The sequence below is a fragment of the Dermacentor silvarum genome, chromosome 6 (genome assembly GCF_013339745.2).
Source record: "Dermacentor silvarum isolate Dsil-2018 chromosome 6, BIME_Dsil_1.4, whole genome shotgun sequence".
NCBI lineage: Eukaryota > Metazoa > Arthropoda > Arachnida > Ixodida > Ixodidae > Dermacentor > Dermacentor silvarum.
Window position 1 is genome coordinate 114,391,431 of NC_051159.1, and position 65,460 is coordinate 114,456,890.

Sequence of the window (65,460 nt, forward strand, 5' to 3'; positions counted from 1 at the left end):
GTTTCGACGCGGCAACCACTACGCTGGTTGTTTGCGATACGCGAATCACCGTGCATGAAGACTCACGACGCCACCTACAAGAAGAACGATGTGGCGTAGTAGCCGTGAGCGCGAGCCAGCGTCTTCATGTTTTGTTTCCCATGCGACGTCATCCTTTTACACAAGGCGCGCATCCGCTCCCGTTTCTCTAACCACGCGACGCCATCCAAGGCCCGCGCGCTGGCGTTGGCCGCTGACGTCACGCTCCCCCACTTCGCAGCCGCTGCTCGAGGCTTCGCCCCGCTCCGCGAGAACGCCCACTCAGATAAATGGATCCGGCGGCTTCGAGCTTCCTATGCTTAATGTACGATAATAAAACTGCGAAGTTACAATCAAAAACTTGTAGCGTACGAACGGTACTGTGCTCGTACTGTATATTGTTAACGTGTAACTGTGATCACAATGAGTGCTACAGTTAAAAAAAAGTTGCCTATGCGTAGTTCTTAGTTTAGCTGTTAGTTGTTATTAGTTATATATGAACACTTCAGCGAGAGATCTCTTTCATTAAGCAGGTTGGTCGCGGAACCGATGACAGCAAATGAGGCAATCGATGACACCCCAATGCGGAACTAAGTTGATCAGGCGCGAAGGCGCTCGCGCGGACATCAGCGTGCTTGGCAAAAGGGACTTCCCCTCGTTCATTCGACGCCACCGACGGGGCGAGTAAGGCACGGCCGGCGCTAGGAGGTCCAAGGTGTTCATGAGAAAAATTAACTACGGCAACTTCCCGACACCACACCCCTACAGAGTACAACTAAGCTTCTAAGCGAGCTACCTTTACTTCTACATGGCTGATACCACTGGTACTCACGAAAAATAATTGTGAAGAATGCTGGTGGCCATATTTTTTTTTACAGGGCCATCCCCCTATCAGCGAGGGGGCGATACAGAAATCTGAGGGGGGGGTCAGGACATCCGGACATCCCCCCTGGATCCGCGCCTGAGTGCCTTTATCTTTTTTTTTTCAAATATCGACAAACACATAAGACGAGATATTTCGGCATACAAAAAAACTTGTTTTATTGGAATGCATTGACCAGCATGAGAAATGTCAAATAAAACCCACACTGCGCAGCAAATAACACCTATGCATTATGCAGCGGAACCGGAATATAAATTATTACACTCTTCAAAGCATACCCCTGGTACTCTGATGACACACGCCACAGTTAATACTCGCAAATACAAATCAGAAATGAATTGTGCATCACACAGTATAAATGCGCAAATAACCACATAACAGAAATAAAGCATTTAAACAGAACTCTAAGGAGTCCCTCAGTCACAAAACACAACTACGTCAAGGTATGACTTGTTTTCTCCCAACTGGCTGAATAATATATATATATATATATATATATATATATATATATATATATATACATACATACACTCAGCGAAACTATACAAGAGAAACTGGAGAAATAGGCACCATTCCTAAGGATACTTATAAATAGAGAACCAAAAAATCATCACTACACTTGATAAAACGATGAATATAAAAGGGTCACATAACGCTGTTCACATTTGTAGTAAAAAAACATCTTGAGCCTGTAAGACACAAAGTTATAAATCAATAATTGGTTCACTTCTCGGCCTGCACTTGCAACATAATTGCCAAATTACAAAAGCATCCCTCCATTTCTGCCCATCTTGAAGTCACAGTGCATGCTAAAAGCATTGTGAATTTCAGAGCATCCAATATCAAATTCCAATGGCAGACTGAGAGCAACTGACCAACTCTAAAACTGATAAACGTTTTTCCAGCATTGACCAATGCCTCCAAATCTTCTGCAACTGGAACAAAGAGTCCACCACCAAAACAAAAAGGCAAGAGAGTTCACAGAATACTAAACCAGTTCCTAAATTACTTAGGATCAAGAAGTTTCAGCACTCTGTTGTTTCTCACTTAAAGTCGCATTTAATTTTATGCTGTGAGTACATTTGGGATCACCCTTTAACTAGCCCAAATGTTTAGCTCGCGAAGTTTCAGTTCACTCTGCCAATTTTGGTGGAACATTCTCGGTTGCTCTGCTTAGCGGTCTCAGCTCAATGACCTACTCTTGACATGCTATTAAAACACCCGGCAGTGCTCTCGGTCTGCCACTGAAACAGTTTTGTGCTAAAATGAGCAAGCATGCTGCACCAGAAGCACTTTTAAACTTCCGTTAGAGTTTTCAATAAATCAAAGCTGCATAGCCAAAAGACTGGGTTCTCCAAAATCAACATATCAAGTGAAAGAAACAAACACAAAACAGTGCCGGGAAAAAGCACTTCCCATGGAACTGCGAAAACCTGATTTTCAGTTCATGAGCACAAACGGAAAAGAAACAAAATTAACTGGACACTGCTACTGTTCACCAAGCAACACTGACGAGAACCAATTTTGTCTAGACCACTTCCATATTCACAGCACACAAACCGAACCTCGTATAGAAGGAATACGCTTCAGCAACGGGATGCTAAGCGCGACCTAGAATGCAGTGACGTAAAAAGCAATAGCATTCATGCAAGACCCGCAAAGGCATATGCACCGCAAGTATCTTAGAGAATTCGTCAAGTATGCTGAACCCACAGTGCATAGCTGAGAATACAATGTGATCAACAAGAGATCATCCACAAAGAAAAAATACTAAGCCCTTAAATATGAAAAATATACTGCAAGAACACCGATCTAAGCTTTAAGAAAAGAATCACATCTGAGCTTAAAATCTTTGGGAAATCCCCACTTCAATGTATGCTATCAAAGCAGTATGACTCAATTCAACAGTGCACCACACAATAATATGAAACAAGTTATAACCTCAACTAGAGTTTTTCCAATAGAAACATGTGAAAGGACCACAACTCATGCCCTACATCAAGGACTCTGAAGCCCACATACAGTTTGATCCATTTGATTTCGACTATGTTAATCTACGAACTTGTTCAACTCACTGTCTCAATCTAGATACGGCACAGTAAAGTTAGCACTGACGATGTTGGTTAGGAGCTTCAACAGAAACCCCCCCCCAGAATGAACGTGTGGTTCAAAAATAGTCAACACTGATAAGTATGCACCTCGACACCACACAGCAAATGTTTTTCACTTGAAAAGCCTCACCTCAATACCCAAACTCACACTTAGAACCAAACGAGAAACGTAAAATAAGAAATCCTGCACAGCTTTATCAAGGCACACTGTCACTTGACAGACTTATGGATGATGCCTGCACATTACTGTTTCGCTGCATTGCTGCTGATTACCCAAATCATTGGTAATGATTGTTCGATTAATGGCCCACTGCAACAAAAGTTCACTTGGGCCTAATTGGTTTTAATGAGCAGTATATACCTGTGAAGCAGTCTTGGCGAATCTACAGAGCTGGTTATTTCTTAATTTTCTTATTGGCAGCCTCTAAACGGCACCTGAGCAGGCAACGCGTGCACCTGGTGGTTAGTGGCTACGATGCAAGTCCGAACACGTCGCCTCCAAAATTTTTCAGCGTGCCACGGGCAGCTGCAGGCCTTGCCAGAAAGGAGTTGCGTGTTCTAGGTCAAGCGTCACTTCTCGCAAGCAGTAACGGCGGCTTTCTTTTTGTCAGTTTTAGTCTCATGAATGGCTATTTTTGCGAGCCTTTTGTGACGCTTCCACTCGTATTTCCGGCACAAAACCGTGCATAAAGGCACCTCTAACTACACTATTTTAAACAGCCTTCGTACGCAGTTCAATATTTCGATTGCAGTTGGGTATAGCAACCCAAGTAACAAAGATTATGGAGGTCATACAATGACGGGCTGCAGATTCACTTTGGCCATTTCAAGTTTTGCAAAGTGCACTGAAACTATGGTAGATGCTCACTCTTGCGCAATGCCCTATAGAAACATGGCTGCAACAGCCAGAAGTAAAACCCGGTGCTCTGCAGCAGATGCTCATAGCCACTTAGCATCGGTGCTTAGCATAGGTGCCACTTTGCATAGGTGCTTGCCAAAATAGAGCATTTGTTAGCAGTCACAGATTACTTCTGAAAAAAAAAAAATGAAAGCTCACTATTTATTGAAACCAGAAACTCGTGCCAGCATCCCTTGTTTTAAAAGAAGATATAAACAGTCAAACTCGTTCCAACAAACCTCAATTTAACGAAATTTGGGACGTAACGAAGTATTTTTATTTCCCAACCTTAGTTCAATTGAATTAACGAAACCTCGATACAACAAAATTCTTCATATAACAATGTTTTTCGCTGCAAGTACAACTTTGATATATTGAGGTTTGACTGTATATGAAAACAGTTTCTAAGCCTTCCTGGAATTTAATCATTTTCACCTGAGTAAACACTAGGTTACCCATGTGCTGACCCTACTTGACCAAAACTGATAATGCCCAAATATTGCACACAGTGGACTTTAACTGAGTACTATCATTAAATGCTTTATTATGCAGTCTTCCATGAACTGCTAGATTTGCTAGTGCAGAATCAAATTTTGATGTAGTGGCACAACTCAACTGTATCAACTTGTGATGCAAAAAAAATGGCTACAATTAACTGTGTCATAGATATTCCAGGCTTTCACAAATATTGTACTCTGGCTAAAAGCAATGGAACATGTTCACATGCACACTTGCGAAATTGTGAATAGGTCAGTGTAGGCATGAACGGAGCTTGGGTATGCAGGGGTGGACGTAGAAACAAGAGAGACAAGTGTCAACACCACTGCGAAATTTTTTGCTACCGATCGATCGTGGCGTCAGAGATTTTCTCAGCATATGATGGAAACTGTGTAAATGTTTATTAATAAGTAATATTACACTGAATTCCATAAAAAAGAAAGCTGCAAATTACCCTATGACCACAAATATGCCTAAGAATGTAAAAATAAAAGCTACGACGCAAGCCAAGTGTAGATCTTCTTGGTACTTAATATCGATAAAAATGCCATGTACAGGTTTTAAACTATAAACTTTCATATACTATAGCTCATTAAATGAAGGTTTTACAGTTTGTTTCAGTTCAACTTGGTACATAAGGGCCTACCTTTTTAAGGTTGTCATAAAAAGGTCTCCGTGTTTAAAATTACAACAAATTGCCTTTGAGGCACTGAGATTCCAAATGACCATGCTTAAATGCCCACCCATCATCATCATTATTGATACAGTGTTCCACCACTGTTGCCACCTCGGTGATAATAACTACAAAACGATCCTTACTTTCATACATATCTGATTGGAGCAACCTAGAAGATAGTGGAATCAAGTAATATTTTTACTGTAGCCATTTATGGTCACTACGGCATGTGCCACTGTTGATAGCATGGCCACATGGGCCCAAAAACTCTTGAAGCCAATGAAGTCCATGAGCTAACAACTATCTTTGTAACTGGCTTGGGTAGTTACATTTGGCTCACCTGTAGCATGAACACATGTACTTAAGGTCTTTTTCAGAGTGTGAAAATAAAAACTGTCGTAAGTGTGCTTCATTTATGTAACATTAGAACTTCACGTGCCAATCCCATCCATGTATGACACTCCAGCTCTATATCATCATCAGCCTATATTTATGTCCACTGCAGGACGAAGGCCTCTCCCTGCAGTTAGGTTTTTTTGGGCTGTTTCATTCAGCTCTATACAAAAGTAACTTAATGACCAGCCTATAATATCTAGTGTCATGTATTCCACAACATGGTATGATAAATTTGTTCATCTCTTCAATATATTCAGTGACAGCAGCATTTTCCACATTCAATAATACAAAATTCAAATCATAAGTTTCATAAATGAGTTCTACCCCTCACATGCAATAAAGAAAAGAAAATAATTTGAGACATAACATATAAAAAAATGAGGCCAAATGCCACACACAGTTTCAATGTACAGTACTCCTAGGGAATCTAAAGGCAAAAATGAAGTTAAGCTCGACTCGTAAATAAGCATTCTAAGATAACAAATGCCAGAATATTGGTGAGTATCTGCGAGTTAGAAAATGATGTAAAGAGACAGAGGAGTGGTGCGCGCCATCAGTAAAAAATGTGGAACAATTTCCCACTGATTGACTGCCAACTAAAAAAATTTTCATGGAGATTGCTAGGATAACTCTTCATCCTGATGAACCTCGATTGGCTGACAAAAGTGAGTCCATCACACTAGCTGAAATTACTGCTTGTGTTCCTTTAAGAGGAACATGAACAAAGTGTTAAAATTTGTTCTGTTTTATCAGAAGTTGTTCTAAACAGAAGAATGTTCAATTTATGGGGTAAAAAAAATAGAGAGAGAAAGCGACACCCCGACTGTCCAGCTGGCCAGAGAACTAGCAGAACTTGTCTTAAACAGAGTCTACTGCACCGTCGTTTGCGGTGTTTCATTCAAAGATGTTACCTTACCAACTAGCTTAGATTCAGACCTTAGTGCACTTTTAGGTGATCGCAAGAAAAACAATGATTTTGCCTTTCTGGCACCTCATTTTCACAGCACTCACAACAACAGTAATCAAAGACTTGTAAACGCCAGCTTAAACCAAAGCACAAGGACAAAAACGAGTAATACCAGGGCATCCAACAGGACCAACCACATCACAGCACATGCAGTGGCATTTGACCACCACTGAACACAATAGACATTAAAAAAAAGACGTCGCTGTAACTTTGCCGGGAATCTCCTACAAATATGTATCCATAAAGTCTCCTGAGGTTTCGATTAGGCTTTCTTCCTTGAAGTACTTTGCATGTCAACACTCATTAGTATCACAATGCAGAACTTCATTACATTACACGGACTCGCTTCCAAGATTAGTCAACAGCACTGTGGCATCAGTGAGTGAACATGAAAACATTATGCATATATGGCCCATTATGGATGCATGCAGTAAGTTGCAAGCATCATGAAAGCTGCGTGCACAAAATGCACAAACCATGGTTCGGAGAACAATTTGTCACTGTCACATTGATGCCGTAGAACCTACTTCAATACTGTGCTGTGCCTAAAGAACATCAATTGAAAAGTCTCATTTTGAGTACCTTGGCAAAAATAAACAATCTTTTTTTTTTCTTGCTTAATACTACTCAACACTTATCTATCAATTTCCTTCACCCTATTCTGCAGATAATATAGGTGAAGCATGCTTTGACTGACAAAGCATGAAATGAGTGGAGTCAAAATAGAATTGCTGCATTACTTCAGCCTTGGTGAACGCTGAACATGCAGCGTGCAGAACAAGCAGTGCAATGTGGTTAGCAGTCTGTCAGCAGTGCCATTTCTACAATTCTATAAGCCCAGAAAACGCCCTACTTCTTCGTGCCTCATATATAGATATCATATGTTCCATAGCAAATGAGCAAGGTTGGTGATCGCTGCGAAACGCAGAGATATTTGCCATCAGAAGCTGGAGAAAACGTTTGTATGCGAGGCACTCATTTTCACCTTGTGCGCATGAAATGGCGACAACGTTCCTGTTACTGCTTTAGTAAAATTATTGAATTCAACATCAGTAGCAAGTACAGCAAATAAAAGCAGCAGTTCTGGCTTTAAAAAAAAAGGAGGTTGTTGGCAATGACAATTATAATTGAAGCAGACTTTCCCTATAAATAAAAAACCATGAATTCAAACTCAGAATATAAAACACCACAAGGCCAATCTGTATGGCTGGGAGAATGACGCATAATCAGATGCTACATCTGTACCAGTGTAGGTTAAATGAGATGCTTTATCTTAGAGCTGCTTTTTGCTTTGAAAAGCGGTTGCAAAATTTTTCTAGCTCAATCCACAAAGCCCAATTAGGATCACCAGCAGTTGTAAAAAAAAAAAAAAAGCAGCAAGCAAAGCATGTGTACGCCGGAACTCCTCACATATCACAAACTCCTCCCAAACATGGCATAAGGAAAGTTTTGACTTGCAAACTAGAAATCAATACTGAGTGCCTCATGAAGATGAGCCACCGCTCCAACCAAGCATGTCTCTAAAAATATGCGATCATGCCACATCCCTGAACCAAATTGCAGAACCGAGCTCAGTTTTGACATCAGAGTTGGTCAATTTGAACTGACAAAGCGGCCGACAGACAAGGACACAGACTGGCGCTGTTTCATGACAGCGCCAGTCGATAACTCTCTTTGGTGGGTGGGCACGCGACACAAGGGTGGGGAGCCTTTGATAGAGTGTGTGTGGTGAGCCGGCCTCCCGAAAGGCTGGCTACTGGACAAACACGGTCCGATTATAGCTGATGAGCAGTTCAACGACGGCACTCTCTGTGTGCCAGGCACTCATCTGGTCTAGACCCATGCCCATGATGTCGGGCGTCCGCATCACTGTCGGTGAAAATACTGTACTCAAGTTCTTTGGCGACATCAAGTTTTTCTTCTGGTGCTCCGAGACCCTGCGTCAAAAATGAAACATTGATGGTTGCACTCTTCCTATTCACAAATGTCACTAATATGATTTCAACCCTGCACGAGGTGTACATATATTTAAAGGGACACTAAGAAAAAATACTAAATAAGTTTAGTCTGGTAATGCACAGTAAAGCCGCATTTACAATGCACTCACATCTGACACCAAAATACCTTTGTTATAGACAATATTTGTTACAGCGGACTCTCGTTAAACTGAAACTCAAGGGACCAGGAAATTAAGTTCGGTTTATCAGGAGTTACATTTACCGAGAGTGAGCTCAAGGTGGCATAAGATGGTCTTTTGAAGGGGGAGATACTTTTTTTGCCAACTGCCAATAATAGGCGCAGCAGATATTTTTACACAGATTCTCATAAATTTTCTACTTGCATCCAGTCGCTAACTAGAGCTAGCAGCACAACATATAAATACACTGAAAGAAGACAACGATGAGAAGCGCTTGCTCGCCCGCTTCGCCATAGCACCAACTGACTTGTTTCAGCCTACTGCTGCAAAGCTACACAAAGTGCTGCTAGGCAAACACCCCCATTGTATATCACTGGCGTCTTGAAGCCAAATAGGAAGAAGCAACGCCCTCACACGCCTGAGCTACCTACACCATGAAGAGATGCTGGCAAAATAATGCATGTGCGGTCTTTCAATGTAGCAGTGTAGCTATAGCAAACACTGACTCCCACCATCACGCGTTTGTCATGCGGGTAAGGCAAATATCAGGGGATGCGAGACCCGTGCAGGAAAGACAGATGTTAGGACACGGGAGAGTGTCAAGTGTCCCCACAAGGGACATGACTTCTATCACTGTCCAGCTTCGATTTGGCAGTTGTAACGTGTCGTGAAGTAATTACGTAAAGTAAAAGCTTAATTTTGTGAAAATTCGTAACCACCAAAGTCAACATTACAATTTAAATGTGCTGAGATAGGTGATCTTTCAAAAATCTGTTCAAGTAAACAAAAAAAAAAATGTACATACACACCCAACATATACATATGAGACAAAAATGAAATGAAGTATGAAACTGAAACAAAAATTTGGGTTGAACTGTAGAACTGAAAGAGGTCTGAGTTTTACCACAAGGGTCCACAATAATGTACATATATGGGAATAAAGATGCACGATGCAAGAAAATGAAGAAACATGCAGTACCTTTGCAAATGACTCATGAGATACTTCAATGACTGGTAGTGAGCAGGCGGCAGTGACTTTACTGCTTCCTTCATCGCTTCAAGCTTCTCCTCTACTTTGTTGCTCTCTAGGAAAAACATCAAAAAAGATAATCCACATGGAAGAACTGCTTGTTTAACAAGTTCACACTCACTACAGCATGGGCAGAGCAACCTGAATTCCTGATGGAACAAAGAGCATACAATAAGCTACGAATTATCCGCAGATTACCAAATTTCATGCAACTAAAACTGAAAATGCTGAAATGTTCTGAGCTTCCTGGTGCACTTAGTAAAACCATGCAGTGCCACTGGCCTGTAAATGTGAGAAACCCAGAGTTTCTAATGTGTGATACTAATTGACACATTTGCACCTGTTAACACTGCACAATCAGTAATAACCTAGTACTGTCAAACTTTGATGTAACAAACCTGAATATAACAAATCATTGTATATAATGAAGTAAATGCAATATTTCGCTGACCATGCTTTATATTCAATGAGTCATCGTCATCTTCTGCCTATTTTATGTCCATTACAAGACCAATGCCTCTCCCAATGCTTTCTAATTACCTTTGCCTTGTGCCAGCTGACTCGATCCTATGCCTCCAATCTTCCCGATTTCATCAAACCACCTATTTCTCTGCCATCCTTGACTGCGTTTTCCTACCCTTGGCACTGATTCCGTAACTAATAGGGCTCTGGTTATATTATCTATACATTATACGGCCTGCCCAATCCATTTCTTCCTTTTATGTTCAACTAGAATATCAGCTGCACCTGTTTGATCTTTAATCCTCACGACTGTCTTCCTGTCATTACGTCTATCTCATTATGTTCCATCACTCATTGCACGGCTCTTAGTTTCTTCAAGCTTCTTTATTAATGCAAACAGTTTTCTTTGCCTACTTCAGCCATTTTGAGCCTATCCTATTTCATAAACTGTACTATCATCGCACGCTTCATAATGACTTCTTTTCCTCACCTCACGTTGTCTTCCCGCGCCGTGACCATGATAACAAAGTAGCACGCATAACTTGCCGCTCATCTCTTTACGCTAAATCATTTATACCACGCACAATCATTGAATGGAATAACCTAGCGTCATACATAGAGACTGAATCTAATTTATCATCTTTTCAGGCTTTCTTACGAGAAAAGTTTACTTAGACTGATAGCAATACCTGTTTTCGTTATGTACGCAGCAATACATTTAGCATCAGTGTGAATATAATGCTGCATCAACCACTGTTATTATGTTTACATGTTTTCTAATCACAAAATGTCAACGCTTTCAAATTTGTGTTATACATAATGTTCCTGCTATAATGATGTATTAATACCAGCTTTTATATATGTTCCACAGTTGTATTTCTTTTTTTTTTCCGCTTCTTTTTCGAATGTACCCGCCCCCCTATGTAATACCCTCGTAAGAGGGCCCTTAGGGGTTTTTTTGAATAAATAAATAAATCTATCTATTTATCTAGCTTTTTACGCTAATGCAGAGGCCCAAGTTATCTACCAGCTAGGGCCACTAGGTATGTGCTTGTGGTCATGACATCATAGTGGTTGCTTTATCGTCGTCATTCCAGCTTCGTGACCTGACTCTTGTCATGCCGTCATTGTCACGCCTTCTACGCCGACCCAGTGGCACAGGTTGCCTCATAGCTTGGGCCACTAAGTATGTGCTCATGGTCGTGATTCCGTCATAGTAGTTGCATCGTCATCATTCCAGATTTATCATGCGACTGTCGTCATGCCATCGTGGTGATATACAGTAGTCGTCATGAATTCGTTGTCACACTGCCATCGTAATGCCACTGTGGTCGTTCCATCGTCGTCCCTCCAGCTTTGTCATTCGACTCTTGTCATCATCAAACATGATTCTTGATACCGTCATCGTCGCGCCATTGCCACCATACACTCAAGAGCGCTATCGGCCGCATACTTCGACGCGTCCATTGCCGATTCTCGCGAAAGTGTAACTATCTCCAAAAGATCACACGGGAATACTGCCCTAGTACGTAAAGAAAGCACAAAACCACGTGCAAAGATCAAACCGATTAGCCACCGGAAGGCATGCAGATCATATCGAATATGCATGTTCATACACGGAATTTGGAGCGTTGTTTAACGCGAGCACACAAGACTTCTCACCAGTAGCATACCCAGGATCTCTGCCAAGGGGGGGATTCTCTGCCAAGTCGCATAATCAGGATTCCCCGGTATGTGCAGTAATCTCTATATCTTGTTTCATCATACTTTTGCTTCTTCAACTAGATTATGATATAGTGGCTGATGCATAATTAAGACACAGAAAGGCAGGCCCAGATGTCTCAAATAATGGATTAACCAGAAAAATGCATATTTTTCCCACAAGTGGACAGGAAAAGCTCTTAAATGCGTAGCTGCATTCACATACCCCTGCATGCGACCTGTGCAGTCTGCATTCCAACCCCTGTCATGCTGTCAGTACAGACAGACCAAAGTACGGTCCGTGCATGCACAAAAATCTTAATCCCCTGGCCACTAGAACAGAGGCCAACCATACTGCAATAGCTAATGATGGCAGGTTGCTTTGCAACAATCATTGGCTAGCGCTTCTATCTCTATCAAAATGTAAAAACAGCGCCAGGAAACGGGACAGGAAAATTTGTCCCCTTTCCTAGCGCTGTTTTTAAATATTGAAATACGTACCAACTAGCCCAACAGCAAACTATCCTAAACTTTTTTCGCGTCATCACCACGCTCATCAGAGCAAAGATCGAGGGCAGAGTCGGTGCAATCTGAAGCTTCTCGATAATTCCGAACAACAACAAAAAAAAAAATCATAACAGCATTGAAAGAGGTCACCGCAGGCAGTGTCATTACTTAACACATAAAGAAAACAAAGGCTGAACACATGGGATGCGCAGACGACAAACACACAAATGTGACCTTGAACTGCTTGACTTGGTATGTCCTGTAATTCGGGTGTGGTCGGTGATCAGCTAGGCGCTGTTACTTTCCATTCCAATGAGGTGCAGGCAACATAAAAACAATAACATTACTTTTTCTGCATGTCTCTGTGGGCTGTACTAGCACGCAAATGTGCAGGTGGAGTCTGAATTATCAAATGACGCACTGCAAGATGTCCAAATTTTTTTCGGCCTTATACATTACGTCTATGGGGCCTCTGGTGGCGTCACAAAGCTGTCGGAACAATTGAAAATGTAGAAATTACCTTGTAAAAATCAGTCAATGACTGTAATGGTTGTGCTTTACACAAGCAGGTTCAGCATTACGTACAGTTAAAGCTCATTCGTACGTTTTGGAAGAAAACACGAGAAAAAACTTAGTAACCAGGACAACGTATGATCCGAAGTAACTAAAAATTTTGACAGACTCCAACTCTAGTTGACATATACGTAAGCTGGTGGGGCTCTGGCAGCCCGAGATGCGTTTTGTTCTTTTTCTATTATGTAGTGTTTTAAGACGGCGACAGGAAACCGAAACGAAATCGAACTGGTGGGCGACGCCGAATGCCACCGGAACAAAACATGACTCTCACATCACGCCGCCTGCAGCAGATAATGGCCGCGCGTTTAGGTTACCACCTACTAAAAGCATGCAATACGCTTCCAACGGCACTGCGCCCCACGCACTGTGAAACAGATAGGTGAATATGCTTATAGCAATATTGGCAGCAACAGCTGTGAATGCGGCGTGCGAGGACCCGGCAGGAGGTTTGCTGGGACTGGAATAAGAAAGTGAGTGCGCGCCGGCGTTTTCACGTGAGACGAGCGGGCGAGTATTGCGGGGAAGCTGATGCAGCGGGCGGCTACTGTTCTCGATCGTGCACGCCTCGTGCATTCTTTGTTTACGTGGGATCTAGAGGCCGGAAAACGTATCATACGATAGCAGTTTGGCGATGTACTGAACATTGGTGCCAAAAGCTCGTGTTTTCCGGGAAGTATGAACGGTAAAAAATAAGCGTAGCTCTATTGGGTCATTTTTTGGGTTCTCGATCGCGAACGTTGGCGCTGGGAAATCATACGTAACAGGATCCTATCAACGAAGTTCTACTGTATATGGTTTTAGAAATGGTACTTTCACATGAAAAACAAAGTTGAAAAGTAAGTTACATGTACTTACTGACTGCATCAAAAAACTTTGTATAGCTGTCGAACGTGATCAGGGGTATTGGCAGCAACCTCAGAAACAGTTTTAGGGCACCTGCCACTACATGGACGTCTTCATATGTCGATGCACTCAATGGTGCACTTTCTCCATCTGCAGCAAGCCAGGAAAATGTTGATAACAGAGTTTGCATAATAAAGGTATGTTTACTCATGTAACTACAACAAATAGTGAACAACATAGAAATGCAATTAAATATCTAATAGTAAAATCAATTGTTACCTTTTTCAAATGACATCCTCAAAGCTTCTATTTCATCACTAAATCCAGATACACGATAAATGCCTTCCGTATCTAAACCTGCAAGAAATAGAAAAAAACATTCTCTTTAAACAAGCTTACACAAATGAAAAGTAAGCTCACAGAGTACAGGCGATTTCTTCTTTTGCCAAGCTTTAAACCACATTGTGCTTTACATGCAGCTTATTTACGCAAGGCAAAAAATATAAGGGTACATACAACACCCTTTAAAGAATGTCTTCGCTTGCCAAGGAAGCTCTAGTGCTCAGTGGGGTGCCTGCTGCACATATTGCTTCAGGTTAATTTGACATTTCAGTTATTCAATTTTAACTGAAAGTCTCGGCTGGCACCCATACCACCCTATGAACCCAAACTTTCGTTATCTCAGTACTGAAATTAGCCTTGGCCAGATAATTCGAACTTCACTGGTCAAGATACACACACCTGACCCCAATGATGATCCTAACAGTGGCAGGGTTTGTCTTGATGGAGCTTAGGGGATGGTGAATGCATTAAACACTTACTTTCAGCTTGTCCTAGCAAGACTTTCAAGCACAAATGGCAGCTTGCAATGAATGATCACAGTATTTATGCGATCCTAACAGATGCATTTTTTCCCAGAAAAATTGGTTCAGAAATTGCTGGCACGTTGCAGTCGGATACGGGACCAAAACCATCTTCGCTGTGTGTACAAGAAAACATCTTACCATCAGCGCCAGCCAAGCCAGAGCCATGGCCACTGCCATCACAGTTTGGCGATAAAACAAGTTTTCATGTAGCAAGGTCAAAACGACACACCACTTTCAGTACTTGATTACGAAAGCTCATTCAGAAGATAAATAATTTATTTTACATGCTAAGCAAGCAGGAACAATTCTCGCCACATGCTTTTGGCATTCTAGGGAATTGCAAGCATCACCGGACAAACTAGCAGAGTGGTCAGCCTAGGCGAGAGCTACCATCCTGTTTACGACTGTCGTGGAGTTGCTTAATAAAGGCGGAATATCAAATGCACACTGGACCATACAAAGGACAACACATAGTGGTCCATAGGCAGCGATAAAGCGCTGTATGGGAGTGAGGGTGATAAAGTGTATATAAATTTCCATTCGGTGAAGATTGAGTTTGCTGGTTTCATTCTTTTGTGATTGCAAGAACCAGAGGCATACTCAGTTTTTCTTGTTAGAATAATGGGTGCACATTAGGCTTCTACTTTGTTAGGAGCTCTAATGTCATTTCTTTGTTAGTTCTTTTATTTTGAACCCATTAAAACTGGGTGCATGTTAGGTTAAAGGGGGTGTTAGAATCAGGCAAGTACAGTAAAAGCTTGTTAATTCGTGTTTCACGAAATTAGTAAAATGTCTGAAATAACCTAATGTCGAGTTATTAAATGTACCGTATTTATTCAATTATAAGTCGGTCATGATTATAACGTGAGGGTGCCAGTTGGAGGACCCAAGAAAAAAAAAACTTAAGTATGCACACTAATATAAGGCGATATAGAGTAGCCAACCGATTATTTCGACTAGGCAGGGATTGCCTGAAATACTCAATTACTAATACAGCCAAATGCAAAAACGCCACCACGAAATATGGGGGAAGGGAGCTCCAACATGTGGATTGCGCGTTACATGTGAATTTTTGCCTTTAGGTGTTGCTTCACAGCAGTGCGAATATCGCCTTACAGTGTGGCTTCACGGCATCGCAGCACGCGCTGCTGTAAAGCCACACTATACAGCGAAATTCGCACTGCCGTGAAGCCACACCTATTGGCAAAATTCGCATATAAGACGGGGGGGGTGACTTCGAAGTTAAAGATTCAGGGGAAAATCCTCGCCTTATATTCGAATAAATACGGTACTATCAATAAAACAAAAGACAAATGCTTACTACACCAATTTGCCTTCACTTACTGAATAAATCTGCAACCCCGCTATTAGCACAAAATCAACGCGGAAGCTGCAAAGTTCATCATCTTGTGACTGACAATCACTCCCAACGACAACAGCCTCGAAACTACCTTCACAATGTGACCGCGGCGCGAGCCCCACGTTTTCATCTGAGTAGATGTGCTTTTCACTAGTCATTATTCTTTCACCAGTGAGCTGATTGGCAACAGGTCATCCATCCATCGCAATGTCGCAATGTCCATCGCAATGTAGCCGACAGGTTTGATGTACACCAGCATGTGGGCCACACTAGAAAAGCGTTTCATCCTTGACGGCTTTTCTTGTGTTTGTGGCATCACGCATGCCCTGTACTGAGTCAAAACAAAACTGACTTCTGCTCACCGCAAGACAGATACGTTGTTGATATTGACGTGATAATGGACGGCAACCATGCAGTTCTGAAGGCGCACGGGTAATGCGAATCATGTGTGGTGGTAAAGCTTGGCCTCAGAGACAGGGGAGTGCGCCTGTCATTGCTGTATGACCCATCGTTCTCGTACGATTCGCACTCATGACTATAGCTGACTCCACAGCTTAGTTTCTGTTGGATGCTAGCACCGATTTAGCTCTTATGTGTCGCATATTTACGGCGCTCCATGCTCGGTGCATTCCAAAGGTTGTCTGAATTAACCAGTGCGTGGCCAAATACGTCCAAATTAACGAGAGTTTGATGCCATCAACAATTCATACACTTGCCGGCAGCAGAGGGCGAGTCTGGATTACCTTATTTTCCGATTTAAGTAGGGTCAAATTGTCGAGGTTTTACCGTAGTGTCAAATAAAACAGCAGTCTGTATTGGCTTCTTTTATGCCTTTTGTTTAATTCAACCTGCCGGATAATTTGATCAATTGCGTCAGTCCGATCAAATGTGAAATTAATGGACGTTGACAAGACTTTTGCATGACTCAATATTTGGCTGTAAGGACCATCTACTGTTGCTTCAGAAAAGAAGTCACAAGAGCATCCTAAGTCCCGTACACAGCAAAGGCTTCACAGGGCTCACCTCTCTGCTCAATCTCCTTGATACACATATCCAAAACGAACGGCCGAGGAGTATTGTGTGCTTTTACCAGGGTAGTCAGGTCCACCCCAAAGACCCGCTTGACATACTTGGTGTCTGGCAAGCAGTCATTTGGCACTTTCTCTGAACACCGGTTGTGTGCACTGAAGCCACAGTCTGCAAAGAGAGCACTGCAGGATTATCACTTCTTGCTGTGGAAAAATCTTCATAGCGAAGTGAAAACCAAGAGAAACCAGCTTTGCTCTAGCTGGCAGCCCTGCCCCAAACACAAGTGACTATGCTGAGAGGAAAGGCAACAATGATAAAGTGACGCCCAGAAAGAAAAACACAGGTAATGCAGCGCATACAAGCAGTATTTCCCTAGTTCTATATTTGTACTGTTTTTTTCTATCTGAAGAGGAGATGTGGCACTCAGTTCAACTTAGCGCCCTGCTAATGATGACAACTACAGTATGCAGAATACTGTAGTGGCTCCATACTATTATTTTGAAAACTTCCAAGTTCCTAATATGCATTAAAATCTAAGCACATAGGCAGTCTTCAGTTTTTTTACTGAAATACAGCCTCCATGGCTGCAAGTTGAAACCAAGATGTAGTGTCAAGCAGCGGAGGCCACAGGTCAGATGCTGAGACACTGTGCGTGGCTGGTAGTTAACATGCAAGCATTTTTTTCTGTGTCTCCTTGTCTTCGAATTCCCTCTCATTGATCTTTATCAGTACCGTACTTTCCGGTGTATAAGACGCTTTTTTTTTCTGAATTTTTCGTCGGTGCGTCTTATAGAACGGTGCGACTTATGTACGTTTTTTTTTCAGGAAAAACTGCCTTCAAAATCGGATTCGATGTTATGACCACGCGAAGCGCACTGGTTGACTTAATTGCTATGGGTTCTGTGCGTGCTATCGAGGTGGCGGGTACGTTCTTCATGTGATCGAGTTCCCGAGAGCCTTGCGAAAAGGACAGAGCAGCAACGCAAGCGGCGGCAGACCGACCGCAAGTCGGCCAACCTCGAATTCGTCGCAGCTGCAGATCACTGTCAAAATATGGCGCGCGCCGCTGCGCAAACTACGCAATTGCAAGCAGAGTACAAGCCGCCGCCCCCCCTCCTTCCGCGCTGCCTTCTCACTTTCCTCCCTTGTGCGCGATTCGGCTCACCGTCAGACACTTTTACTCGCACATACAGCATACAGCGCGCGGGGATGATGTTATCGCCCTTGGACTTTATACGGAACATCGCGGCAACCACGACGGCATAAATGCGCATAGAGTGAAAATATATGGCACTCATACACTTGCGCGTGACCCGCAGTCATGGAGTGAACTTATTTAAATCGCTTATTGAGCGAACAGGTGCGTCTTATACACCGGTGTAACTTATATACATTTTTTTCTGGAAAAACTGCCGTTTCGAGAGGGGTGTGTCTTATACAAAGGTGCGAGTTATAGACTGGAAAATACGGTACAAAATTGTCTGCCTGCGTGAACAACAGTTTTGCAGGCTGAAGTCCACTCTGCAATTGCAATTCCACCCATGTAGTCACAGTTGCTCTTCTGCTTGGAAGCACTGCCTGTGGCATGGTCTGAACAAAAATTTCCTTTTTTGATTAGCTGATCACACATACACTTAACTGCTGGCATACTGTTCTCACGTTCTATCTGGTTGGGCTTATCTAAAATTGACTTGATTACAGCAGAAAACAGCTAAACGAGGCCTTCACTGATGCACAACCTTATGAAATTGTCACTTCTATATGTCAATTTGTGAATGCTTGCAGTTTGACAGTGCCTAATCACTTGCTTCTGCATGATCAGAACTAAGGCAACCATTTAAGTAGTTGCAATCCCACCTCTTGTGATCCACACTAGTTTGAATTACTGTACTTACTGGCATAATGGACATGCTTCCTTTTTCAGCAAACCATAGCAAAGTTGGGGGTGCATTTAACATGCTGGGTAAATTTTATGGAAACCTTCTCGAAACAGAAAAATTTGAAAAGTGAAGCAGTAATGCCTAAAATGTGCATTAGATAACTTAGCTTTGCAGTAAATATACCGGGTGCACGAGGTATTTGAGAACACTGTTCTTTATCGCCATTGACACCAGCAGGCTCATCATATCTATCTAGGCGTGAGGCTTCTTGTTGGTTGACCCCTTATCATTGATACTGCACAGTTTGTTCAAAGATAGAAGTGTACAGGTTGACGCAGGAAATGAAATCCCATGCAGTCCTCGTCGCCCTAGACACACACCACAGCGATGTGAAAATTGCCACCTTTCTGAACGCAGCAAAGACTTTCGTTTACAAGGTGCGGACAGAACTGATGTGTTCTGGCAGTGACGTGGCATCTGTGGTGAAAAGAAAAAAGCACAGTCAGCAGTCAGACATCGTCAGAACCCCCAATTTTGTCCGGCAGCTGCAAGTCATCGTGAGTGACGACCCAGGGAAGGCAATGCGGGCCATTGCAAAAGAGCTCCAAGTCGCAGAGTCGACTGGCAGGCTCGCTGCACTTGAGGACTTGAGGTACCATTCCTATGTCATGAGGAGGGGCAATTCATGCTCGATAAAACTCGAGAGAATAGTCTGCTCCGGTCCAAGCGCTTGCTAAGCAAGCTAGAGAGACCTGAGGAGCCTGGAATGCTTTGTTTTTTTTTTCAGATGAAAAGAACTTTGACCAAGACTAAAAAGTTAACCGCCGTAACGACAGGTGGCTTTTCGCAAGCGCTAATAAGGTGGCTGCAGTGATGCACCCAAAATTTTCGTTGTCTATGATGGTGTTAGCCGTCGTCAGCAACGAGGGTGATGTCATTCCGCCACACTTTTTTGCAGAAGGACTCCGCATTAAAGCTGAGGTGCTTGTCACTGTTGTAAAGCCCTGGTTAGAGACTGTTTCGAAATGAAGACCTTATTATGTCTTTCAGCAAGATTCGGCTCCCTCCCACAACGCCTGCGTCACCCAGGTGTGGCTGGCTGACAATTTTTACGACCGCGTCACTCCCAACTTGTGGCCTCCTAGTTCTCCAGATTTAAATCCGCTCAATTGCTATGTCTGGGGCGTCTTTGAGAGAGAGGCCAACAAAAAGCCACATACAGTAAAAGCTCGATGATACGAATCTCACGGGGTCACGAAAAATATTCGTATTAACCGAAATTCGTATCATCGAAACACAATTAAAACTACTGTCGAATCTCGATAATTCGAACTCGAAGGGGCCCGAAAATTTGTTCGAATTAAAAGGACGTATTTTTGAAGTATTCGTGCACCATAGCACGATGCACGAACGGTGCGAGTCGTGAAATATCGTGGCGCGCAAGCGCATAGCAAGCGCGAGCCACGAAACTCCCCACGCCGGCGGCTAACGGTCGCTTCCCGATAAGGACAGAAAACGAAGCTTCAGGGAGCGAGCGGGCGGCGCCGGCACACGGGTGCGCGCGGAGACCGTCGAAGGTGAGGGAGGAGGGCGGCAGGGAAGCGGATATGGCCGCGTCAACTCCGCCGCTTCGGTGGCTCCCCTCGCCCTCCCTCTCAACTCCCTCGTAGCTCTCTCACCTTCGACTCCGCGCGCACATCTCCGTGCGCGCCCGCCGCCGTGCTGGCGCCAGCTTATTTTAGCCGCCCCCTGAAGTTTCGTTTTCTGCCGTTATCGGGAAGCGAGCGTTTGCGGGCGTGGCAGTTTCGTTGGCCCGACTGTGCCTCCGCCGCTGCTTCCCTCTGCGCTGCTGCCGCAGCGTGCCAGGTCAACATGTGACTTGAAAATAGAGGAGAAGGGTTCACTGCCATTTTATCCGCATGGCTGAGACGTCAGCACTAGTGTGTGCTAGAATACGGTTGTCTAGAACACTCTAGTCGGCACGTACACGCTTGTTCCGGCGCGATGCAGAAACGGCGACCTTGCAATTTGAGAGGGGGAATTTTTTTTTTTTCCCCGTTCCTTCGCGCGCGGCATTGAGGGGTCTCTCCTGAGCTTTTGCTCTATGGCGGTGTCGGAGCAATGCCGGTCAGAGGCGCCGCCGCGTTATTTGGCGCGCTGCTAAGAGCATTGTCGGTACGCGGTATGTTCGAAGTAAGCGTGTTCAAATTAACGAGATTCGACTGTAGCTAAATTAAAGAGTCAGAGGTGAACTCACTCAGGCACATGTACGTAACAAGCATTTATTTCTTGAAGCGCCACCGCTTCAAACTCTTCGCGCCCAGCCGCGGAGTCCGCGCTGTCGGGCGCCGCGCCTCCGCACCAAAAGAGGAGAGAAAGCGCGTGACTGCGCGCTGTTCTCTTTCGCGGCCGTCGGTGGGGCGGCGTTTATTCGTATCAACCGACGCAGGCTGAAAATCGATTCGTAACAATCGTTCTCTAGCACGTTTCAAAGTAATGGGGCTCGGCCGGGACCACAGAAAAGTTCGTATCATCCGGAAATTCGTATTAGCCTGTGATCGTATCATCGAGCTTTTACTGTAATACAAAACACTCGCTGAAGGCTGCCATTGCTGACTCAATGGCGAACATCTCTAAGGACCACCTGATCCATGCATGCAGCCATTTCCGAATTGAATCGGTTATTGCTGCGGATGGCAGATTCATTGAGTAATTGTGCAAATAAACTGCAAGAAAAGTATTTCCGAAAGCTTGGTGAAAATATGTCTGTTTTTGCTGGAGATATTCTTCTCTACCTGAAGACAACATTGTGTTTTCAAATACCTCAGCACCCGGTACGCGTCCATTACAGTCGAACCCACTTATAACGATACCAGTTTTAACAATATATCGATTATAACAATGAGAAGCTGCTGCACCGTCAACTTTTGTATGTTTTCTATGGTGAAATAGCCCACTTACTACAATGCCTCCATGCCCCATTATAGGTTATAACGATGAAGTCTGGCTACTGGGTGTCCGTGCCGTCAGGGAATGGAATGCGAACTCTTTGAAAAGAAAAAAGAAAAAAAAGAATGTTAGCAATTGCAGGCCGCCGCACGCTGTTTTCCATCCTTCTCCGCCTTGCCAGCCTCGCATGCATCTGTCCCGTTGCCCTTCCACCTCTCCGAACCCGAATGATTGGCGCCCATAGCTCTGTGCCGCACAACCTTTGGAAATATGAATGGACCGCACCAACTGCTCTGATAGCGCTGGGGCCCTGGGGCTGCCGGAGCGCCGCAAAATGTGCGACATAATAGAACCAAAACGACGTTAGTGTCCACCGAAACAAAGCGATGGAGTTCACATCGCTGTAGTCATCAGTGAAAATCGTACAGGAATGACAACGCCAGAAGGCTTCATGCCAATTTGTGCCTTTAAACTTTAAAGCCTTTATTCTTGCGTTTACCGCTGCGCTTAGCACCGTGTTGGCCACGTGCCTTCCTGACTGCATAGTCACCATTCATGATCAAGTCGATAGTGGCCACGATTTCATCTGCAGCGGTTGCAGCAAACAGTAGTTTTGTTTTGACTTGGTCCGCGTGCCTTCATAACTGAGTCATCGCCATGCATGATCGCGTTGATAGCGACAACAGTTTCGTCTGCAGTTTCAGCAAATGGTAGTTTCGTTTTGACTCTGCGTGCGTCGGCCGCGTGCCTTTAGAACCGCAAGGTCGCTGTCCCTAATCGTGTCGACAGCGGCCATGGCAAACAATAGTTTCGTTTTTACTCAGTGCAAAGCTGTCGAGGATGAAGAGCACTGTCTACATCGCGATGGGCGGTGATCTGGCGACACTGGGGGAAAAAATAATAGCTGGGTAGGGACATTGGCGTCCCCGCCGTTATGGTTTTCTCACAATAGCTCTGCCATTTTTTTCATGCAACCCGGTTATAACAATTATCGGTTATAACAATGAAATTTTCGTGGCACTCGAATACTGGTATAAGTGGGTTCGACTGTATTTATAAACAGTGACAGCTTTCTGGTCTTCTGCGCATGGAAGGTGCAACACATCCAATATGTAGCGAGCAGCTAGTCGTCCTGCTTAACAGTAGCGCACATGAAATTCATCAACACCGAAACACCTTCCAGCAGCATGATTCCGATGTTCTACGCCATACTCTACGGCCTTTGACTTAAAACTGGCCATATACAGTGGAATCTCGTTGATGTGATTCTGCATGATACGTTTTTTAGGTAATACGTTTTTTGTTCATTTCCCGGCCAATGTTTTATAGGAGCACTGTATTTCGGATAATACGATTTTCGGACGATACGTTTCATTTTCCGAACAGAAGACCGGCAGAAAGGAGAGAAACGGACAATGCTGTAAATAGAAAAAAAAAATCACACAGATCCCATGCACTGTGGGAATCAGTGTAAGTAAAGGTTTGATGTTCCAGCAAGACAAAACGGCGCATCCCAATAAGAAACACAGCATATTTTGCCAATGAAGGCATCCCTGTAACGGCCATCAGCCACAGTGGCAAGCCTTGGAGAGCAAAAGTAAGTTTTATTTAGAGGTGATATTCTCTAGCCATCCCTTTCTGTGGTGCCATCAGCTTCACGAGGTTCTGCATGACTTGGCAAATGACGTGTTGATACAGACAGCAGAAAGCGTTCTTGACACAGTGTCAGAAATGCTGTAGAATGTATATATCATGGAGGTGTTTATTGCCTCCCTCCATGGTAAACGCTGCGTTCAATGCCGAGTCACGCGAAACCTTGCGAAAGTGAATGTATCCTCGATGTTGACAGCTTCTACTCCGGAAGTGTATGCATTTTGGCTGGTTGGTTCATGACTCGAGTGGAAACAGCCCAAAATAACAGCAACGTTGTCTGTCCCTTTTTCACGTACTGTTATTTTGCGCTGTTTCCACTCAAGCTTCTACTCGGCGAGACAGCCAATGACCACCACTACCACTACCATGGCGCACCAAATTGCAGAGAGTTAGGCAAAGAAGAGCTTCACTATAAATATAGGGTTAATGTACAGCTCACCAGTTGACTCGCTTCTAGCTGTGGAACTACGTGTCGTTTTGATTGGCTGTCCCACTGGCACCACAGTGGAAAGCACAATTTTTTTTTCACTGAGAAATGGCTCTCGATGGCATGCACTATCACCGTCAGCCAAAACGAGCGATCCGGGAAACTAAAGCACAGCTGCTTGTGTGCGGAACTGCACAGGACCAAGGATGGGGGTGCAATTATTATGGACGGAAAAAATCCTAATTTCGCAGAGCAAAGTTGGAGGTGTGTTTATTATGTGAGTGCATTCACTTTGCTAGTAGCTACTGTATATGCGATATTCGGCACTCCCAAGTAAAAGATAAGGTTTTTCTACTTTTATGTTGTACACAATCTATTAAAAGGGAAACTTGAAATGAGCCCATAATGAATTAATAAAACTCAAATTTACAAGAAACACAACATGCAAGCAGAAGTCCTCCCGAACTTGTGTCATCAAATCTAAGCTGTCAGTCATCTCCTGAACTGCACTGTGCCCTATTTCAAGCCTGTTTATTCAACTGTTACCCGCCTGTCTTCTTTGATGAGTGCATCAATGGTCTCCTTGCTGGCTCCAGTTGTGGCTATCCAAGAGCAACCAATCGAGAACGATCTTCAATGCTTGTCGAGCCATCTTTAAAACGTTAGAGCCATCTTCGCACACTGCTCAAGCTCATGCATGTGTTGCCACATGCATGCTGAAGCTTGTTATGAACTTACAAGGCTGAAATTTCCTCTCAAATGAAAAGCTCTGTGGCTGCACATAGACAAAACGAGGCATCATGGGCTGCCATATTGTTTAGCCTAGTGGTAGATAGATGATATAACCGGTTGATGGCAAATCGCAATCCATGGTTGTACAAGAGATGATGTCACATACCCCTACTCATTCTCGTGCATTTTCAGGCTTGCATACAAAAAACATTGTTGATACTTACTTCAGGTATGACCTTTTTACCCATGAAAGGATTAAGAATTCAAAGTTTGAGAGCCATTGATAAAATGAGTCGAAATCGCATGAGTGCATAATGCTATGCTTAAACCGTTCCGTGCCATAGACCGAGCTGGGTTCGTCCACGCATTTCTGATAAAAATGGCCAAGGACGATCTCAGCTCGTCGATGTTATTTTTCATTTTCTAGCAATTCCATTGATGAGCTGGTTTCGTCTCAGTGTGTTGAGCTACTTCTAGCAGATTGCAACACACAATCCATTGGCCAGGATCAAGTTTATGTTGGCGGAGGAAGTACCATATATACAGTAAGACCCCAGTGATACGATCACGGCTGGTACGAATTTTGGTGTGATACGAATTCGTAACATTCCCCGGCCGAAATACATTGCTCTCAATACGGAAAAAATCGAGCTGTTACAAACGCGTTGCCACGCCACTGCGGATCATACGAACGCGTGAGCAACAGCGGCAGCAGCCAAGCCAGCAGAGCGACCGGCACAGACAAGCCGGCAGAGCGGGATCTGGGCGGGATCCATAGTCGCCAAGCAACCGGCCACGTCGCGCAATCTCTCATTGGTCCCAACGTCGAGCGGGTCGGACCACATCACAGCCTAGTTGACGCTTTGACCAGAAAGAAAGACGACGAGGACCGCTGCAGCAGCCACAACGGCGAAGCAACGATTGCGATAACAAATTGGTAAACAGTTGCATGAAGTAAGGATAGCAATTTTACTGGCAGTATAAACTTGTAAGCATAGGCATACTAACTAAATTACGGTGTCACGCGTGCACAGGTAAATACTGCCGCCAGGACACTGAGAACGAAATGATGCCCGAGCATTATAGCTGTGTCTCAAAGAACCGCTGCAACACAAGCGTCAAGCAGGGCACCGCAAGGCAACGCTGCGCCGCACGTACCCACACCACGTGCTGACAGACCGGTGGCTCGTGCTCGAGGATCGGATGAATGGCACGCGACAGGAGGTGAAAAAGAGAACAACGTTCGAAGGGGCGACGCTCCGGTCGCTTGTTGCAACGCTCCGGTCGCTTGTTGCAATGCATCGGTCGCTTGTTGCAATGTACAAACTGGCGGCACCACTAAATTTACGTGACCGCCACATTCAAACGCAACGTAACATGCAGGGACATTATAGATTGGCGAAGTATCACGGGGAACGCCTGGTAATTCTAACGCAAAAGCATTTGCGATTGTTAATTCGAACATAGCGCACACCGACAATGCTCTCAGCAGCATGCCAAATCACGTCGCGGCGCCTTCGACCGGCATTGCTCCCCGACAACGCCATAGTGCAAAAGCTTAGGCAAGACCCCTCAACGCCGCGTGGAGAAAAAAAAAAAGAATAAGAACCGCGGCGTCATGGCAAGGTCACTGTTTCTGCGTGGTGCCGGAACACGTGTGTACGTGCCGAAGTCTCAGCCAACGCTATGGCTGCAGCACAGAGGGTAGCAACGGCGGAGGCCCAGTCCGGCCAACGCTCGGTTCAATGGCAAAAAACGAAACTTCGGGGAGCGGGCTAAGCTGGCGCCGGGAGCGGCGGGCGTGCACGGAGACAGTCGAATGTGAGGGGGCTACGAGGGTGTTGAGAGGGAGGGCAAGGGGAGCCACCGAAGCGACAGAGTTGCCGAGGCTAAATCCGCTTCCCTGCCGCCCTCCTCCCTCACCTGCGACGCCCGTCGCCGTGTTGCCTCCCCTGCTCTTCACAACCACAATCTCTATATCACGCCGTGCCTGCGCCGCCCGCTCCCTGAAGTTTCGTTTCCTGCCCTTATCGCGAAGGGAGCGTTGGCCGACTCGGGCAGTTTCGTGGCCTTCGCTCGATATGTGCTCGCGCGCCGCGATATTTCACGAATCGCACCGTTCGTACATCGTGCTATGGTGCACGAATATTTCAAAAATAAGTCCTTTTAATTCGAACAAATTTTTGGTTCCTTCGAGTTTGAATTATCGCGATACGACTATACATGGAAGTCCATGGGATTTAGGTCGGGACCGCGAAAACGCGACGTAGCAGCCGGAAAAACTCAGCAGCGAGGAAGGTATCAATGGGGATCCACTATTAGCAATCTTTTTGGGTAAAAATAAATTCATTTTTCTTGATATTGTGTATGTTTTGATGATACGAATTTCGGGTGATACGAATATTTCATGCGACCCCGCGAGATTCGTATCATCGAGATTTTACTGTATATGTATTCATATTCGTATTCAAAAATGAGCTATTCGGTATTTTCTAATATTCGAAACTACCCAAATATTTTGTAAAAACCAACCATGAAAGTCTGGTTACTGTTCTGCATCTGGTTAACTATCCAGAATTATCACTACCTTCACATGTTTCTAAATCTAAAATAAAAATATAATTATCAGAAGTGATATGACGACCATACATGTCTGTGTTTGACTATTCAAGTGTTGTATTTGTATTTGAAAAAGTTGATCTTCACCCACCTCTAATAATAATAAAAAGAAAAAGTAATATAAACATACCTTCACAACGTACGCCCTGGGCTATCAGGCCCCACATGAAGTTGCCACAGAAGTCACACCAAGGAAGGCCTTTGAAGTTATTTACCTGTTGCAAGGCAAATGAATAGATAACTGTTTTTAAACATGTCCTGTCTTTTATAATATACGCATGAAATTGGAGCAAAATGAAGAAAGCTTAATTTGCATGAACTATTAAGCTTAGGTAATTATCCCACCAAGCTCTTTTCACATGACAAACTTTGCTTTGTCTACTTTTAACTTGATAGATGTATTCAACCAACTCCATGCCTCTAAAAGCAAATTTACGTAGAATTCCAAGCAAAACTACTAAAGGGGAAGGTGGTGCTTCAAGTTATCAACTATAATGGGGATGACAGAAGGTACAGGTTTCGAATTGGTGCTTTGTTTGCTAACAAATCGAACTCAAAGTCCTTATTTTGTTTCCTTCAGCAAAGTTGATACCCCAATTCTGTTCTATTGCAGTTTTGTAATGTTAGCATGAGGTTGTGCAGAGCTGTACAAGCGTTCTGGTTTTATGCATCAATGCCATCCTCTTCGTCAGGCATCATTCTTAGTTCAGCATTGAATAGAAATCTGTCTTGATAAAGAACAAACATAATTAAGGTAAAATCGCACTTACCACATGAACAAAAATAAAAACTGACTACAGCATGGCTAAATGTCATACTAGTACAACACATAATGTATCTAATGTGAGCATCATAAGAAAATAGGATCAAATTGACTGCGACTTGGTACACTGACAGTCTTTACTTGAGAAGCACCTATTAAATTTGTCTAGTCTATAATCGCAGTCGCTTGACATGCAGAATGCACTGAAGATGATAAATAAGAAAGGGTGATTTGCCCAACATTTACATACACTCACTCCACCTCCTACTTCGTGCACAAGCCACCATTATAGCTTTTCGCCAAAATTTTGAACAGAAAACTCAAGTGAACCCAATGCATTAGAACATTAAATTTTCTTGTCCCCCTTTTCTTTCAGTTGTTCAGTGTACAATTTAAACCAATTGTGATCATCATAACGTAAGCATATGAACATACTTTATAAGCAAAACTTATTCATTTTTAGTGACTCCTAGGTCTTCAAATGCCATACAGGGCATTTGCACCCCCGCAGGTTCGTTACACAATGAGGCATAGGATGGAAAAAACAAGTATCCAGAAACCTCCTCCATCTCATCACACCCGCCTCATTATTCTCATACTGGGTGAAGTGACATTGCGAAAATCCACATTATGGAACCAGCAGCACAACAAAAGTGAGGCGGAAGAAATATTTTAACTCTCAATTGTGTTTTGTTACCCATATCGCATCTGCTAGATTACACTGCGCGTGTGTTGCACTGCTTTTTGTGGAATAAATCAAGGCCAACCCAACTAGGCTGGCTAACAGTTCTTTTGTCAGAAAATCCACAAAGACACCAGTGCATCGTTTCACCCTTGGACAAGAAGATCTTATAAACTATGACAACTGTTTTATTTATTAAGATGATTCCCTGACAAACACATCTGGTAACACCACTGTAAAACCAGTGACGCCAGTGAAAGAAAAACTGCATAACCTGTAGCTGAGTGCTTAAAAGAAGGAGCATGTCATTTCATGTTGTTACAATTCACTTAGAGCGGCCATGCCTGGATCACGTGCAAACGCATGGGAAACGGCATGCCTAATGATCTCTCTCGTCAACATGAACAGACGTGTCCGTCGCGAGGGCCAGAGATACGTCAGAGACGAAACCTGCCATGCTGCCTTGTGACCACCTCACCCCCGCTGGGGACATTCACCCTGCTATGGTCACCCACCCTCACTACTTCGTCTGGTTTGCCCTGTCCTGCAGTGGGGGTAGGAGAGGGGAAAAGTTCTCGGATGGTGGAGAATATAGGAAAGCCAGCAAGTAGCCACGTGGAGAACACTTCTGATTTTGCCCTAGCGTGCAGGTAAATACACGCTGAATGTTTCTCGTATGTTTTCTTTGGAGCACACCGCTCACTCGTAACCATGTATTGAACTTGTGTTATTTGTTTTTACATCGCCTCGTCTTCCCTGCCGGACCCTCTACGATGGTCAACCTGGTTCGAGCTCCCAGCAGACGCTGTTGAAGGTTCACCAATCCCCGGCCCGTAACAATGTGTACTTGAGAGGTTTCCTGGGGGTGGTGTTCATGAAGACCTCGCATGAAAAGTTGTTATGAAAGTGCTAATGTGTACGTATGTAAGCTTTAAAAGCCTCTTGAGCAGACACCCGTTGCATTTTCTCCCAGAAGTGTCCTATTCTCAACAGAAGTTGAACTGAACTGACACTTACTTCAGCCAGTTTCAACTAAGTGGTGATTGGCATACATCCAAACAGGCGTATGCCAAGCAAATTCCATTCATTCGTAATTTATAAAACTGCCCAAAGTGGCCTCTGTGGATTGTTGCCAAGTGGCGTAAGGAGACAGCTGAGCTGCCGCTCCAAAATGGACTGATGTCAAACATTTGGGTTCCCTTAATGAACATCTAAATCTAAGTACAGTCGAGCCCGACTATATCAAACCCGTTTATATCAAATTATCCCGTATATCGAACAATTTCTAAACACGGTAAATTTACATTGAGAATATATAGCAAAGTGACTGTTACATCGAACGAAAATAGCAACGACAACCGATATATCAAACTCCATGTGCCTCAAAAGTGCCCCAGCAAGTTGGCTTTCCCTCGCGGTGGCGGAGAAAACTGCCGGCGCCACCCTAGAAAAAGTGGTTTAGACCCGGCTGTGCACGGGCGAACACCCCCCTGCAAAAAATGATCCTGGCCTGCTCGCAGCGCTTACAGCCAATCAGAGGCCGTCGTGCTTTCTCCGAGGTGCGGAGGCGGTACAAGTGAGCGCCATTTTTTCTTTCTTTATGCTTGTGTGCCTGCTGCTGCCTCTTTTCCTCGAGTCCTCATTCAGCGTGGTCCGTGCTGGTGGTATTGCCTGTTGGCGCTCTGCGAACTTTCTTGGCGCGCTGTCGTCATGGCTTGTGCAAAGAGGCAGAACTTGCCGTTCGCCGCGAAACTCGAAATCATAAATCGAGTCTAGTGCCGTGAGAAGTCCGACGTCGCCGCTGCGTACAAGATTCCAAGGAGCACCTTGAGTACTATCCTGAAGAACAAGGCAGACATCAGGGCCAAGTCGGACAAAAGGCCAGGTGCCCGTGGCGCCCGACGTGTGCGCACTGCTACCTACCGAGCAAACTCAAAAGCGTGGATTACCGGGGAGCTTTTCAGCAGGTGGCTATCGTCGTGGAACGATGATTTGGCAGGCGAAAATCGCAAGGTGTGCCTGCTCGTGGACAATTGTTCATCGCACCACTGCAGTACGACCTTCAGCAACATCGAGCTGCGTTTTTTGCCCCCAAACACTTAATTATGCCATACATTGCCATATCGAATTATGCCATATATCGAACTAATAAACGTTTTTGGCGAGTTCGATATACCCGGGTTCGACTGTACTAGATGAGCTTTTTTGCATTCCACTCCATGTGACTGCTGCAACTGGACAAACATCACACAACATTGTTTTCTTAAAGAAAAAGACAAAAAATTGTGGCATACCTTAAAAGCATGAGGTTTCTCAAAATCTTGGACATTTATATCTTCGGGAATGCCATCTAGCAATGGACAATCAAGCTCCTGAAAAGATACATAAAATGAAGTGCTACATAAGCATGACGTGCCCGAGAAAATCTATAGTGCTCTGGTCCCACATGATAGGTGAATCCAATTAAATTACAATTTGTTCCACTATTAAGGAGAACATAGAAGGGCATGGCTCACACTGTGTGGCAAAGGAGCAGAGGTTAAGTTGCTGCTAACATTTTCCATGGTTTTAGTGGTTATCTTGAACCTCTTGTGTCAACAAGCAAAGAGTCTGTGAATGAAATGAACTGTTTCGTTATCGTACTTGTAGAAATCAATTTCAAATCAATTAATTTTATCGGCAGTTTTTCTAGGCATTGTTAAACATTTCTGTTGAAATGCTTTCACCAACAACACCATGCACCATCCGAAACACTGACTGAACTTTAACTATTTGTCACTTAAACTATGTGTCAAATTTGACAATTTTAGGCAGATTGGGGAGTCTGAAAATACAAATCTTCGACTGGAGGTTTTGTCAAAACTGTCCTCCAGTGCTCCTAGCACTTTTTCAATAAAAAGACGCAAAATTTGCACTTTATTCGACTCAGAAACATAGTTTTTAAATGACAGCAGCAGTGAAGACACAGAAGCTTCTGTCAGGTTGTCGAATTTTGCTATCTGACATCTAGGCTGTTTTAATGATGCATCATGTAGATGCTCATGAATGTATGCTATTTTGATAATTGTGTTCCACTAATATCAAGCGATACATTTTTTCCCACCGTGGGTTTCTTTCATCCATCAGTGTTCCGACAGCCGACATACAAATTATCACAAGCAATCCTTCCTGTCGTGTGGGATTTTCACTTACACAAGTGCACGCAATTAATTTCAGACCGACCTTCAACTGAAGTTTTACTAGAAGTCTAATCACTTACATCTTTAACACCGCCTGTGCAAGTGCTCTTATTCATTACTGTGCAGTACTGTACAGCACTCCATATTACTGTACAGCACTGTACAGGAACTGAACAAATTGCGTGGTGGCTCCAGCGCCAGTTGAACGCACACTAGACCACTTTTCTTGCACAGAAAAGCTGACTGAATGCAACAGTCTCGTATGAGGAGGCTTCTGCATGCTCCCTGACCTGACAACCATCGCTTCGCAGGCCTAAAGAATGTAGCAAAAACGAACCAGGTACCCACTGCAAGGAATAAAGACAAATGCTCTCTGTACAATACGAACTTACCCGTTTTCAAATTTGCGAAGGTACTGCTTTCCCGCGTAGAATGGGCATCACTATGACTAGTATTGACGCCAACAAATCTTCACAATAATTTCTTTGCGTGATCTGACTCACAAAACTTGGGAACTGGGAAGCAGGTGCATATGTTGTATATTTCAGATTTGTTTCACTATGAGTATTTATACTAAAAATAGGAAATTATTACTTTCATTCGTGTTCCTTGAGGTGCTTCATTAAGGTTTCACATCATAATTCTCAAAAACTGTTAAGTAATTATTACTTCTTTGCATCCATTCAAAACACCAGTGATCAGACTAGTATAACTTTTATGTATCATGGTATACGTTGTGACGACTACATCCTGAAATTAAACATACACGTTATAACATAAAAGCAATAAAAATGAGCACATTTCTAGCTGCAACAAATGAGTTAAAGGAGCACTAACACAAAAAATTTGAGCCCTACTTAATGCGAACCATTCTTCTCCAAGTGCAGCCAAATTGTGGCTGGCGGGCAGGCCATTTAAGTGGGCCGATTTTGGCGAGTCCGGTGATAGTGCAGCCTATCTCGCCGTTATCGTGGGCCGATCCCGCTATTAGTATAGTGTAAAATTATGTGCCACAAGTAGCGACTGGGTATGTGCACCGGGGCCACTGGGTTTTAGTTTGCTTTAAATCGTATATCTTGCCATTATAAACCATTGTCTTATTTTATTATAAATATAAACACTACAGCATATAATCTCTACATAGCTGTTCATGACCACAACATTACATTATACAGGGTGTTTCAGTGAACACTTTCAAAAATTCTTAAAGGTTGCCTGTGGCAGATAGCACACTTATAGTTCATGTGCTGGTCTACTCGAAGAGCAGACATTACTTGCGCAAGAAATTGAAATGCATAATCGAATAATTAACAAAAATTCACGAATTAAGCTTTCAACTGATTACCTGATGGCCCATATTGCAATTTACAAATTGTAGCCGTGGAGTTCGCAAGGCTGATTCACTTGGAACGAATTCTCGGGATCACACCAGTTTCGAGGTATTAATTACCGAACATTGCGGAGAAATGCATTGGCGTTCCAGTTAGTTTCTTAACAAAACGTCGCTTTATGCATTGAAGCACAAAATTAACTGGAACGCAAATGCATTTCTCCGCAAAGTTCGGGAATTAATATCTCGAAACTGGTGCCATCCTGAAAATTAATTCCAAGTGGATCCATCGCCTTGCGAACTCCACGGCTACAATGGTAAACTGCAATATGGGCCATCAGGTAATTAGTTAAAAACTTAATTAGTGATTTTTTTTAATTAGTCGATTATGCATTTCAATTTTTTGTGCAAATAATGTCCTGCCTCTTCGAGTAGACCAGCTCATTAACTAGAATTGGGATATCTGCCACAGGCAACCCTAAATAAATTTTTAAAGTGTTCTCTGAAACACCCTGTATATACAACAATTCGCTACAAATCATTAATGCTTTGCATTACGTACACATCAACTACAATTGAGTCTGCCGAATTTGTTTTGCTTTTAAAGTGAAGCTTTATATGGCTAGGTGAAACAAGAAAGCGTCTGTCTGTCGCCTGTCCCCAGAAAACTATCATCATAAGCATTGGCTCAAGCGCCGTCGCAGTCCTCCGCAGCTGGTTGATTGGCGCCCCTCGGGTTGCGCTCATGCTCGTGCTCGGCACGCGCTCGTGCCACTGCTCCCGCGTACATCATCGTCGTCTTCTTCCACAGCTGGCTCCGTTGCAGCTCATCATTTTAGCATAGAATTTCACTTCTGTCGTCGTAATGGGGAGGCCGCATTCATGGGGGTATGAGCCATTGCTTAAGGGGGTATGAGGCATTGATTCTCTTACGTGACGGACAGATCTTATTTTGAAGCACTTTAATTTCGAAGAATCGCAAGCGGCAATGACGGGCGATTGCTGCTAGTTACGCCGCCGAGCAAACGCGAGACATCGAACGCAAGCGACAACGGCGGACTGCGGGCATACTGTCAGTGACGTCGTTCTCTCCGTCACAGCCGAACCTGTGGGTAACTTCGTAACTGAGAAATACTTTAATGAACCATCAGGATTAACCCAGTGATAAACACCGGGGCTGCACATTTCAGCTTCACTGGTAAACTGGTCGCATTATCAGGTAACATAATCATTTGTTATGCTCTCAAATAACTGAGGCTCCAGTGGCTTAGTTACTGGGTCAACAACTATAAAAAAATCCTAAACATCTAAACAGCAGTCCGTTGGTACCTGCTGGCCACAGCAAAACAGAGAGAGAGAGATGAAGAAGAAGAACACTGCTCTTCAACTATTTGCATCTGGTTACTCAAAACTTTATAAGTAATATATCATCAACTTCTGTTTTCCAAACAGCATTTGAAATCTTGTTTCAATCTAAAACAGCTCATCTTGTACAAGGTTTAACACATACTGGGGCTATACTGTCCAGCTACTCTTGGCTGTGGCTGGCTGTATGTAGAGTGTCAAGATCATGGAGGCCATGTAAAGCAAATCAAGGAAGGAGTTGCTATGCCTAATTAAATTAGTTACAATCTAAAGAAAGCTGGGGAGAGAAGAATTGGCATCGATGAGATGGTTTCTGCTCCCGTAAAGTTAAAGTATCTAGGCTGACTATGAAAGTGAATTCTAATGTGCAGCAGTTGCTATGACACCATAATTCTTTTCTGTCTTGCTGGGAAGGTGCGGGATATGCCAAACCTTTGTTGTGCAGTAAAGCACACGTCAGTGAGATGATTACATGAGCATCCCAACAGAGACAAGTGAAATTTCTGTTATAAGTTGTCCTGCCACTCAGTGCATAAACTGTGGCTGCTCTCCTATGTTTTACTAAATCAAAGGGACTTACTAGAACACTGAGGAGGCTATCAGAATAATCATCGTAGCCATAGAAATCAACAACAAAGGTGATAAAATGTGCTAGGTGGCTCTTTAGTCAATATGTAGAAAAGTGTTCTGGTCAATTTTGAACAATATAACAAGGCGATGGCTGTATGATTTGGTGAAACGCAGTTGTGTGCTCTTTGTATACATAAACTTTCACTTTCTGCCTCCTTGTTGGGTTGAGAAATGTTTGCTGTTAGTGGTGCCTTGCATCTATCCTTTCCCTGTTCTGTTCCATGCACTAAATAGGGGCTCTTCATCATGGGATATTCTTCTTACATGTTCAGCTGCTAGGGCTTTACCATATCATTACTTGTTGCTGGGACTAGGTGGGTGAAGCTTTTATCGAGGTTTAATACGTGAGCTATGAAGGGGAAGAATTGGCCATACTGTTTTAACCTCAGCATATTCAGCTGGCATAACCACTTAATTAAGAAAGAGCCATCAAAAAAGTGACAAAGACAACTACAGAAGTGTTATTGGAGGCCACAGCATAGAGACCCGATGTTCACAGTCAATGAGAGCCTGGCAGCAAGTTAATATGCAGAACCATCAGCCGTGACACTGGGCCATTCTAGAGGTAGTACTAATAACACATGTCACATGTGTTGAAGAGCATTTATCCATACCAGAAGGTTTCCCAAGTGGAGAAGGTCCCATAAATCATGAGCTCCAATATAAATGCCTTACTTCCAGAAATATGTGAATATACACGATAATATGTGTGTATCTTCGTTCCTCGCTTTTGTCCGTGCCTTTCGCGTGCAGCGTTATGAAATTCTAATGGCACACCAACAGCCCCATGTACCAACCTTAGTAATGATGTACTCCATTTCATACATAGCAGGAAACAATACGGAGGCCACAGAGACTTCACTCTCTGTTCTATCAACAACCAAAAAGTATTGCCTCACATGCGAAAGAAAGATATTAGGTATGTGCCATGTAATTCGATGTAAAACTAAGTCCCATACTTTTAGATTGCACCATATGACATAATAATGACATGAAAAGCGTTGGATATAAAAAACTATTCCCCACAAAACGAGCTGAATAACATGTTTCTGAGCAGCCACAGCACATAAGTGGCACTTGCGACCAGAAGATAGTGCATTACCTACTAGAAGCACAAATATTCATAAGTAATGTGTGATTTGATGTAAACTTGTGCCATTCATTCGTCCTGCAGTGAACATATAGGCTGATGATTATGATGTGTCCACAAGAAGCAGTCGTAATACAGAAGTCTTCCTTTTATTAACAGCGAAGCTGTTTAAGCCAGCAGTAATTTGTGGTGCATGCCAAGGAACTGCCACGCAGTAGCCATGGAAACCCAGAAGAAAAGGAGGAGACCGTGTGCGTCTCCTCGCCAGCTCCCTGCCTACCCGACCCCTGCCCCTGCCTCTCTTCTCTTCGCGGCGCGCTGAGCCAGGAGAAAAAAAAAAAAAAGGCGAAAGCTTGCACTAGGCTGTGCAAAGCTCAAGACACAGCGAAGCTGGCCGATTGATATCAAGCGGCTAGCCTCCAACGCGTTCGGCGTCGGCAAGCGACAGCGTTCTTGGCATTGTACCAAACTTGGTTAGCCTGCCTGCGTTTGTGGCATGCCAGAAGCACTGTCACTCGTAGGCGCCGACGCGTCCAGCGCTAGTCACGCAAAATGTCGCGAAAGGTAATGTACCTCCAAAAATGATCGCTCGAGAATACCTTCCTACATGCGTAGTTTAGTTAAACCAAGTTAAGAGCTAGCAGGTTAATACCTAGCAGTAGCAGCCAGTAAGTTTCGCTGTGCGTAAGCTTTGTGCAACCGAGTGCAAACTTGCCCGATTTTTCCAACTAAAGTTAATTCAATTTTTCAGTTCATTTGATCTTGACCGAACGTCCTGGCCTACGCCTATGCACTTCTATGGACCGAAACTTTTGTTATTTCAACCCCAAAATTAGCCAAACTATTCTCCGCATAATTCGAACTTGTCCAGTTAGCACACACGTGCCTGACAACTATGGGGACCACAATTGCGACCCCTTTAGTGGCAGCATCTGTCTTGGCAGAGCTGAGGGGACAGTGAATGTGTTAAACAAATGCCATCTCCCATCGAAAACACCTATTTTCAGCCCGCCCTAGGAAGATGTTCAAGCAATAACCGTAGCTCGCAATGTTGAATTACAGTATTTACCTGATTGTACCTGCACACCTTCTACCTGCGTATCTTCTTTTTTAAAGAAAATATGGCCGAAAATTGTCTTCACGGTGCAATGGGATACAAAACTAATGCCGCCTTTGTGGTTTGTATACTTTACCGCATAACACGAACGTATTGCAGCAAACCTGCCTTTAGAAAACCGGCCACCATTGTAGAACACATATTAGACCCTTTCCCATTTTTCTTGCTAAACAATTGGGTGCACACTAGATTTCTACTTTGTACAGGAGCTTTACAGTCATTTCTACTTTAGTTTTCTACTTTGGACACATAGAAAGTGGGCGTGCGTTTGATTTATGGGGGGGGTTAGAATTGGGCAAATACTGCCAAATGAATCAGCGGTGTGATTTTTCGTTGTTTTCTGCATCTTGTTCGATTCGACCCTCCAACTATTTCAATCAATTTCATCGGTCCTGTCAGGGTCAAATTAACGGAAGTTGACTGCATACGAAGTAGTTATTTCATAAGAAACATTGCAGATCAGGAACAACTGCAATGTGAAAAGCGCGAAGTGAGACTTCTATGGCCATACTACTTGTGTAGCTTCCGCAGCACTGCTTATTACATATGAAATGGAGTATAGGTGAAAGAGAGAACGAGACTCAGCAGGCCAGACTAAATGACTGCACAAGGCAGCTACACTGAATGTACCACCCTTTCATATGGCATGGCTATTAGTCATAGAACTGATTGAATGTTGACATGACTAATGCTGATTAGATTTCATTTGAACAACCACTGTGCACAGCTCAAAAGCTCCTATCACTTTATGCACACAACCACAAAAGTAGAAAGCCACAGCGGACAAAACAAGCCACAATACGAAATAGCTTTGCAGTAGTGTTAAAGACCCCCATAGCAACTATACTGCTATGGAGAATGGCAGAAAATTGAAAGAAAAGAAAAAAAAAACTGTATCACAAGGCACTATCTTGTCTTGCCACTATGCAAAGAAAAAGATGACTCAAAGAACAGAAGTACATAGCAGTCTACTAGCTCTGGCAGTGAATGAAATGTTCATGTATCATACAAGTTATGATGCATTCTGAGCCCGCTGAGTGCTGTTCCCAGTTCTCAAGCAATTACAATGCCTTATTTAAGTGAAACTAAAAGTGAGCTACAAGAAGACTGCTTGAATCTCTTAACTACATGACTGCAAGCGTTACATATTGCGATAAGTTGTATGCAGCATTTGTTGAGCTGCTTTGTCAAATTCAACTTGTGCTGGTGACGACAATGTATGCTGAAAAGCAAGTCATATGGTTCATAAGAAAGCCACTGATCAAATCACCACAGTCAATCTCAGAAAGAGCAATGGTAAGCACAGTAAGAGCTGGTCTGCTGCTGTTGGTCTGTTTGCAGTTTTCTACCAGTGAATATCACCCGCTACTCCACTGCACCAAACAATGATGCCACACTCATCAGCAATTGTCTGTGCAGGATATAGAATTGAGATATGGACAATTCTAAAAAGTGCCTGTGCACTCCAGCATTCTCCAATACAAGTGCTCAAGTTCTTTGTGCAATTCTATAGAAATTCTAGTAGAGTGCAATTCTATGTGGAATTGTTTGGAGCTTTCTTTGTAATGAGAAAAATGCTGCAATATGCCTCAGTACTGCATATGTTGTCATTACAATAAGAGAAAAAATTGAGAGAGGAATGAACTTACGTATCTTAGTGAGAAACTCGTATGGGCTTCCTATGTAGCTTTCTGCTACAGTCAGGTGGGTGCCAATTATTTCCGTTTTGAGAACTTCCCTCCACCTTGTGGGCTTCTGCAGAACTGATTAGCCATATTCAGTGTCCCAGTGCTTCGATCTATCGATTAATTCGCCCTCGCTCTGCTATCTGTTAGTCTCTTCGTTAGTTCAAATGGTAGAGTGACTGCCCCAGTAAGGCATTTGTCCTGAGCTTGAATCAGAGGTCAGCACAAATGTTTTTTTTTTTCCACTGCAAAGCACTCTTTCTGAGAAACCTGTACGGGTTTTCTATGTAGCTTGGTGTTACAATCGGGTTTATGTCAATTTTTCCCTTTCCATAGTAAGATCTAGCAGGTATATAATCGTGTTGTGTAGTGACAGTGCTCACCTCATCGGGCTTGTCATACTCGTGGCTCTCTTGCTCAGCAGCAGGTGGTGGCTGTCGGTGGTGGCGCATGCGAAGCGACTGCTGCTGCTTCTGACGAAGCTGGCGCTGGTACGAGTGGAGCGTCATGTATGGGCTGTCCTCATATCGCGACTGGGCGCACATGGAGTTGATGTACTCGCCCGCGTACGTCTCCAAGTACATTGTGATGAGACCGTCGGCCACCAAGTCTTGCAGTGTTGCAAAGCGCTTCTCCCCGACATAGTGCATTCCATCGTGATACAACCTAAAGTTCTTGCATGCATTTCCAAACCTGAGGGAGAGAAGCGAGAAACTGCTAAGCAAGAAGCTTTAGCTTGGGTCCAACTGAGCTACTTGTGCAAATATACAAGTAAATTGAAGATGTGCTCTTTCTAGATAAGCACTGAACTTATTACGATGAGGTTTGGTTGCCGTTAAAATAATAAATTGAAGTGTAATGGCTCACGGAAGCAAAACTTTGATGTGGTCCCTTAAGTATGAAGAAGAATTAACAAGAGTTGGAAAATTAAAATAAAGAAGACAGAGAACTTTAATACAAGAAAGGGAGAGCGGTCAGCCTGAGTGAAGTTCCTCCGGATGCTACTCTATGCGGTGGAAAGGGTTTGGGGGAAAGACAGAGACAGGGTATAAAGACGAAGGATGGCGGTACGACGAAGCCAGTGATGAGAGCTGCACAGCCTACAACTTCTCTGCAACACGTATGTCCACGCTTCACGGCATATCAACCTTCACAGTCAGGGGTCGACGCTACTGAACTGTAGCCAGGAGAGTGTCTATAGCGTTCGTAATTTGCACAGCTTTTCTCACCATTGGTGCATGTAAATGAGACAGCAGCAACTGCAGGGAGTCAATTATTTGCTGCAGCATAGCCACGACAATTAACTCCGATCTGGATATCTCGGTGCACTGTCATTTGCACTGACACCAGCACGCCAAGCTGATCATGCTGTATCGTCACAACGAAGCGGAGACTACTACAAGTGCGGAGGATGTTGGTTCGGCTATAATCGGCAGCAAGTTGGTTTTTTGGCCCGCTTTCCCCCATTTCCTTTTACATTATCACTTCTATATTTCAATTACAGCCACAGTTAATTTTCCCTGTCCTTTTCTTGGCTTCATTGTCTGCTGGCTTCATGTACATACGAATCCTGTTTCACTCACAAGAATAGGAAACAATCTGTCGATCCCTAAGTGCATAATATTTTTTATGTTAAGCAGTGCTAACTTTCCTGTGATGATTTCACAGGCCTTAGTTATGGAACCAATAACAATGCGGTCCGTGAAACGTAATGTAGTGGCTTGCCTGCTTGTTTTTTGTTTCATACAAATAATGGGTTCAAAAGATAAAGTTGAACAACATTTTCTAAACTGTCTTACCAAAACAATGTGAATGAGCCTATGTAGACAGCTACATAGTTTTCCATAAGCAGCTTTGCAAATGTGAGTCACAGCTGCTGTAATCAATACTTGTAATATGAGAACATGAATTCCATATGCAGTTATTGCAGCTCTAAAGAACGAATGACTGATTCATGGTGTTAACACCTGAAAGCAACATAAGTTCTATGAGGAATGCCATAGTTAAGGACTCGGGATTAATACTGACAACCTGGGATTCTTTAACATCTACCTGTATATAAGCATAAAAAAGTTTTTGCCTTTGGCACACATTGAAATACGGCTATCATGGCCGCCCATCGAACCTGTGACCTCAAGATCCACAAAAAGGCAGTAAAATGTTGCTCCATGTGAAATGAAATTTAAGGTGATGTTTCACACAACAAAGATGCTGCCAGTACCGTACAGTGCCACATTAGCAACATGTTCATTTAGGTTACTTGCAATCAATGTTAAAATCATATGCAGGAAGCTTGCGTCAATCAGGAGGAAATCAAATAAAAGGTCACCTTAAGCTTAGCGTGTATTGACCAGGAGCACGCTGGCTTTCTCTGACCAGGTAGCAGCCATCTCCTTCTTGCAACATCCGCTCCGCTTCCTCCCTAGATATGATCCCGTGAAACCTAGGCATAAACACGTAGTTGGAGGTTGTAATGAATTTTTGTTTGCATGCAGTGGATAACAAACAATGGGGGAACAGTGTGTCTGAAGAAAGATCAGTACATAACAGTCCATAGTATATAAGATGTTATGGCATATCATATCCCCCCCTTCAGATACCAATTAATTCCCTCCATCGATAATTTACTTTCAACACCCTTTTCTTGCATCTTCAGAATCATGAAAAGCACACAGCTGCCAAAATGATTAAGAATTTTGAATTCTTCAGTGAGTTCTATCAAGTTTACAAAATGTGGATTTCCTGCAAGAATTTTTCACGGGAACGTCAAATGTGATTTGAATTATTTCATGCATAGCATACTTGGAAAACACCCATCCAACAACTGCTAAGATATGCCTGAAAGATATACATGAAAAACTATGAAAGAAGTGGATCCGCTACATGGCAGCGTATACTGACATGGAGAGCAAATATCCAGCCACCTACATTTCAACTCGTTACACTAAAACACGTTACACATATTATGCAACCTGGCAGCACGGGTCCAATCAGATGTGTTTCAAATGTGATAAGAATTCTTTATTGTTAGCGTTGACTTCCAAGAAAAACAAGTCACAGAAGTGCAGGCAAGTGTATGATACATTTTCTAAGTAACATTATTTTCATCAATGCTTCTGCTTTTGTTTCACTATCTGTACATGCAAAATTCAGCAGACAGCGCCTGGAGGGGATATACAACAGCCATGGTTGGAGAAACAGTGAGCACGTGACATTTGCAAAATGCATTCTTTTTCTGCAGTGAGCTATGCACCATACACTGGTTAAAAACACGCAGAAGGGAGCAGAGAACAAGAACACAAAGGAGAAGACAGGAGACAAATACGTACTCCCTTCCATAATGTGCAGGACGATTAGGCACCTGTGGTACAAAGGAGAAAATCTGGGTGAATGCAAACTACGTTGTACTATGCCTTAACCCATCTGATGTGTTAATAAGAATAAAAGAAAGAAAAGGTGCACTTGTAGAAGAAGAAACAGCATTCAACATAATATATGCAAACTCCAACAGGGAAAATATGTTTCCGCAGTGTGAAGACTGCACAATTCCACCCGCACTATGCGACTATAAATAATCCGAAATCACACTAATACACGTATAAAGGCTGACTGTGGATATATTCTTTTTATACATTATACGCCACACACTGCAGCCCCCCGCTAGTTGTCTAGGTAACACACAAAAATCCAGTTATAACATGCTCACCTTTCTTAGGCAGACTGCAAAGTAGTTGTATCAAATGCACAATTTTTGCTTTGCTGTACTAATCAACTAGAGAAGGAACAAGCTTATTTATGTGCAACTTCCGTGCTGTCGCCGCAAAGCCACATAGTGAAGTAACAGATAACAGAACTAATTTTCATGGAGCCTGGCGTACCTCTTTATTGCAGACTATCCTCTTTGGTGTTGGTGCTTTTTGCTGAAGTTGGTACACTGAAAATAATCGACATCATTTTTTTTTCCCCTTCAGGATAATCTCGGAAGGTTACATTTAGAGCATGCTTTAGGTGAAAAGTACAGAATACGTACAGTAAGACTTCCACACTTGCGGTATTTCATTCATATGATGCTTCTGCTTCATGTTCTCCGCTGCGAAAGTGAAAGTAAGACAAGCGGTGATTGACTCACTCACGAGCTACACAAGGGAAAGCAGTACCATCAGTTATATCGCTGACTTTGACAAAACCACATTTTTTCCCCTAAAGCTATATCAAAGTCTATTTTCGGAAGACTCGCTTCGACTCGAAGGCCTCAGATGTATAGGGCCGAGCAAGTGTGTATTCTTGTCAGGCGAGTCGGCTGTGAAAACATCCAAGGAATGGAAAGCGATAGGTGATCTTTCTGCACAGCGGTGCTTTTGACCCGCCCCGCAGTCTGCGCACTATATTTAGGTCTGGCAGACACCCAAACGGCTGCAAACTTTACCTAGATATGATTCGCATGAGTTCTAGGACAAGGATTTCAATATCAGATGACCGGCGCAACAGATCGAACCGAAAGCCGGGTGGAGCGTCACACGCTTCATGTAAGCGCTCGCGAAATGAATATGCACCAAGCACTCGCCGATCAGCGAAACGAATTGCCCCGACCGTGGCTCTGGGGACGGGCGCTCACTTCTCTACCGGAGTTGGTGCAAACTATCATCCAAGTGCAGCACGCACAGTAAAAAAAGCAGTCTACGAATCAAGGCGCATTTGCTCACCGAATTGTCGTGCCATTTCCACAAATGGGCGCAAGCGACGGCGCTGCGCTGCAGGAAATGACAAATCGCCGAAACCGCGATACACACACGCGCGCGCGCACGGTCGTCCGACGCTAAGACGGCGTCAACACAGAAGTAGCAGGCATCGCGCGAGGCATCCCCCTCCTTGTCAATTGCTTTATTAAACTTCCGGTCGAGGCCGGCATCAACTCATCTTGAGCAGGCGTTCACTCATCAAGCGGTGAGAAACTTTTTTTTTCTGTCGGCGACTCGCTCGCCGTTAGGGCTAGTCAGCGGGAGGAGAGTGACGGCCGGAAAGAGAAGAGAGAGCGGAGCGAAAATAGACTCGCGCCAGTGGCGCCGCCGCGCGGAGGACCATATAAGCAACCCTAAAGTTTGCTCTTCCACATCACTTCGCGATCCGGACCAGGACGGCGAGCAGCTTCTCGTAGGAAGAGACCCTCCAAAAGAACATAATGGTGCGTCCCTGCATTTCTGGCCCGAGATTTGGATACCTCGACCCTCAGCTGCTTGAGACAACGAGCCTAAACTTCTCTCGACATATTTTTTTCTCTCCCGTTTTCAGGCGGACCTCAAGCCCAATGAAGTTGAACGTGAGTGAATGCATATTTGCCTGTTTGTTTTAGCGTATTCGCTAGACAGCGCGAAAAACGGGGCACTGTATGTACGAAGATCACTAATTGCTCATTAATCTGCAATAGTCATTCTGAATATTTCACGTGCTTTTCCAATGTTATTTCTCTGGTACCGCGCGACGTGCATTAAACACAACCAGTGGAAAAGTATCCAGCAGTGAGAAAAGAAAGTAAATATCTACAGAAACTTGTACAGCACATCACAGGGTTTACATGTATTTTAACTTAAGTCCGTGAAAGCGCGACAATCTACATTTCCTTTAAAGTATGTTGCGGCAGGGCGCGCTCGTGCACCGTTCTTCAGGCAGAGAAGCTAAATATAGGCGCGTTTCGGTTATTTGATACCCGTGACTCTCTGGGTCGAGCACTTTACCTGAAATTTTCTCTAATAAGTAATATTTCTAATTCTTCCTTTAAAGCGATATTTATTTGGCTTATTGGGACTATTCCGTACCTTGTGAACTTTTTTTTAGCGTAGACATTTGTCTAGCGAAGCATTTGCATTCGAAAGAAGCACCTGAAAATGTTTCATGAAACAAAGGTAAAATTACGCTAGCATTCCTCTTCATTGTAAGAGTGGGGATAATTTAACTTTAATACAATTTTCTCGCGTGCACTGTTCTTTACCAAAAAAGCAATGGTAACTTAATTATTGTAACGTACCAGAGTATATGCTCTGTAACGCAGAAGTGAGTGAAACAACTTTAATCGGTCCACAAGAGACGCGAGTAAACTCAACGTCACCTGGCTAATTATTTTTTGCTTATTGGTCATTCAAGCGATTGTAGTTTATAGGATTGCGACGGGCAGGATAGAACTAAGGACTTGGACAGGAATGGCAAGAGAACTTAAGAAGCCAGCTCCTCGCGATTTTTAAGATTACGTAAGGAAGAGGGGCCAGCTCTCTGAAGGAACACGCGGCTGGCGTTCCGAAAGTATCGTGCGTAAGACAGCTGTGAACACCAAGGTTTATGAAATGTTAGGCTTCGCTGCACGTACAGCAGGACATCATCTGAATGTTCTCAACAATAAAACAGATACAGGCTTGACCTGTAATATTATTGTAAATTCCGTTAGTGCTTAGAAACCTACCATTGCAAAGTGGGGTGGCTCAGTTCTCCATTATAGTTTTGCAAAAAAAGTAAATGAAAAGAATAAAGATAAGAATGAACAAACGCTAAACCGATTCATATCTTATACTGACGAAGTGCTAATGCTACTATTGTGAAAACGCTGGCGTCTGCTTTGGTTGATAAAGAAAATAATATGTTTAAGTAACACGAAGAATGGACAGCCTGATTTTGCAGGTTGAACGGCATGGTGAAATTTTCGTGCAGCTGAACAATGTAGCACCTTGAGCCGTCTCTTTTAGGAGCGTGTGCGGCTTACTGAGTCACGTCCTTGCCGCCATTTTAGGGGTCACGGGTCGTATCTGTGAAAGTTCCACCATCGACGCTTCGATAGCTCGAAGGTCAAAGTAAATAGTGTAAAATATTTCGAAATTTTTTTTTCTTACCTCTCAATAGTTCATATACAAATATGGACTCACGCGCCGGCAGACAGCTCTGCATTGGGTTGCAATTTGATGACCCTTGAAGTAAGGCAAACGCAGATAAACGAACGGGAAAGGTAAGGAAAGAGAAGGAGAACCTGAGTGCCGATAAAGTGAGAAAGTGTGCATAATATTGACTTAAGGCGGCTAACGAGATGATGCGCAAGTGATTTTACTCGATGTGCGCTATTTCAATGCGTATCTAACCTTCACTCTAGGCGCGCGCGTCGGTACGTGAGACGCCTGATCGGAAGTATATTTTCTAGAGCGAACAAAGACACTTTGTTTTACTATGTGCTTGTAGATAAAACGTGTCATACAGGCGTTAGTTGGACAGCAGATCACCTATGATCACGCCATTTAATTAACGTAAATTCTTCCCGTGGTTGCCACAGACACGTGTTCGGGAAGACCTAAATGGTTATACTTTCATGCAATGCGAAGCGGACTTCGGCACTATATGCATTATTCGAACTCTGCATGACTGGTCTATTTCACTGCTTTCTGGCGCATCTGTGAAAAGTGTAATAAGTTACTTCGCAATTACTTGAACACTTGTGTCGATAAACGCGACAACTGCATGAGTAACAACATGAGACAAGTAGCCATACCCTTGGAATATGTAATTCCGCAAAGTACAATAATATCTACAATGTATATTATGTACAAAGAGCTAGGAAATGTACATGAAGATCAGCGTGAATCTTAGATAATTTAAAAGTCGAATAAAACGGCATGCGAACAGTCTTGCTGTCTACGCATATTCTAGACATTGGTCTTACATAAGACATATTCTATAGACATGCCAATTACCGGCCAAGGTTGCATTGCTAAGGTTCAATCGCACTTGACTCAACTTTTTGCATTTGCAACATCTCGTGACAGCATCAGCCAACGAGGTACATTCTGGGAAAAAAACAAACGAAAAACAGAGCACACAGCAGCTTTCGCTTTTAATTTCTGGCCAGCTGTGCATGACGTGGGTTTTCGTAATGTTCACTGGTGGTGGCTCCTTAAAGCTATCTCTTATGGTGCCACAGCCTTTACGCTCGTTTCGGCTCATTGTCACCGTGATGGCAGGCCTTGCTTTCTCGTTTTTTTTTTCTTGTTTTTTCAATAGAGCGTACATTTTCTGCGTGAGCTTGGAGAAGTTGAAGTTGCCATTAATTTATGTGAGCAAATCCATAAATGTGTGAACTGGCGGAAGAAGCGAATTACGACTGCCTGGTATTAGACGTATACGTTCGAGATGCCGACCGAAATGGCAAATATAGGATGTCACTTCAGGTGAACATTCTGCACTAATCGTGAGGCGTCTATTAGTCAGCTAGATTCTTGTCCATCTATGAATGCAGATAACGAAGACAGAGGAAAAAAAAAAGGAAATAAATAAAAGAAACACGCTCGTCTGACGCGAGTAAAAATCAAGAAAGCGTCACTGCTTTAATATACACTTGCTACAGATTTATATCACACAACTATAGGAGATCGTGTCGTGGTGACATGCATACCTATATTAGAGCGGCCTTTAAAGTTTCTCGGTAACTCGCGCGGCGCCATCAAGAATCGGCCAATATTACGCACTTCGCCGCGGGAAGACTTGCTTTGGTGTGGCTCGAAATAACAGTAAGCTTTGGATGACAGCAGGCAAAAACGAATACATTAGTCGCATTTGAGTTCGGCGAAGTCTTAACGTTTGGCTCTCCACCGATAATGCGTGGAGTGTGGAAGGCAGTGTGTCTGCTATCGAAGTCTTTGTTCGACATACTATCTGCGACACTTCGTTTCGAGTCAGGTGACATTTATGCTTTGGTGATGATGATCATCATCCCATATTCCCCACCCCCCTTTATTTTTCCAGAGGAACGTTTCAGCGGAGAAGCAGCTGTTCGAACATGAAAACTCCCGGCCTTTTGCATTAAGTCAATGTAAATAGCAGAAGAAACTACGTGCTTCTCACGAGATTCCGTTATAGGACTGTCAAATACAAAGAACGGCGATTCTTCGGGTAGACATTAGAGCACCATTTTCTTCCGGCCATATTGTGTGTGAGAACGGAACGGGGGTGACGCAGAAATTCTGTTCTAGCTACGATATTTTGAAAGTTCTCACTATGTCGCATTTGACAAGCAACAACAGCAACAACGACCATTACTGTAAACCCTTATTATTTAACATGATTGTACTATTCTATGCACAGATGAGATATGAGCATGCGAGATACGAATTAGCTAACAGGCGTCGCTGGCATTTGCAGGGAGGAGGTAACGGATAAAAGTAACAGTGGTAAACGTTCTATACAGTGTATCCTACCTGTAAGGACGATTATAGATGGTTGGAAATTGCGATCGTTATAAACGCAGCTCGTTATGTATTATAACCGTGCTGTTCTTACGCACATTTTAATTCGATGCAGTAGGCAGTATACGCACTGTTATAACCGGTTATCGTTATAGGCAATATCGTTCTAAACGGACTGCACTGTTGATTCTCACGCATAGCGGGCACCGCAGTTATCATGGGGTTTGGCCATTCGGCGCCACGGATAATAACAAAAATGCAGGATTGAAGTTGCATGGTTTGTTGCATTGTCCGCTCACAGAGCCGATTCCTGGCTTGGCGGTAGGGAGACGCGTCGGATGCCTGGCGCATTCTAAAAGTTGTAAGCGAAACCGCAGGTATCGTATTCACAGCACTCCAAAGCAAGACACGAGAGTTCCTTCTCACCTTCCAAAGTTGGAGGGTGAGGGAGAACTCTCGTGCTCATCTTCCTCTGCAGAGAGCCGTGCGACTAGGGTCTAGGGAATCGCTGGGACTTGGAGCAACTCCGGTAACTCACGTGGTGTGGATTGAGAACTGTTGAAGAGAACCGTGCGCGTGGTTTGCGCTGCGGTTAAAGGAGTTTCCGAGACGATCAGCTGTGGGAGGATGGGGCAATAGTTGAGAGATCTCTCTCGTGGGCTAACCAAAAAAGAAAAAAAGAAAGAAAGAAAAGAAATCACATCTGTCGTTTTCATTTCTCCTCCTCATCCTCGTCACGAGGCAGCCTAGCAGCCAAACAAGCTGGAATTCGCAGCTACAGTCGCAAGTGCGTTCTGTGAAAACATTTTATGAGTCGTATACGACCGTGCAAGCCTATAGACAGATACGAGTGTCAGAGGTTGTTTCCATTTCCTACAATCGGCGCGTCTCAATGTCACCGTTATGTAGCCGTGGTACTCGCCGTTGCCGAGGCCGGGATCATTAACAGAAAGAAAGAAAGAAAGAAAGAAAGAAAGAAAGAAAGAAAGAAAGAAAGAAAGAAAGAGAGAAAGAAAGAGACATCCGGCCATGCTGCGTATCTCTGACTAGCCGAAGCCTAAAATGATGCTGTCCCCTCCAGAGGGGATCCACTGAGGCCACCTTACACCGCCGGCTCGCCCACGCACTTCACAGCGTTCGCTCTCTCATGGCTGTGAGTCACAGAGGAATTTGACTAAGACTCGTAGCCCGTGCCGCGGTCTTTCGTGCACTATACCGTCTTTCAACACCCGAACATCAGCTGAGAAAACAAACCTCGTGTCTGGTGCGCCGCTCTTCAACCCGCATGAACGCGTGACGCTTTTGCACCGGTACACGGCACGTAATCCCGAATGGGAATGCGTGACCGGACAGATTCCGCTGTCGGACTGCGGGCTGCCCAAGATGGCTTTCGGTGGTGCCGCCATGTCTGCTGAGAAGGAGGAGAGTTAGAGGGGAGGGACGGAGTAGTAGTAGGAGTCCGCGGCTTTTGTCGAGGCCTCTAAATTTGGCGTCGCGCCTTGTGCGTCGGCCGAGCAAGCAGGCAACGGGAGCCCGGTTCCTATTTCGGGAGGCGCACCGCTCGCTCCGCCGTCGGCGGCTGCGGCTCGAGCCGCAGGCTATGAGCGCCACGGGTCCTCCGCTTCGGGACCCGCGGTGGCAGGCGCGGCCGGCAACCAGCGCCATTTAAGGCTGCGCGTACCCTCAAGTGGGCCTGGTGCTGGTTCAGCAAAGCGGCGCCGACTCGGCTGGGCGCCCCCAGTTCGCCTTCTCGCCTCGCGTGCTATTATCACCGTGCCGATCGTACACTGTATCTATATCGTTATCTTTTAGGCTTGCGCACCTTTTCCGCGTGCGTAATTCGGAATTGACTTCTTCCGCATCCTCCACGAGGCGCCACTCGTACTAAACCTATTCATACGCCCTCCAACCCTTCAAAAAAAAAAAAAAAAAAAGTTAATAGACCTGGTTTGCTACTCTGCAAAGGGGGAAGAGTGAAGAAAATTAAAAAAAAAGGGGGGGGGAGGAGGGAGGAAACTCAAAGAGAGAGGGAAGGTATATACTGCTATGGACGGCTGGTACAAGCCAGTCGGGATGTGCATGCATAGGAATGGTTGACGCTGAGGATTGACGTTGGGACAGTTACCTGTGGTGGCTGGCAGCATGTACTCATCCAATAAAGGCCCGTTACACTTGGTATTAGGAGTTGGGTGAGCGGAGTTTAAATATATAAGGGGTTGAATCGGAGAGGTGTGAATGAAACGACACACTTCCTGATGCTCCATTTCGCTCTACCAAATAATAATAATAGTAAATGATAAAACTGTATTGTTTCCCCAATAATAATAATAATAATAATAATAATAATAATATAATAATAATAATAATAATAATAATAATAATAATAATAATAATAATAATAATAATAATAATTAGTTTCCCGCCGGGGCGATGCTGTGACGGATTCAAGAGGCTTACTGTCTAGTAATTTTGAGTTGTATATATGGATGATGTCAGCGCGCGAATGAATTGAATTCCTCCCTTTGTAATTTACGTTTAATTAATTATTTAATTCTATTGATTGTCGCGCTCATGCGCATGTATGGGTTAGGGACGTTATAATACAATAAATATTCGCAAAGCCGGATATGCAGAGCAGACGAAGACACCGTCACAGTTCTATAAATTGATTAACATCATTTTAGCGCCACACAGCAGTAACAAAAAACAAAACAGTATAAACAGCTGTGACCAAAGCAACAACGAGAAAAAAAAAATTCAGTGACAATTTAGCGGTGAATCCTACAGAAATGCGCTAGTGTTATACGTCGCAGCTCTTTGACGTCCCGGATTCACGATTGAAACCGCGTTCACCAAATTGCTAAGTCTTATTCAGGAGCTCACTCGCCACATGTCCTGCCTCTTCGTGGAGCAAAGTGCAACTGACGTAGTTATATATGACTATAGGTTATATAGTTATATAGAATATATAATTATATATGATTATATAATTGTATAATACTTGAGTGGCAATAAATTTCCCTTCGTGCAGGTGCCGAATTCACGAAGCTTTTAGTTCTTAAGTGTACTTTGCCACTGGCGGGAATGCTTTCACCGATAATATATCCGGCATCAATCTTGGCTGGGATTTTCTCGTACGAACAATTCTAGCGTAAAAACCTTTTTTCGAACACGGTCCTTGAGCCTTTACGCGGGCCACGTGAGCTTAACATAAATATATATTTAGTGCTAGTTTAAGGTAGTGCCTAATCACCTGGGATTTGAGAAAATGCTCATGAGCAGACCAAGCTTTTGAACATGGTAGCAAAAATCGGACTATAGAGTCGCCTGTAGTACGCAACTTATCAGGATGTAAAATAAAAATAAGAAACGCGGACATCAGAAGAACGGAGAACGACGTGGAACCAGGCTGCCAACTAAATGTTTATTAGGGAAACAGTGTCACTGGAAAGCGGGTTTATTGGCGGCTATTTTTCCAATTAATGTTCAGTTAGCATGAAAACATTGACAGCGCGAACTCGTGGTGCGACAATGAAACCAAATTGACGGGACAAGCACTAGACATCGACCACTTCGTTTTCTTTTCTCTTTGCCTTTTCCGTGCGTTCAATTAAGTTCGCGTTGTCACCGTGTATGCAAGCTGCAGGAACCAATAAGCCAGCCTATCCACCTTGACATTGTGCATTAGTGGGCAATCAACGCTAACATCGTGCTCTATTCTTCTGGCGTCCTCTTCTTTTTTGGCGCTGTTTACCATCGTGCTTTCCCATCCTCTTCAGACACAGTGTCCACTCCAGTAGACAACAGCTTTCATCATTTTCAAGGTATAACTACGAAAGATAAGCTACGGTAATCTGGTGCACACAGGCGACCCCAATATGACAAACGTGTAATGATTTTGTTGTCACTGGATTTCGAGAAAATTGATCATTCGTGCGAGACGTACCACTGCATTGTCACCGACTACGAAAAAAAAAAAAAAAACGAATGTGTTGTGTATTATAGTTTTACAAATGCCACCAGATGACGCGGCGATTCAGGATGAAAAGTGAAGGCGAGGAAATGACATGCGATGTTAAATCTGTGTCTATGTGTTTATGAAAGGACGTTTATTTTTTATTGCGTTAGATTGCCCCTACGGTATCAAAAGGAAAAGGTAACATATCAATATTAAGCTCTGCCTCCCGCATCAAGTCCTAAAAACGAGCTTAACTGCGTGACTGAAGTGGAGAAACGGACTCTCGGCCCAAATTTATTATCAGCGTTGTAACACATCGGTTGACGATAAGAACTGACTTCAAAAAGTATTGTGTTACTGCAGGATTTTGTTGTGCCTGAGAAGGGCTTTATCGACTCACCATTCTCTCACGCTGCTTCTGGACGCGTACATGCAGAGGCCCGTGAGCACTTCGAGATCTACGACATGTGCGCCGAGGGCAAGGTGGACTGCGCCGATCTCGGAGCCCTGCTGAGGTCCCTCGACCTGCGCCCCACCAACGCCACCATCGAGAAGAACGGAGGCACCCAGAAGAGGGGTAAGCTCACATTTCGCTATAAGGACGTCCCGTGAATAACTGTCGTCACAGCCGTGTGACATTAACCATATAAAGAATTGCAATATATTTCCAATATGAGGCTCGTTGTTTCTTGGTAGCCCTTGTATATCAAAACCGTTCACTGACAGAGCTTCTGAGATTCGGTCCCTGGCACTCCACATACATCAATGCAACGTCAAGCGCTCTATTTCTTCTTTGACTACGTTGAATCCATTGGCTGCCTCGCAAAACACCAGCTGTCATTCTGATACTAATATAGATTGTATAAAAGTCAGCAGTGAAGTCATGATGATTGACGTGTTCGGACAAGTTGGACACAAAATTTAAATCAATATATCACGTAATGTTGTTTCCTATTTCCCTTTCTTCTGCCATGTTTCTCCTATAGGGCCATTTCTCTGCCCTCTCCCTTGCGCAGTTGTATGCAGGTGAATACTTATATGCCGGCAAATCTCTTTGCTTTTAAATAAACGCCTCTGTTTTCTAGTTGTCTTTTTCTTTGATTTTCCCACCAGCACTGTTGAAATCCTGAAATCTTTCTTTTTTCCCTTTCTTCACATTGGCCAATATGTGCCTTCTCTCTTTATAAAACCCTTCTGTTTAATGCTGTACTTGCATTTAAGTTTTTTGCTCTCTTTTTTGCTGATCTAAACTGGCTGCCACTACTGCGCGGCAGTTTCTTTGTCCTCGCAATCTTGCAACGCACTTTTCATCGGCAAAGTGTTTGAAGTTTTTCTCACCTGATAGAACACTGAACTGGAGCTCACGTGTACACTGGCATGACAGCTGCGGTGTGCGTCGCATGCATTGCGCAGGTGAGAAGAAGATGACGCTTGAGGAGTTCCTGCCCATCTACAGCCAGATCAAGAAGGACAAGGACATGGGCACACACGCCGACTTTCTTGAGGGTCTCAAGGTCTACGACAAGAACGAGAACGGACAGATGCTCGAGGCTGAGCTGGCACACGTCCTGCTGTCTCTGGGTACGTCTCTATAGCAATCATTTTTTACTGTGGACTCCGAGATCGTTGCGGGCAATTGCATCCATCCATGTGAGGACACATCAGAAGGGAGGACAAGGAAGTTGAGGAGAACGAGGAGGACAGGTTCCCGTTGGTCGTCCAGCCATTTATGGCAAATCGTGCCACATAATAGAAACATGGCGTCTTTTCTCCCTCAGCCTCTTCAGAGTATTTCTGACGCTCTTCTGTCCTACAATATGTGCTCATAAAGTGTGCTTCAGCTAATAGAAAGCAGCAGAAAAAGATGGTATAGCTAGAAAAATAATCACACCGGGAATTATGCGGGGATTTCTTTAGGCTTCACGTAGAAAAATGCGCTACGAATAGGGGGCAAATTATGGTTGATCCCTCTTTCATAGGAATTGGTAGAACACGAAAGTGAAACGCGTCTTCACAGAAGTTGTTGCATGTTCGCTTCATGAACTCGCGGTCCGCTCCAGCGAAAGGCGCACGATTTGCGGGATGGCGACCGTGTTGCATGTTTGCTTCGCGCGCGGTGTCCTGTTAGCGAACGGAGTTGAAACGCGCCAGGCGTCTCAACGCGCTGACTTGCCCGCGAGAAATTGATAAGGGTGTTCTAAGCCGCGTGTCAGTGCATGCGGCCATGGCGTAATGCTTTCAATGTCGGGCTTCTGTACTACCGTCGAGAGTTCAAATCCTGCCGTCGGACAGTTTTAATAATGTTTATTTTATTATTTATTACACAGCACCTGGTTGAAAATGACGAGCTTACAAAGTCACGAAGCCGTTTACACTTGGTTCTTTATTCTACGGCTACACCGCGTTGGACCCGCTGCTGTGCTGTGACCACAGAAGCGCTCTCTGTCGGCGTTCGTTAGTGTCACAATTGCAGTGCTTCGCTTTACCGCTCCTAGATGGCAACTATCACATCCGTTACATCCGTTGCCGGAAAGCAGTCATGAAACCCGGGATAAAACACTTTCGTGTTAAAAAAAATCATTGTACTAGAGTGCTTATTTGGGCTAATTGTCGTCGCCTTACCTTGGTCCTATCTGTACTGCCCCGTATACTATGTCCAAGATTTATGAAGGTAGTTCTTGGGTATAGTAATGAACAGAAATATGGCACGCTTATATCGAGCTCTTAACCGGAGATCGAGTATTATATTAGTACTGAGTGAATGTGGAAAACATCTCAATAAACGTTTGTTCTCAAGATTAGGCTGCACTGATCAGACTATGCAAGACGCGTAGCCTGAACTGACAGTCGTTTGCTGCTTCACTTTGGATCTCTGCATCTGTCGAGCACTTGCCTGTCGCATACAGCTTGTGGGGAGGGCCTGTTTGTATGGAATTAGAGAACTTAGAAGTTCTCATAGAAAATGGCGACGCTAGCTCAGTTATGACCTAGCGTTGGTTATGCGAAAGAAGAGGTAGGTACGAACAGTAGTGATGCAAATTCACAGCGCAGAACCAAGACAAGGACGAGCAGAACACAAACGAGTACAAATGTCGTTGTTTTGTTCCCGCGCTGTGAACTTGTGTCATGGATCACCAACTGGCCCGGTCACATACTTTGCTACAAACAAACAGCCTGTTTTTTAAAATATTTTTATAGGCTACAGTGGCTCAAACAGCCAGGCCAATAAATGGAGAGACAAAAGAGCAATGCGTCACAGTTATGAGAAATTGTTCTCGTGGCCCTTCGCAGGTGAGCGGTTGACTGACGCCGAGGTGGACGAGATCATGCAGTGCTGCGCGGGGACAGTAGACGAGGAAGGGTTCATCAAGTACGAAAGTAAGTACGATCGTCGGGCACGCGTTACGCCGAAATTGACGGAAGAAAAACAAAAATCCATAGGATAGAGCCACAGACTCACATCGCACTTCCCTCTGTGCAGCGCATCTTCTGCATTATCGGGCGGAATAATGTAGCGATTCTATTCCGATGCCATTCCTTGTCGCGCTTCGTCGCGCTCTGGCCAGAGCGTGGCCAGAGCACCCGCATTATGAACGGGGTCAGCCGGCCGTGAACGGTGGATGGTAAGAGTGGCATAGAACCGAGAGGAAGGAATCGTTGCGTCATACCGGCCATGCTGTCTTGCAAGCTCGCTTGTTCTCCAGAGACCTCGTGCTGCAGATTGGGCTTGCTCAGATACGCGGCTGTTTCTGAGCGACCTCTTCGTATTCTGCAGCTTAATTGGAGCTGTACTTCCGGCTTAGTCACAGAAAAGGGGCGAGGAATTCAATAACCTTAATATGGATTGATAACTTTCGGGATATCACATTTAGCGCACGTTGGTTCGTTAAGGCAGCGGAAGTGGATGTCACGAAAATTACGACGCCCCTCCAGCCAGAGTTATGTTGAGAGGATCTCCGATTCTTGAGAAGGCTCACCGGTTGGTTATTACTGCCTTCGTAAGTGGTAATAATCTCTCAATGATCGATCGAAAATACATCCATAGTATAGTCAGCCGCGATGAAAGATGTGGTTCCACCAGTGCGGTACCATATGAAGCATAACGCATTGCATTCTTCATGACATACGCTGGTGTCACGTTGTATCTGTTAATACGACGTGAGGATTGAGTTCCCCCCAAATAACAACGGAAGGTCTGATCGTGTACGAAATTTTGTCTTCAAAGGCCCTCCTCCGGGCTTAATTCTCGAAAATGAACTTCAATAAAGGAACAACTACTCACACAACAAAAAGTGATAGAATTGTCAGTACTAAATTGTTTCCGAATTTACGTAGGACATAATTTAAGCATCTTTTTAATACACCATAAAATAATTAAAGAAAATTGAATTAAGTGCGCATACACACCCAGACATAGCAATAAAAAACAAAGACAAAAACGCTCAGTTGAGTATTCTGTGAGATTACATTCAAAGAATCGATCTGTCCCAAATGTCCATGACTGCTTTAGTATGCAATGCACCCAACTCGGGTCAATAGAAGATTGCTATAATCGATGACTTTGCGTCTTTGCCAACCGTCCGCTCGTTGTGGCTCGTTCTGCCTACCGGTGAACAGAAGTAACCATAGACACGGTGGTCAGCGGCGAGACAAACATCTCGAACGAAGGAAGAGGTACATCAATAAGATCAGGCGACCATCGTGAAACCTCAACAAATGCACAGAATTCACCTTCGGCATCTCTTCCTGGAGGGAGGGGCGGGGCAAGGGCTTCGTTGTGGTCGTGATGAACGAACGCCTTGATCCGCAGTCGTGACTTCGGCGTAGGTCAAAAGCTATTATGCACAAATCGCTGCGCACGACGTGTTTTCAGCGGTGTGGTCTCTTGGCCCTCTTTTCAACCGCTTGCGTGTAGAAAACGCTCCGTATACTTGTTTTTGTATTGCCCCACAGAGAAAAGAAAGAATGTGTCCACTGAGATCTGAAAACAAAGCGGCTATGTTGTTGCTACATGCCTAAGTCAGTCTATGTTCGGTTTATTCTGTCTCGAGTTAATTCTGAAAGCAAACTAATCGATAAAAACGCTGCGTTTGTAACGGCGAGTTGTAGAATATTTATTTTCTGTAAACCTGAACAATAACATAAAATGACGCTGCGTTCAACGTTTGGCGACGTTCCATGTTTGTTGCGTGCTACATCGTTATTACGATGTAAGATGTAAAATAACACGATGACTCGTCCAATACATCAAATGCTATTTGGCATGTCAGACGCATAAAAAAGCTAACAGGAAATTAACGTCGGGTGAACTTGTTTCTAGATTGACTCGCTACACGCAAGACAGATGACAAAAGGTTTGATATTGCTCTCTCTGTGGTGCTTTAAGGACTTTTCCCGAGTTAACGAAATGAGATGTTCCTTCTCTTGTTGCATCATGCCTTAAGTTGCAAAAGAAAGGGGACTAAACTTCGCGTAGCCTTGGCCAGTCGCTGTCATATGCTGTTCATACTGCAGAATACTAGCTTGCCTTCTATACATCACAAATAACGGGGTGCCTAATTCACCAAGCTTTTCTTTTGTAATGTTATTTGCAATTGGCCAACTACCTCCGCTAGTAATATGACCAACATCAGGATTGGCTAAAATAGGCTAAAGAAACAGGTTTCTTTGAATAAGCGTAGGTGTTTAAATAAAAAAAAAAGATTGGGCACACACAATCGAACATGATTGTAAATGTCGAAAGAACGAAATGACAAGCGAAATAGTGAACGAGAAGGCGAGAAAGAGGGAGAGAGCGAGAGAAGAATCGAACGAACGTTTTTCTTGCCGAGTCCGACTACCGACCGTCGACAACCAAGCACGAACACGGCCGAAAGAGGCAAAGAAATTTATTCGCTTTTAAAGAATACGTAATCGCATTGACTTGCCTAATAATTGCTTTTTTTCTTCCTTTTTTCCACGCAGCCTTCATCAAGAACATTCTTGCTGGACCATTCCCCGAGGAGCAGAAGGAAAAGTAAACAACAAATACCAGGGGGGGTGAAGAAGTCCCGCAAGGTCCCCTCTGTTTCCTTTCGCTCGACCCGTCTGTCTCCGTCCGCATTGGCGACAACTCTCGCCACAAACATTGCCCGACAAACGTGGGAGCTATCGTCACCCCGACGAAACAATGGCTGCAGTGGCAGCGGAAGAAATGATCGCCGGAAGTGCCACGGTCGTCCTGATCTTTGCTCACCTCTTCTGTCCTCCGATTGGTCGGGTTCGCGAACGTCACAGCTCCCTTCGGCGCTCGGTTGGTGTGCTTCCTCACACCATCGAGTGCCTCAGTCGCCGTGGTCGTCGGGAACGCGAAGTGATGAGAAGGTCCACCCCGCCTTATACACGAAGGGAATGCTGAGAGAACCGCGCTGACGACAGAGAACGAAAGCCATAAGTTGTAATGATTGGAACCGATGCGATGCAAGTAATCGGGCGTGCACAAATAAAGCTCCCTAGACATATAAGAAACGTGCCTTAGAAAATTACGCTGTTCGGACAATAAAAAAAGAAAGACGTGGTGTGCGTTCTCTTGTAATAAACCATGCCGTTGTCATTGTCTGTATCATTTTATCTGCAGAATCGAGGATTATCAGGTGCACGATCACCGGCACAGGTGAGTTTCTCATAATGCGGTTCTGACTTGATGCACTAATTGAGCACAATTTCGGTAGATTTCGTGGGTGGCAGCAAAGCGGCGCAGTTGAAGATGTCAGTGTTTGAACGGTGCTCGCGAAGTCAACTAGCACGTTATCGAAATGACCAGTTCCTTTCCGAGCTCCAGATTACCATCGCAGCCGCTCTTATTGCTCGAAAAAAAAAAAGGGGTCACGATAGCCACGACCACCTCCTCTTAGGCACGGCAGCCCTACGTCTACAGCCTCCCGCATTTAGCTATATATCACGCGTCATTTTAGCGCCTTTAAGCGGCGATAATCAGCGAGACCGGCAGAAGTACTCAAGTGCACTAATCACTCTCCTGTGCAAAAGTCGTCTAATGCGATGTTCCCTTCAGGACGACGTACGACCATATTATACTGTTCTCGTGCGATATAGCTAAAAGTGCGGGAGGCTGTTGTCACCTTTACTTGGGAGTGTGGAGAGTTGCGTGCATGCGCTACTCTCGATGGAGGAGAGACACGACTGGCGGCACAGCAAACGAGGATTTATTATGTACAGGGACGGTGAACACACGCGACACACAACACTAAAACCACAACTAAACAACTAAAGGCACGCAAAACTAGACATAACTCAGCGAAAAAGCTTATTTAAAAGAACATCCAAATCTCTAACTAAATACAACACTACTAGAAAACAACTATTTCATTTCCGGAGCCTAGCTCCGCCTTAAAGTCTCCCGGTCAGTCTTAGCTTGTGCTCGCCAAAGTCTGGCCACTTTGGCCCCGGCCTAACTGCGTCGTAAATCGGAAACGGGATCGTCTCTTACAGATCGTCGTCTTGAGGTTCTTGTCGCGTCCGTGTCGGGTTCGTCCGAAGCGTTGCGGATGCCGTAGGTGCCGACGCCTCGCGTTGTCTCTCTTGTCGGCGGTGAGCTCGTCGGCTCGTCGGTGATGAGCTCGTCAGCTCGTCAGCGATGGCGCTCGGCGTTGCTTAGGCCCACCTGGATAGGCCTAGCGTCGGGATGCGTCGCAATCTCTTCGTGAGTGCCGACGTGGCGTCCCGTGGAGAATCGAACGTGCCGGTCTGTCGCAGAAGGGGGATCCTCTCTGGGGTGCCTGGTCCTGCCGTGAGAAGCTGCAGCCCGTCCAGGAGCCTCGCCTGAACTTGCCGAGGTCGACGGCCACACCTTGGACGGCCAGCGTCGCGGACTCAACCAGACCCCCAAGTCTCCCGTCGCCAGAACGGAGCTGGCGATGCGACCTTCCTGACCCGGTGCCACGTTGAAACTCCACGGACAGCGCCGTTCATCTCTCGACTATGCCTCGGTTCGTGCGCCTCGCGCGCTCGCGCCGTTCCGAACACCAATCATCGCGTGCTCCTCTTCTTTTTCGCGCCACCGGCGGCCTCTTACATGTGACAGCTGTACAGAAGAATCCAACGCCTATACCTTACGTTTAGCCCCCAAAAAGTATTCGGTCATCTCCACTGTTGCTGCTTCAGGCGTCTTATATGGAATTCAGATTGGTCGAGCTTGTTTATATATAATCTAGGTATTTCAAAATATCGCTTATATCGAACGATGGAAGCGTTCATTTGATGCAATGTCGCCCTCTATATGTGCGGGAGTGTTGTAGGCCTATGACGAGCTCCGCCTGCCGGTTCATCTGATATATCAAACCACGCAGTGTCATGCCTTCTTCAAGCGTCCTTTCCTTCAGTACGTTTGTCGCGTTGACGCTGCCCTAAGGTACCATAATCGCTTCTTATTGCTCTAGAGGCACTCGGAACTCTGCGGCAGGTCTATCACGTATTTAGCCAAAAAGCGACTTGAACTCTGGCATCTAGGATAACCAGAGTTAATGCCATGCCTAGGCACTTTGTATCCTCCTTGATTACCTGTTGGACAAGCGGTGATTGGAGGAAGCCATGTAGCGCGGAAGCCATTTCGGATCCTCGTGAAACGGTCATCGGCAACGCTTCGCGCGGGTGCGCGCTGAGTATGCCACGCGTATGAAACAGCCATTTCAGTGCAGTATTTTCGGACCGGTAATCGCAAAATGTTGTGAACATTGTCGCCGCAACACTGTTTACTAGCATGCACCGCGTACCCTGACTTAGAATACCACTAAGCACTTTGGGTACGACGCGCGACGAACGCAAGCACTCTGCGAAGATATCTGCAGCTAAATAATGAACTTGATTTCTTGTTGCTATACATTTTTGAGGCCATGGTCTACAGTGGTCCCAGGAAAGTGCCAGGGAGTGGCTAGGCCTTCATTTGGACGCTGCTTATTAGCTCACCTTTAGGTATTTACATATGACAAACAGCAGTGGGGGCTAATACAAACGAGGACGAAGAAATGAGGCTAACAGCATGAGTGGTCCCTCTAAACTAAATATTTAAGACACGAATATACAGGGTGTCCCAGCTATCACGCAGCACGATTTAATAAAAGAGGAACAGCGTTACGCGAAGCAAACCTAGTGCGTATTGTTTCCAGTGCAGTGGAGTAGCCGCCAGTAATTTTTTTGTTGCTGAGATTTAATTAGCTAATTGTAATTTATTATCTAATTTGAGAAGTACTGTCCTAATTATCAAAGTGTCAATGAGAAAATTGTAGAGCAACATGAAAAACTACCGATACAGCTTTCTGTTGCTCAATACGTGACCCATAAATGCGTTTTTTCGAGTGTGAAAGAAGCCCGCGAATACATGCAGAATTGCCGCGCGACTGGTCGCTCGAGGCACTTTAATTGCGTACCTCCACCACTTGCGACGTAGCGTTAACACGACCTTTAATGCGCCGCGAAGACGTGGCGGACCGATCACACTCAAGGCACAGATCAGTCTCAAGATGAGTCCCCACAAGCGATGAAGACGAAGAAGCCGATATGATGATGAACATGTGCAGCCGACGAAGAAGTGACTGGGAAATGCCCACAATATATCTAACGATATTGTAATACCCTACTAATTCAATATATCTGGGATCGACCGTATGTCAACAATATAGTCGAATTCAGTATATACCTCCCTCTATTGTTGCCAAGAAGTATAAATCACTTTCTGAAGTGATAATCCAACAATCCCCAAAGATAGCCGCGTGTAACTGCTTCTCGTCAAAGCAGGCTTCTCTGCATTAAGGGTATCTCTGGGGAGAAGCACGCTTGAAGAATATCTGTTAGCGTGGTAAGCGAAAGCCTGCATATTCGAAAGATTGTGCGGTATATACGTGCGGTGCGATCACAACCGCAACCATGGCTACAATCACCGTTCTTGCAATGACATAGTCTTACATACTAAAGGTTGCTGTACCAATGCTAGTCGAAAACACCAGGAAGGGAAGAGTCCACGCAGAAAACGTGCATGCATGGTCGTACATTACTTATTTGTAAGAATAATATTACTTGCAGATTTGTTTCACGGGAGCTGACCTTCATTCAAGCGTTTCTGAGTGACACTCAACATTTCACTGACGTTAGATTATTCCACCGCGGGAAAGAACACACTTTTAATTTATGACACTTACTTTTTCGGTTTATAAATTCATTCTTTTTAGCAAGCCCGACTTGAAAACTACCTTTTATCAGGTATTTGATGAGTAGAGAAAGTGTCGAAGTAGTCTCAGTTTGACACAATGTAAATCTTTGCGACAATTGATGCTTGAGTTTGGTTAACGAGCGTTTCTATACACCAGCGCTGAATTCGCAAAGTTACAGGGCTTCGCGAGGGAGGAAAAGAGTACATATTGGCGTAATTCTTACAGCGTAAAACGGATTTTTAATTGCCGGTGTAGCATAAACATGACGCGGGGCAGAGAGGAGTCTACGAGGGTCCAACATTGAGTAAGCTTTCCAAAACACATACCGCACATGTTCTAACACATGCTACCAGCGGGCACAAAGATCAGATGCAGACATCACAAACGCTGGCGTTTGTGGTGTCTGTGTTTCCACTCTGCGTCCCGTTTCTACCACGCTGGTAACACGAGTCGAGGATCTCGCAACCAACTAGGCTGTTTGACAGCGCTGTACTTACAGTTGAGTAAGCTATTGGGTTCAAAGTCGACCTTGTACGGAGCACCGCCAACGGATGCAGGAAAAGGAAGACGCGCGCATGTTGACTTGGCACGCGTTCCTTTTCATGCGCGCACTTCCGCTTGCGCTTTTGAATGCAATATTAAGAGAAACGCCGACGCGACCGATAACAGCTGCTCTGCAGCAAATCTTCGGCGTGTCATCAGCACGAGATTGCGAGCGCGCCAGGCTGAAATTGGAGCGCGTGGTGCGCGTGGAACAGTGTGCGTCCTCTAGCCCGCGTGGACCTGTTTTAGAGCCGTACTTACTCCCGTATTAAAAGAAAATGACTCTTAACTTGAAGCTCATGCTTCACTTGATATAAATGACGCCTGGCGTGAACACGCCCAGGACACTCATTGTGTTTCCTTCGGTGTGTTCACGACAGGCGTCATTTATGATCAAGTCAAGCATGGGCTTCAAGTTAAGAGGAAGCTTAAGCTCGGGTGCTCCTATCTAAATACACGGGAAAAGCGAAATCATTTTTTCTCGGTAACCACTGAAACAAGTTTGATGAGGTCTGGTGCTTTAAAAAAAAAAAGTTAAACTCTAGTGACTGTTGGTTGCGAAATGTCGATTTAGATCACCAATTTGTAAATAAAAGTTGGCAAAAGCTTCTAATTTTCAGAAAACGACACTATTAAGTTTACAACTATGTAACTCGGCAATTAAGCATGGTATCATAATTCTGTAAGTTTCACCTAATAGTACATATAAAGCCGACAAAATTGATATATTACACATGGCCCTCAAATAAACTACTATTATGTGAGTAGAACTTTTGCAAAACCCTTGTAAAGAATGTGAGAAATTCACGTAAGATATAAAACGACACATCAAATTTGTCCGCTTTGAATGCTCTAACAGATCTAGTTTACCGAACTGCGATATCTATTCTTGGTGCAGAGGTATGAATTTGTTAACATCGTGCTTCTATTTTTTTTCAAACTTACCATGAAGTTTTTGCAAATTCATTAAAAAATGTATGCCCTAAATAAAAATTTCGCTTTCAGCATTCACTAGAATTTACCTTTATCTCTCAAATGCAACAAATTTCATTAAAATCGGTTCAGGGGTTTATCTCAGAAAAGCATTTCTGCGTTTTGGATGTACTTCAATAGGTTGCATCGGAGTTGGGCCCGAGCTAAAGCTTCCTCTTAAGATGCATTTCTGAACGCCGAGGTTAATGAATTAACCTCAAGCTGGCTCATTTAGGTTTTCAGAATTAAGATATCGAAACAATAGACGTGTCGAAAACTGAGGCGACGCTCTTGTATTTTTAACGTTTCTCCAAACATAATATTTATGCCACATTGTGAGGTTTCTCAGTTGACGGTTTAGTAACCTCTCAGTACGGTGTTTCTTCTACTTTTTCTTTTTTTTTAAGCAAAGCATTCTTTTTTAAAGTTGGAAGTTTGTTGGATTGGTCCAACAGCAGTGAACGTACCGAACAGGTGGGAGGGAGGAAGGAAATGTACGATAGATCACGGAAGGTGAATTAAAAATGGGTCGAACAGCCACCTCCCACCTATAAAGGCGTCACCAGCGCTCAGTTCTTTTTTTTTTTTTTTTTCAAGAGTGTAGGAAACCGGCTCGCGCACAGTCTGTATACGTCAACAGGCTCCGCGCGCACTGGGACACCGGCTCGTTCCCATTCTCATCGAAGCTTCGTTTAGAGACCGGGCGCGTTCCTCCCAACGAGGCGCCGCCCTTATATAGTTTGCGCAAGCCGAGAATACCCGACTCCGTGGGTAAGCGGCACCGCGGCACCGCGCACGAGGATGGACCGGTGCGAAAGAAGACGATGCCCGCGTTCTGCCCTCCCCGACGCCGAAAGGGCGGTCGGAGAGAAAGACCGCTATCGGTGACCCCGACCTCGAGCCGCTGGAAACACCTGCCGCCGCTGACGCCAGCCCGTTCTATAGTCCGCGATCCACTGAGACGCATAAACCACGGGTGCCGGGGCGTTCTCGGCTACGCACGCTTGGAGTGAGTGGGCTGAAGCCCGGCCGACGTAGTGCGCTAATTACTCGCCGCGCTGGATGCGCAGGTGCCGCTATTACGAGCAGGTCTCCCGATCCCAGGCTGACTCGCTCGCACACATGAATAGATGCGTGCGTGCACGAGCGCTTGTAAACAGGTGTATATTTTTAATGCCTGCGTGTAATTAAGAAACAAAAAATTCAAGCAGGAACTTCTCTGGGAGTTGTCTAAGTATGCGTAAGCATTGTGCCACTTGCTCGTCGCCACGCAGCCCGGTGTCATTATCAATGTTATCAAACGTGATCCGAACAGTACAAATGACAGCGCTGCGGCGACAAGAACATCTGTGGACGGCGGCGCAAGGTGAATTGATAAGGCAAACAAACTACTACCGGTGGTGGCGCCAGGCGCCCTGATGACGTTACGATCATTATAAGCCGTTATCGCTATTTAGCGCCTTATTCATCCGCGTCGAAACATTACCAACCGTGATCAACCATACTCCGGGGGC

General features: G+C 44.4%; 2 protein-coding genes across 2 annotated transcripts; one reads left to right on the forward strand and one right to left on the reverse strand.

The window, feature by feature from the left end:
* Window positions 1–1,045: 1,045 nt before the first annotated feature.
* On the reverse strand, window positions 1,046–44,078 carry LOC119455871 (N-chimaerin). Its single transcript, XM_037717385.2, has 13 exons — window positions 43,763–44,078; window positions 43,090–43,149; window positions 42,938–42,993; window positions 42,389–42,420; window positions 41,389–41,502; window positions 39,443–39,752; window positions 30,958–31,035; window positions 27,349–27,433; window positions 16,953–17,126; window positions 13,983–14,060; window positions 13,716–13,853; window positions 9,564–9,669; window positions 1,046–8,384 (listed from the first exon to the last, which is right to left on the reverse strand). Exons 1-13 carry the CDS (start codon window positions 43,776–43,778, stop codon window positions 8,201–8,203), a joined length of 1,431 nt encoding a protein of 476 aa, XP_037573313.1. The 5' UTR covers window positions 43,779–44,078; the 3' UTR covers window positions 1,046–8,200.
* A 47-nt stretch (window positions 44,079–44,125) lies between these two features.
* LOC119455872 (myosin light chain 1) lies at window positions 44,126–58,821 on the forward strand. Its single transcript, XM_037717386.2, has 6 exons — window positions 44,126–44,241; window positions 44,349–44,376; window positions 52,666–52,806; window positions 53,643–53,810; window positions 55,521–55,607; window positions 58,194–58,821. Exons 1-6 carry the CDS (start codon window positions 44,239–44,241, stop codon window positions 58,247–58,249), a joined length of 483 nt encoding a protein of 160 aa, XP_037573314.1. The 5' UTR covers window positions 44,126–44,238; the 3' UTR covers window positions 58,250–58,821.
* The last annotated feature ends 6,639 nt before the right edge of the window (window positions 58,822–65,460 follow it).

Coding starts and splice junctions, on each gene's coding strand:
- LOC119455872 (XM_037717386.2), top strand. Junction 53,811..55,520: donor ACACGTCCTGCTGTCTCTGG/GTACGTCTCTAT, acceptor GGCCCTTCGCAG/GTGAGCGGTTGACTGACGCC. Junction 55,608..58,193: donor AGGGTTCATCAAGTACGAAA/GTAAGTACGATC, acceptor TTTTCCACGCAG/CCTTCATCAAGAACATTCTT.
- LOC119455871 (XM_037717385.2), bottom strand. Junction 39,753..41,388: donor CAATACACGCTAAGCTTAAG/GTGACCTTTTAT, acceptor TCTCTCCCTCAG/GTTTGGAAATGCATGCAAGA. Junction 13,854..13,982: donor GAGGATGTCATTTGAAAAAG/GTAACAATTGAT, acceptor GGCTTGCTGCAG/ATGGAGAAAGTGCACCATTG.